The sequence below is a fragment of the Colobus angolensis genome, unplaced genomic scaffold (assembly GCF_000951035.1).
Source record: "Colobus angolensis palliatus isolate OR3802 unplaced genomic scaffold, Cang.pa_1.0 Scaffold233, whole genome shotgun sequence".
Taxonomy (NCBI): Eukaryota; Metazoa; Chordata; class Mammalia; order Primates; family Cercopithecidae; genus Colobus; species Colobus angolensis.
In genome coordinates this window covers 1,580,922-1,653,010 of record NW_012115522.1, presented here as the reverse complement: position 1 = coordinate 1,653,010, position 72,089 = coordinate 1,580,922, and the positions used below count along the sequence as shown (strand labels likewise).

General features: G+C 42.9%; 2 long non-coding RNA genes across 2 annotated transcripts in view; one reads left to right on the top strand and one right to left on the bottom strand.

Annotated features, from left to right (window-relative positions):
• The window catches only part of LOC105513639, a 27,844-nt gene extending 10,733 nt beyond the window's left edge, over positions 1–17,111 (bottom strand). Inside the window, exon 1 of the long non-coding RNA XR_001002065.1 lies at positions 17,012–17,111. This is a non-coding gene — a long non-coding RNA (uncharacterized LOC105513639). The remainder of the gene's footprint in view (positions 1–17,011) is intronic.
• Positions 17,112–40,549: 23,438 nt separating this feature from the next.
• LOC105513638 lies at positions 40,550–67,601 on the top strand. The gene is made up of 4 exons (XR_001002064.1): positions 40,550–40,578; positions 59,492–59,606; positions 60,264–61,049; positions 65,941–67,601. It is a non-coding gene; the product is annotated as an uncharacterized LOC105513638 (long non-coding RNA).
• The last annotated feature ends 4,488 nt before the right edge of the window (positions 67,602–72,089 follow it).

Below are 72,089 nucleotides of genomic sequence, written 5' to 3'. Positions count from 1 at the left end.
GCAATTACAGTTCGATATGAGATTTGGTGGGGACACAGATGCAAACCATATCAAAAAGAAAAGAAAGTGAGAGCCAGAGAGTCAGCCCTGCTCCTCACCCCACCACAACCCTGGCAGGTGGTTATGCGGAACATTCTCGTGGGCTTGCAGCGAAGTGTGTTTATGAACTTGCATACAAATAGGTATGTTCATATTAACATTGATCATTTTGTCTTTTTTTAGTCTGGTTTCTCCTCTGCTACTGATTCTCCACAAATATAGGGATTGAAATAGCAAGGACAGATCAGGGGAACTGACTGAAGAGTGATCTGTATTGCCCATGGGAGCTGCAGGCTGAAAAGGTGCTAAAGAATGTCCCAGACAGCAAGTAAGCAAGGCAGTGCTTAAAGTGGTGCTGGCTTAAAAATAATAACCCCCCAACTAACAATCTGATGTGAATCCTAATAGCCTCTCTTTGGGCTCCCACCTGCCCACGATCTTGGAGACACAGAGCAAAATCATCTTCTGCAGCCAACTCTCTTAACTACATCTGCCTGGAAGGCAACCAGCGCCTCACCTCTTGCCCCAGATGTCTGCAACTAGAGATTCACACAACCTAGACCCAGTTAGAGCCCAGGCAAACTCTTCAGCCTTTTCCTGTGATAGAACAGAAGGATGCAGAGACCAAACCATAATGTGTAAACGTAAGGACCTAGCAAATCACAGAATGGAGTCCCTTCTTTTTATAGGGGATAACACTAAAGCCAGAGAGGTTAAGTCATTTGCTTTATATCACACAGCTAGTGCCTTATTCATCTTTGTTTCCCTGAAGTCAAGCATAGGAGGTATCTGGTAAATGTTTAATTAGTTATCCACATGAATTTTGGGAGGCTACTGAACCTGTCTGGTTTCAGTTCTATCGACCACAAAATATGGAAAATCATCCCTGCTCTATATGTTCCACAGAATTATTGTGAGATGAGGATCCAATAAGATTTATCCTCTGCGCCTCACCTTCTCTCCAGATATAACCACTGGCAGGCAAGAAAAGTGACATATTATCTTTTCTCTTTTCCCGTCTCCTCTGTCTTCTAAATTTGGAAGCAAAGTATCGTGATGTCCTAGCCAAGATCATACACTGAAGCAGGAGAGGATATTGACTTAGACTTGGGTGGGAAACCAGAGAGGAAAACAATTGAGAGACTTCATGGGGTTTTGTCTTTGATACGTTTTTTTTTTTATCAAAATTAACTATATTTTGTTCCTACCACAAGGAGAAGAAGTGAGTGTATTCAGACACCCTGGAGATAACCTGGATCAATCACTTCATTTTAGAGATAAGGACCTGAAAGGAAAAGGAAACCTGCCCCAGGTCGCACAGCTGGTTCCCACCAAGCCTCCCGATTCCCGCTCCTCTCCTGAAACATTAGCCTTTACACGCAGCTTCCAGAAGGGAGGGTATTATTCTCGGCAAGGCTCGAAACTAAAGCAGTTGGTATCTATAGCCAAGGTATGCTTGGTCTTATCTGGGCAGCTGACTCACTTCTGGACTCAGCCCCCTCCCTGACTACTTAACTGCACATTCTTGTATTAAAAAAAAAAGTACCATATTTATTATCATATTCGTGCATATCCTAAGCATTTGACATGTGTAAAACTCTGCTACCGTATTCGCTACCCCCTCTATCTTGTGTTTTCTTACATTTTTGCGATCCCATCAATTGCTGTTTTTTTGTTGGTTTGTTTTGTTTTTACATTTCAACTTTTATTTTAGATTCAGTGCGTAGATGTGCAGATTTGTTACGTTGGAATATTGTGTGATGCTGCAGTTTGGAGTATGGATCCTGTCACCCTGGTAGTGAGCACAGTACCCATGAGGTAGTTTTGTAACTCACTTTCCTCTGCCTTCACCCTCTGGTAGTCCCGTGTATTGTTCCCACAGTTATGTCCATTTATGCTCAATGCTTAACTCTCACTTGTAAAAGAGAACATATGGTGTTTGGTTTTCTGTTCCTGTGTTAATTTGCTTAGGATTATGGCCTCTGGCTGCACCCATGTTGCTGCAAAGGACATGATTTCATTCCTTCCATTTCTTTAAAGGGGATGGCTTAGGGTTCTGAGGGGCATCCTCATTACAAATCCAGCCTCCTTGACTCCGGAGCCTCCCTTGACTCTTGCAACAAGTCTGGTTAAACAAGTCTTAATGCTCTATCACATTGATGTCTGTGATACTCCACTCTCCCCTTTTCACAGACAGTGGCCTCTCCGACCACTCTTCCCCTGGGGTTGCTCCTCCCTCCTAGCCTGGATATGGGCAGAGAATCCCATGGCCTCAGCAGTAATCTTTAGGCAAAAGGCCCCTTTATTTTAGCTCAAGCCCCACCCTCTCTTCTTTGCTCTAAACTGTGTTTCTACATTCATGCCCCTTCACCAGCCCCTCCTCATACCCAACAGTGCAGATGAATGAGGGCCTCTCCACCCCAACAGTCTTCCCTTGACTTCACATCTCCACCCTGCCTGACCTAGAAACCTTCCATTCACCATCACTCCTTTCTCAACCCTGACCCCCAGCTCCGAGTTCTTCCTGTAGGTCCTACACTTGCCATGCTTCTCAGTGTATCCCATTCTCTCTGTTCTTATACTGTCATAATCTTATCTCTGGCAGCACAGCCATAATCTCCGAGCATCCAGACATCTTCCCCCTCAACTCATTTTGCATTCTGTTCTCAGAGTTGTCTTTCTAAAGCCTGGATATGATCTTGCACCTCTATGGCTCAGAAACCATTGATGGCATGATGTTGGTTATCAAAGTCCTTCCAAATTCCTGAGCCTGGCATTGCAGATGCTTACATGTCCTCATCCCATTCTTGTAAGTTTCCAGAACACTCACCATGTGCCATGCCGGATACTGTGCCAGGTGCTTTTGCATTATGACATGTGTGCTAAGCACTGCAACTTTGAAGTCATCAGTGGAAATGGTGACAGATATGGGTGTCTTTTAATATTTTCAACCTTCAGCAAAATGAACTCAGAGTTGAGTGATTTTTTCTAAGTTCCATATTTAAAAGAAACATTCAATGATAAGGAAACATCAATCAATTAGGGGAATTCTTAATAACCAACATTTTTGAGCACTTACTGTGTTCCAGTCAGTGGATTAGCATTTACATACATTGGCTTATTTAAATGTCACAAGAAACTGACAAGTCATTATTATGGTTCATTTACAAAAGACGAAACTAAAGATTAAAGAGGTTAAGTAACTTGCCTGATATCAGACACCAGGAAGCAGTGAAGCGCACCAGGAACCCAGGTGTGTCTGATTTCCAGGTCCTTGCACTTCATTGTTCTACTCTGCTGCCTTGGTAACAACAGGTTGCAAGAAGCGTCAGGGAGTGCCTCCCTCCTTTTCCCTCCCTCTCCCCTCCCCCGCCCCACTTATGACTTCATGCTCCTGGTTGCATGACAGCATGGGATTTAGAAAGCACATACCTTAAGTATAATGTGTGAGATTCTATTTAAAATTCCACATTTTGGACCAGGCACGGTGGCTCACACCTGTAATCCCAGCACCTTGAGAGGCCGAGGCGGGTAGATCACCTGAGGTCCGGAGTTCGAGGCCAGCCTGACCAATATGGTGAAACCGCCATCTCTACTAAAAAAATACAAAAATTAGCCAGGCATGGTGGTACATGCCTGTAGTCAGGTACAGCTACTTGGGAGGCCGAGTCAGGGAAATTGCTTGAACTGGGGAGGCAGAGGTTGCAGTGAGCTGAGATCACACCACTGCACTCCAACCTGGGCAACAGAGCGAGAGTCCGTCTCAAAAGAACTAAATAAACAAAATAAAATTACAAATTTTAAGTGGGGGAAATAAGGAGATCAACAGGTACAAACTTCCAGTTATAAGGTGAATATGTTCTGGAGATCTAATGTACAGTATGGTGACTATAGTTAATGATAGTGCATTGTATGCTTGAAATTTGCTAAGAGAGTAGATCTTAACTGTTCTCACTGCAAAGAAAAAATTTAAGGGTAACTGTGAGATTAATACCAATTAACTTGATTATGGTAAGAATTCCACTATATATACATATATACACATATATATAATCATTACACTGTACATGTTAGACACAAACAATTTTTGTTTGTCAATCATACCTCAATAAGGCTAGAAAAAAATTCAAAATTTTCTTTTGATAGTATTCATGGAATAATGGAAGACATTATAGTTCTCATGACAAGACAATGTCAACATCCAGCATTTTGATGTACTTGCATTGGCTGGGATTCAAATCTCATCTGAAGCAATGGTAATAGCCTCTGTTGGAATGTCCCATCCCAGATCATGAAGCACTTTCCCACACTGTCTCCCTGAATTCTCACCAAGACCCTGAAAAGTGCTACTAGCCTCATCATTAAAAATAAATAAACTTATTAAAAATATACTGAGATCATAGAATTAAAGATACTTGCCTAAAGTCACATTACCTGTAACTGGTCAATTTTTTAACTGCTCAATGTTGCTCCTTTTTTTTTTTGAGATGGAGTCTTGCTCTGTCGCCCAGGCTGGAGTGCAGTGGCACAATATCGACTCACTGCAAGCTCCACCTCTTGGGTTCACGCCATTTTCCTGCCTCAGCCTCCCGAGTAGCTGGGACTACTGGTGCCCGTCACCACGCCCGGATAATTTTTTGTCATTTTAGTAGAGGTGGGATTTCATAGTGTTAGCCAGGATGGTCTCAATCTCCTGACCTTATGATCCGCCTGCCTCAGCCTCTCAAAGTGCTGGGATTACAGGCGTGAGCCACCGTGCCCGGTCCCCATATTTCCCTTTAATAACACCACTTCTTGGATACAAGTTATTCTCAGACAGATCTCATTTTACAGAGCTTTTCACAGTATGGGTAACAGTTACTGGACTAGAACCACATAAAATGATCACTGTGCAGGATCATTCATCACAGAGTATTCGCTGAATCCCAAAGTCTTCCCAGGAGATAGAATAGCTCTGCTGAGGCACTTCGGCCTGAAAGGATTTGCTGTAATGTGATTTCACCTGAATGTTTAGCCATGGCTGCAAATTCCGCTTCAAAGAAAGGGCCTCTCTTTACAAGTGACTGTTGTGGCTGTTTCTCTGCAGCTGGCATTCCAGAGCAAACCAGGGATTAGAGGAGTTTCTCTTTGGACTTAGAGATAAAAAAGGCAGGCTAGGGACCCACACAGTCTACACCCCCTTCCCCAGCTGGTGATGCTTTTTCTAATTCTGATTCAATGTGCCCACCTGGTTGTCATTATACAGGGCCAGACTCACAGCCTGGGAGGACAGACCAGACTTCCCCAAAACTAAAACCACCCTGGGGCTGCAGCAGTCTTCGTTTGATGAGGACAAACCACAGACCCCATCAGGAAAGCTGGGGAGGGGACGGAGAAGGAGGCTAGCAGAGCCTCTGATCATACTCTGGGTGCCCGTGGGCCACTGACAGACACCCTGTCCATCAAAACTGCTCACCCCAAGAAAATGATCAATGACAAGCAGCCCGTGGTGAGATCCTGCAACAGCAAAATGATTCCAGGTGCAAAAGGGCGATGTCTGTGCAGGTGGGGTCAGCTCACGGCACTCACAGGGTGAGGCACAGGATGGATGTGTGAAAGGATTCCCCACCGACACACACGTACACACACAGTCCCTCTTCTGATGTCATGGTTACCAAGGCAACCCAACATGAGTCATATCTCAAGGTGGATTAGCAGAGCAGGAGAAAGGCTTTTGTTTGTTTGTTCAAAGCTCTTCCCCTTCTTTCCTCTTAATAGCTCTCTCTGATGGTGATAATAGCCAAGTACCTTTCATACCCTCAGAAATCCTAAAATTTGGGTGTTTAGCTTGTTTAGTCTTAGAAAGCAATCAACTTTTTCTTGATATTAGATTGGGGCGGGAATCCAGGGCTCAGTGATAATGTTGCATTTGGCAGAGATCTGAAATGATTTCTAGAACTATGAGGGTGGTGACTTAGCAATCATATTCCCTCTGCGCCGAGGCCCACCCCTGAGAGGTGCCTGGCCTTCTCTGAGGAGCCGGCCCTCCTAGCCCCACTCCCCTAGCATCTGAGCAAGCAGGCACAGACTAGGCCCTGGGGAGCAGTGTGCTTGCAGACTTTCTATTTTGAGCTCTGCAAGTGCTTCACAGCTCATTGGCTGTGCGTGCCAAACAGGAAGGTCCTCCCGGAAGGGCCACATACTGGAGGATTTCACCTAGAGCAGAAATACATTAGCAGAGAAAAAGAGATGACTCGTCACGGGGACAAAGCACAATATCACAAAATAAGGCCCTTCCCCTGCCCTAAGGTTAGATTGAATGCTCTCCTCGGAGATGCTGCCTGGATCTCTCACGGACGCCTTGAGAGGTATCCTATAACTAATTTTGGGATGGGCCCTTTTCAACTGGAAATGCCAGGCACTGATTACTGAATCTGTCTTGTGTCAGAAGCCTTATACCTAGTAGGCATGACCACAGGTTCAAATCACCTCCTAGTAATTAATTAGTGGGCAAAAACAAGTGCTTTGAGCTCAAGAAAGGAAGAATGATGGTTTCTTGGGTGCCAGTGAAACCAACTTTAGGCTTCTCTCCTCCTTAGCTCAAGGTGCCCCTAGTTCTTCACCTCTGTTTTAATGGGAAGCCTGAGTTAGGTTTTATTAAAGTGGAATTACTTGACCCGGTAAAGTTCAACTGAAGGTAACTGTTATTCAATGTTTGCACAAAAGAAGCACAAACAACTCCATGTCAACTCACCTGTCCCCACCTATAATGCAAACAGCAGCTGTCAAGACTTTTCATCATCGACTGTTATGAAAAACCTAATATGGACCAGGAAAGTACTTCTTGAGCAAAACGACTCCTGGCATGGAATCTGTGGTCACCAGAGCTGTTAAAAATAATAATAAGAAGAATAACAATAAAAAATAAGTGCTGGGGAGAGGACTAGGCTTTGTTTGAAAGAACAATTTTTAGGCTGGGTGCAGTGGTTCACACCTGTAATCCCAGCACTTCGAGAGGCCGAGGTGGGCAAATCATGAGGTCAGGAGATCGAGACCATCCTGGCTAACATGGTGAAACTCCATCTCTACTAAAAATACAAAAAAATTAGCCGGGCGTGGTGGTGGGCACCTGTAGTCCCAGCTACTCGGGAGGCTGAGGTAGGAGAATGGCGTGAACCCGGGAGGCAGAGCTTGCAGTGAGCTGAGATCATGTCACTGCACTCCAGCCTGGGCGACGCAGCCAGACTCCATCTCAGAAAAAAAAAAGAAAAAGAAAAAGAAAAAGAAAAAATTTTAAATAGTATTTACTTTCATAATCTTTTCTCTCTAACTTCCAAATAGGCCAGCAAATATTCCACTGGGCCCATGTGGAGCTGGGCTGCCTCCCAGGGTGCATGGCCATTCTTTTCCTGTTGCCTTTATCTCAATGAGTAGAGAAGGCAAAAGTTTGCTCACGTCAATGACCATGTCTGAAATCCTCGCTTCTGACCACAGTCTCATGCAATCCAGGCCAGCCTGGTGGGCTCTGTAACATTTCCCACTGGCTTTCCTGTCTCACTGTCAGGGAGAACGGGTTGTAGACCTAATAGACATTGGCCAAGGCACTGCACACCCCCTGGGCTGTTCTGTGGAATTAGACCCAAGACATGCTAACAGGTCTGGCTTTCACTCACAGGCAGCTCATAGAATTTAGAAGATTTTTGAAGCAGATATTTGGAAACCATCCTCTCCTCCTCATTCTAGATGAGAAAACTGAGCCCCCCGAGAGGCGACATGACTTGTTGAAGATCACACGGTGTCGTAAGTGGCAGAGGCTAGAAGCTGAGCTTCCTGGCTTTAAACCCAGAGTGGATTAGCACTAGAACTCAGTGGGGGTTGAAGGAAGAGGGAAGGCTCCCTCACATCCCCTCCTAATACATTCATTGTTTTTTGTATCTAATTACTATTATTAACAAAAACAACAGCAGCCACAAAGATATTTCCGGGGATAGGAAAGCAATGCTTTAAATGACTAAACATTGAGCGTAAATTATTTGCCTTCTCAGTCAACTCCATGAATGGAGGCCTTGCATGGTGAGAGAGCCCAGTGTTTGGGGGGTAGAAGTGGGTCCTGTTAGGAGCAAGGAGATTTAGTGATCAGCCTTTTTACCTCCAGGCGGCCCATATGACCTTGACTAATTCCCCAGGAAGTGTGAGCTGCAAAGTCTCTGGTTGCTGAAAAGCTCACACCCCCATGGAGGGAGATTGGATGGCCTTACACTTTTGAAATTACCTGCCGCAGCTCTTGGCTCAATTCTGTTTTATTTGCACTATCTCTGGTATCCTGACATTTCCCATTCACAGCTGCTATCACCGGCCTCATTTCCTACCTCTTTGAAAAGGCCTTTATGACCACCTCCAAATCAAAGATAAAAATGCCAGATTATACTTATCCTGACATGGCTCAATCACCTGAAGGTTTGCATAGGTGGATGTTGGTGGTGGTTCTCACATTCAGTTTTCAGAAGAGGAATCATTTTGCTTTGTGAAATCATTTGAAACTTTTGGTCGGCACAGACTCACAAAGTCACAAAAATATGTCTTTTTCATCCGTTCCTACCTATGCCAGAATCACAACTGAGGTGCTTCCAGTTTCACTGATCTAGAACCTCAGTTTTCTAGAGGTTCTAGATATTTCCTTGGCTACTCAATTTCTGAACTCACTGGCGATGTCCTTGACATTGGTATAACTGGAATAGTTCTAACAGGGAGGTTCCCTGGTTGGGTAACTTTCTTCTGGTTGCTGTAGAAGCGACTTCTTTTCCCTGCCTTTCTTAGCTTTTCTGCTCCAAATCTCTAAGTATGTGGCTTGGAATTTGTACCTGGCTCAGATATTCTTAGCTGTGCCCAAGGGCCCAAGCCTAATGGGTTCTTCCCAACTTCAACGACTTCTTTCACTTTTGTGGATTCCTCTAACTTCTAACTATTGTTCTCTTCTATATCTTAAAGTGCCCTTCTTCTGCTGAAACTGCCTTCAGGCTGCTCCTGGAATTATCTATGCCCTTTTTAACTCTGTTCATAGGCAGGCTGCTAAGTGATTCCTCCCCATACCTAAGCTTGGCTGGGAGCTCCTTTGTAAATGCCACACTCCCAAAGCCAAGGCTGAAGAATAGGATGTTCAAACATCCCCCAGGGGATTGCAGGAACAGAGGAACCTCCAGTGCCTGGTGGAGCCTACAGGGAAGGTTGGATGAAGTTCTGTTAGTCTCTAAAGGAAGGCAGGTTGTGGCGCTGGGTGCTGGGTTGAGAAATAATTATAGTGTCACTTTCTTGGTGTTTACATACTTGCTAATAAGCTGGCATTATAGGCTTTATTCTGCCACACAGCTCCTGCTTCTAGAAGGTCCTCTAGCAGCCAAAGTTATCTGCAGCTTGCACTCCAGAAAGAATACCCCCATGCTGATATCAGGCCACACAAACATGCCTTTGTATGCATTAGCCATGATTTTTTTAAAGATAACATAAATTTGACTTTTGAGCAATTGAGGGATAGGGAGGCATATCATAAAATAATCAGGCGTTAGAGTCAGACTTAACTGGGCTCAAATTCTGACTCAGACACTTACCAGATATATGTGTGACCTTGGACACATTACTTTAATTTTCTAAAAATCCCAATTTCCTCATCAGTGAAATGTGAATTAAAACAGGAAGTTATTTAGAGAGTCGTGTGGATTAAAGGTTAACATTTAATTTTTTAAAAAACTCATAAAACATGGTGGCATGCACCTGTAGTCACAGCTACTAGGGAGGCTGAGGCAGAGGAATCACTTGAACCCAGGAGGCGGAGGTTGCAGTGAGCCGAGATGGTTCCACTGCACTCCAGCCTGGTGACAGAGCAAGACTCAAAAAAAAAACCCATGAAACAGAATCAGAATTAACACCTTAAAAAAGCACTTATTTTACGCCAGGCTCTACTTTGTTTCTGTCCTTCCATTAACCCTGAGTTATTGCTATTGTAACCTCTGTTCAAAAGATGAGGAAAGAGACAAACAGAGATTAAGGAATTTGTCCAATGTCCAGAAACATCCTGACACCCTGGCAAACTCAAGGAACTTGTGGAGGTGGGGCTGCTGTGCTCCATGCCTTAGGCCCTCCCATCCCTGAGGAGTGTGGGACCCCTGGGGGCCTTGGTCTTCATGTGTCTCCAATACTCTATTTACCCCATTTCACTGGGGTGACCAGCTTAAAGACCTGCACCTATGGGGTTGTCCCAGGGTCCTCAGTTGGACCCAGAACCATGAGGGTGTCCCACCAAGCAGATCATGCCTGCCAGCCGGCAGAGTATCCTTTCATGAGATTGTGTGAGGCACTAGCATGGTGCTGACACCATGATTTTAAGGTAACTCAAATTTCTGTATAGAGATGAGACCCTGTAAAAATATTTTCCCAGGGCCACACACCCTAAGGCAGCCCCTACAAGGTCCCACTGCCAAGAAACCACAAGCTGGGACTGGAACTGTGCTCTCCACGTGCAGAACAGTCTCTCGGCAAGCACGCAAAATGCGGTGCCGTTATTATTAGATTTTAAATGCCTTGGGGAGTTTGAGCTAAAAGAAATCCCATGGTAAAGCAAGTTTGTAAAACAAAATGTGACTTGGCCTCTGTTTTTAAGTCTCAATTCCAGTTTTGCAAAAGGAAGCCCATTTGTAACTGGTGAGGGATGAGAGCCGCTGGTTGAAGCTGATTGCTTCACAGCCCATCTGGCTTTGCAGAGAGGGGAAAGGCAGACGTTCTACAGTAAAGAATGTGGCTGGTCTTTGCTTGGGTTCCTGGGTGGGAATTTCTAAACCCTTGGAATGTTCTGAGTGATAGGAGTGTCTTTGGTACTCACGGTGGGACCCTGAGGCCAGGCCTGAGTTCATGCTGATGAGGTGAGGTGACTGTGCCCTTGACAGTTTCAGGATAGGGACTATCCAGGCCAGAAATGCCAATCATATGCTTAGAGGGGTTGGGGGAGTGGAGAAGGCTGCAGACGAGATCGATCATGTAGCCTGTATTTCAATCATGTGTGGGTGGCCTGGAAACCCCAGGGCTTGTGGCTGGGGTCTGAAGGGTGGGGGTTTTTGGGGGGCCTGTGCTTTCAACCAGGAAAGTCTGCACCAACTATGGTAGTTGGTGTCAGAATTGCACTGTACCCTGCCCTGTGAAGCTGTGCCCTAGCAGGGAAGGGGTAAAAAGGGCAATGGAACAGCCTGGCTTCTCACTTTGTGTTTCAGGACCCTGTATCTCCATCTGTACCTTCCCAAGCCTTGTCCTTTATCCTCCACCTAACACCTCTCCCCTGCCACAGCTGAGAGGCCATGTCTGAAACACACACTGTCCTCTTAAAAACCTTCAAGTGTCTTCCTTACTTACATCCTGTTATTATCTGCTGACACGTGGAGAAGAGAAATTAGGCAGATTAACTTGATCACCATGATATATCCCATACCTGAATTTAGACTCTCTTTCAAGGACCTCAGATAGTTGACACATGTGTCCTCAAGACATTTGAAGAAGAATGAAGTCTTTTTCTCATGAGGTTGGATCAAGTAGGACTCTGTCTACTTGACTGTTTTGGTCATTAGAGGCACAGGATGAAGTAGAAATAGCATCAAAGTGGAGATAAATGCCCTGAGTCTCAGTCATCTCAGGGACTATGCTCTCCCAGGAGAATGGGTCAGGCAGGGTGGGACCACGCTGGTTGTCAGTCCCCATCAAATTGCCCAGGGTGTGAAACAGACCTTCAAGCCCAGTGGGGAAATGAATAGTGTGAAGTTGGAATTGGAAGAGAAATCCAGTCAAATAGCTGAAGGAAGATTCCAATCTTATGGACACACCATCAAGGCACCTCCTTGGTGCCCAGGACAGCACATGATGTCAGATGTTACCATTCAGGGCTTCTTGCATATGGCCCAGCAGCACTCTAATTGTTTGGGAGGGCAGGGACAGGGTGGAGAGGGGCTTCAGCACATCCCACTGGGAGAGCCTGTGGCTGACCAAGTCTCACAAGAAGGGCCTCATGATGGACCCTGCAGCTCACAAGTCACCTTCTTTAATTACTGCACCATGTGTGATGCTAACAACCTGACACCTCAAACTTACCTGTTTCTTTAAATTAAAAAAAATTTTTTTAGAGATGAGGTCTTGCTCTGTCACCCAGACTGGAGTGCAGTGGTGCAGTCATGGCACACTGCAGCCTCAACCTCCTGGGCTCAAGCGATCATCCCACCTCAGCCTCCCAAGTAGCTAGCATCACAGGCACACACCACCATACCAAGCTAGTTGTTTTGTTTTGTTTTGTTTTGCTTTTTTCACAAAGACGGGGTTTCACTATGTTGCCCAAGCTGGTCCCAAAGTCTTGGCCTCAAGTGACCCTCTGGCCTCTGCCTCCCAAAATGCTGGGATTAGAGGCATGAGCCACTGCACCTGGCCCCAAACTTACCTATTGACTTTAATCAGCTGAAGACATTTGGATGTCTCTGCAGTGTAGGAGAGCATACAGAAGTACATCTAAGGAACCAAGCCACAATGATGTCTCTTGCTCTGCATGGAAAAGGAGAGAAGTGATAAAGTGGGGAGACCTAGTATCTCCTTCACCTACCTCCTTCCTCTGTCAACACTCTCCTTTCTTGGCTGCTTACTGTTATAGCTTACTATTATAACCATTCTCTTCTCCACACTGTTTTCCAATAAACACACACATCAGAGAGCTGCAGTCTTCGAATGCTCCACTCTGTACCTGTATTTCCCAACACAGATGGAGCCAGTCAACATTCAATGATTCAGGTTTTGCTTTAGTCCTATCAATTAAGATTTACTATGAGCAAATCTCATCAATATGTCACCACATCCCCAAATTTAGGTCAAATGGACACAATCCCCATGCTCTTATCCTACAAATCTAAGCCTTTTGTGGGAGCAAACATGCTTGTCAGCAGAAATTAAGGAAAAGCAAGAGATGGATGGCAGCTGCTGGAGAGCACATGGACATCATTTCCAAGTGCCCAGGATTGCCATCAGCCGTATCGATTGGATAATGACAAGGAGAGCTGGTTTGATTCCAAAAAGAGAAACCATGCAGAGGAGGCAAAAGGCAAAAGGAATACTTAATTTTTATGAACCTGTTGGCGGGTGCTCCATATTAATATTTCATTTGTCAGTCTTGTCTTTTTTGTTTTAAACTCAAAATGAAGCGCAATGCCTAGCTCCTGACTGTAATCTCAGTAGGAGTGTGTGGTGTGTCCACATCCTGCCTCATGCCCCAGATCATTGTAGTTAGTGACCACACATACAGGTATTGTGTTTTGTCAAACAGTTACAAGCTGAATTTTGGGAATATGTAATCATTTCAAGGATTTTTTCAAAAAATCATCCTACTGCTAAATAGCAGCCCTCTCTTTCTCAGCCAACAGCATGTGGAGGGGGTCTAACTTAAGGGCCATAAATAAATCTGGACAATAACCCTGCATAAAGCAATCTGGTTCTTTCCCCCTCTAAGCTTCCACATCACACCCGGCTTCTCTGTTGAGCTTATGATTTGGTTGCTAGGTCAGCCAGAAGGTGAATGGTTTCCTGCGTGGGTGACATAGAGTGGTTGCAAAATGCATATCTTGCCTCAACTCAGCAAATGGTGCCCCAGCTGTCAGGGGCACGCAGCATATTGGAGGCTGTGATTCAGGAAGGAGCACAAGGTGAATTATATTGTCAAGCACAGTATTAAATGGCTGAAGCTGCCCAGCAGCTCCTTCCCCAACCTGTTTTCTTCTTAAAATAAATCTATTCCATTGGCAGGCACTAGACTGAGGTGTCCTCACAAAATCATGGAGTCTTAAGTAGAAAGGAGGCATTTGGACCAGCCCCTACTCTTTAGAGATGAGGAGTTTGATGTTCAGAGTATGAACCATGGTGGTTTTGTTTTTGTTTTGTTTTGGATGGGGAACAAAGTGAAGAGCATCCTAATCTGAACAATGAAATAGTGCCAACACTTTCCAAGAATATGGCTAACTGAGTCACGAATGCAAAGTAAAAACAGTTTTTATAATGCATGAAAGGAAAAGATTTAAACCTGACAGTCCTAACCTCTGAAGAAATGCATAATACGGAAATAACTTGGACCAGTTCCCTAACAATGCCAATGATCCTACTCCAGTCATAAAGCAATGTGTGTGTCCGGGTTAGGGACAGTGTTTGATGGCTCCCATTCTACCTAGAAGCTTGTACCCTTAGTTTATCTTGAATCATCAATTCATGCAATCATTAATTCATTCAATGAACATATTATAATAATTACCTACCGTGTGATAGGGTCTGGGGGGAAATGTCAAGTAAAGCATTTTATCTACCTTCAGAATCTTCCAGACAGGCAAATATTATTTTTTTCAATATGAAGGACACAAATAAATGTATAATAGCAAGGCAGTTTTACCTACAAGGTAAAACTATGCCTTCCACAGAGAGCCCATTTTCTACTTCCATGTTTGGTAAGAGCCAGCACCCATCAAAGTCACATAAAATTATTATGATTGGTAGGCATTTATTTTCAGATATTAAACGATGGGAAGTAGTAGTAAGGATTTGCCATGTAGCATTTTATGTGTGCAAAGTGCTTTATGGTCATATTTTATGGCTTGTTCTACATAATAGTCATGTGTGAGATGAGCTGGAACAGGCTCTATTTTAGAGTGAGGAAGTGACAGTAGTCCTGTGTATATCGGTGTCCTCTTTAAATACTATTTGCCTTGGGGTTTTAATAAATATCATCACTTTTTTTATTTCTTGGAATTTGCATCCTGCATGTTTATATTTGGTTCATCCAGGCTTTTTATAATGGTTCAGAGTCCAAACTCAGATTCTGAATAGTGCAGGCCACATCCGAGTGCAACTGCCAAGATGAGCCATGGCAGACATGACCCAACCCTTTTAGCTTCCGTCATGATCAATAGCTATTACCACCGTTCCACTGGAATTCCATTTCCTCACTTATCCTCCAAGGTCAGAGAAAGGATCCCTCTGGTTTCCACCTTCCTTTCCTTCCAAGAAAGCGATCTTTGTCATGGCCCTTATTTGCCTCTCTCCACACACCCTTTCTGTCCAAGTTTCTTGAGAATCGTAACCATAATGGAACTACCATAGATCAGCTTCAGCAAAGAATGATCAACACTCCCTTACTTCTTTCTTCTGACAACCTACAGCTGGAGTGGAATTTGGGGGAGGCAGGAGTGAAGATCTTGTAAAACCTCACTCTTTTGTTTTCTCTTTCCATTCCTTCAAGGGAGTATCCTGGATCACTGTAGCCACCCTGGGAGTAAATTTGTGATCCAGAAGGACTAGCCTTTGTCCATGAGAAGCACAGTCTCATAGGAAACCCAGAAAGGCCAATGGGCAATTGCCTGTCAAAGCTTCTGGTGCTATGACAGTGCTAGGGTTTATGGAGCAGAAGGGATAGACCGCTGCCTTAGGTCTGGGGGCTCAAGAAGGGCTTCCCAGAGGAAGCAGCCTCAGGACTTTGGAGTTAGATTGGAAATGTTGGTGCATCTTTTGCTTGGGAGAAACTTTGAGTCTAGGAGCCAAGGAAGGCCAAGGAGGTGGCCCAGGGGAAATAGAATAGAGAGTAGGCTGCTTGACATTGCCTTTAAGCTCTAGACAAGAAAGGAAGGGAGGGAGGGACGAAGGCTTCCTTTTGCCTTGCCATGACTCAAGCATAAGTCTCCCTTCAAAAACCATTCTAGTTAATGACCACTCAGAATATTCAAGGACAAGGGGTGCCTTTGGTTCACCCCTGCATTATGACTCTTAACATATGACAAGCAGCTGGGCAGGGCTCAGACCCAGCCAAAACACCTTCTCTCACAAAGCCGAAAAGGACTGCATGAGCTTTTTTAAACATCACTGCTGACAAATCCCTCAACCAGTCTCAGCACTGAAAGTTGAATGAACTCAGGAATGGGAGTCAGGAAATGCTTTTGATTTAATGTAGTGTGTGGTCTTAGCCACTCATTTGACTAACCTGGGCCTTATTGCCTTATTTAACTTATAGGATTAGTAATACCTGCCCTACTTACTCAACAAGTTTTTTGGGAGGATAAGATCACATAATCAATATGAAAGGTTTAAGGCATATAAAAATAAAGCCCATGACCGTGTCCAGTGTTGTTTCAATGTGTTCATGGGCTTCTGCTTTGGAGTTAGGTATTCCTCTCATCCACCACCGAATGTCTGGGCTGTCCTGTCTTTTACCCTCAACTGTCAGACATTGATCCCCCTGCCTCCATTCACCTTCCCATAACCCTTGGTCAACAGCTGCTAGTCATATGGCCATGGCTGAGTCATTCCAAGCACTGACTCATGTCATCACTTAACATCTTCCAAGTATTCATATGGCCCCTTCACTTTAAGACCTATAAGCCCATATTCCCCAAGTCTATTTTGAGTCCAACACCAGTGGACTGTGCCCCCTACAGTGGCTCAAAGAGGAAGCCTTCATCTCTGGACACTATAGTCCTGGGTTAGCCCACTGTGTCTAACAGCAGTCTCCCAACTGGAGCATGTCTTTCTTATTGCTGAAAATGATCTCCTGGTGCATCTACCACAAGTGCTTGGGGCTGCTTCAGCAAGAATGATGGAAGCATTACTCCACTTCTGCTATACTCTCTTGCCTGTCCTTGGGGAGGGTTATGCCAACTTGCTCATTAACATAATCAGTATGGTTTTGACTATGCTCTGACCAGCTAGGCTAACTGCCTAGCTCATAGCAAGTACTCAGCAGGTGCTTGTCAAATAGACAATTAGATCTCATCATGGGCTGAGTTCTGTCCTCCCAAAATTCATATGTTGAAGTCCTAACCTCCAGTTATCTCAGAATATAGTTGTATTTGGAGATAAGGTCTTTGTATTAGTCCATTCTCACATTGCTATAAAGAACTAACTGAGACTGGGTAACTTATGAAACAAAGAGATTTAATTAACTCACAGTTCAGCAGGCTGTATGGAAAGCATGGCTAGAGAGGCCTCAGGAAATGTACAGTCATGGTGGAATGTGAAGGGAAGGGAAAGCAGGTACATCTTCCCATGGCAGAGCAGGAGAAAGAGAGAAAGACAGAGAAGTGGGGAGGTGCTTTACACTTTCAAACAGTATTACAAATCACCCCCATGATCTGATCACCTCCCACCAGGCCCCACCTCCAACACTGGGAATTACAATTCGACATGAGATTTGGGAGATGACACAAAACCAAACCATATCGGTCTTTAAAGAGTTAAGTTGAAATAAGCTATTTAGAGTGGGCCCTAATCCAACATGACTGGTGTTCTTATAAGAAGAGATTTGGTCACAGACATGGTTGTATGTAGAATAAAGACCTTTTGAGGACACACTGAGAAGGCAGCCATCTACAAGACAAGGAGAGAGTCCTCAGCAGAAACCAGTCCTGCGAACTCCTTGATCTTGGACTTACAGCCACTGCAAGTGTGAGTAATATATTTTGTGTTGTTGAAGCCACCTAGTCTGTGGAATTTTGTTGTGCCAGCCATAGCAAATTAATACAGATCTGTTTAAGAACACATAAAAATACTAATCATCAGTCGGGCACGGTGGCTCATGTCTGTAATCCCAGCACTTTGGGAGGCCGAAGTGGGTGGATCACCTGAAGTCAGGAGTTGGAGACCAGCCTGGACAACACGGTGAAACCCCATCTGTACTAAAAATACAAAAAGTTAGCTGGGCCTGGTGGCAGGCATCTGTAATCCTAGCTACTCGGGTGGCTGAGGCAGGAGAATCACTTGAATCTGGGAGGTGGAGGCTGCAGTGAGCCAAGATCGCACCACTGCACTCCAGCCTGGGTGACAGAGTGAGACTCCATCTCAAAAGTAATATATATATATTTGGGAGACCCACCTCGGCCTCCCAAAGTGCTGGGATTACAGGCATGAGTCACTGTGCCCGACTGATGATATATATATATGTCATGCCACAGACCAGCAGTCAGTTGCAATCTGGAAGTTGCAGTCTTCACCAGTAAGTAAATGTTGTGACCATCATTTGACCACAGTGGGGACACTGGTAGAAAGTGTTTCTGGCTCTATCATAGTTCTTGGACAGTCTTACGGGCCCACCAGAAGCCCTTAGAGATAGATGACCAATAGTGTAGAAAATATAGCCTTCATAACAGGAAGGCAGCGACTGCTCTCTGGGTGTTTATGGGATCTCTCTGTGTTAGATTAGAAGATACTATTTCTCCATTTTACAGAAAGGTGACTTGGATTCTGCAATGAACCTGTAGTAAATTTAGAATTGAATCACAGCTGGCATATTTTCCAACCACAACGTGCCCTAGCTGATCTTTGCTTCCTCTCCTTCCTCATCTGTACTTACTTTTCAACAGATGGCAAACCCTAAAGGGCATACATAAGTATGGTCTACAGATACTGGAAAGTGGGGAAAATTTGAAGAGTAAACCAATATTTAACAATAGAAAAAAACTGCAAAAGCATCTTTACCTAGGTAGCCTTGGCAGCTGGGACAAAAACTAAAAGCTCAACTCATTAATTATACCATGTCTCTCCTTACAGCTCTGAAGCTGAATTAAAAAGAAGTAAAACCATAATGAGCAGCCAAGAGGATGTCCCCGGGGTCCAGATGACAGAATGAAGCATGCATGTTGGGGAGATGATCAGAACAGGCACCCGGGCCCCTGTGGGGTCAAGGGCTTTGCTCTCCCCTACATGGGAGCTCTGCAGGCTGTTCTTCCCACTGCACAGGGAGCCTGGGTTTGCAACCTGTCTCCCTTCCAGGCCTGCGCAACACTATCATGACCAGCAGCCTCCATCAGCAGGATTCTTTTTGTTTTTTCTTTCTTCTTCCATTTATCCACAAGCCTGACTGAGAGCCCACGTTATGCGCAGCTGCCAAGAGTCCAAACTAAGGTTGGTGGTGTAGGAGAATTACCGCATGGGTAAAGGAGACTGCACTCCATGGGTCCTGCTCTTGTCCCTGGAGATTCAGCTTCCCCAATGGCTCCTCTCCCTGATTATGATTGCCATCTCCAGGCTCGACGTCCCTATTTCTGGGGTCCTTCCATCTATGTTTACAGGTACTGCAGTCTGAAAACAGCTCCCAGAGTGACCCTAACTCAGATCATAGCGCCCTCTTGTCCAAAATCTTTTCAGTGTTTTCCCAAATCACTCAGGAGCTTACAAGACCCTACCCAGACTGGCTTCTCTGTTCTCGGCTAGTCTCGTCTTCTCTGATTTCCTCTCTTCTCTCTCGGGTACTAATACACTGACGGCCTTTCTGAGTTGGATGCTCCCTTACATCACTTGGATACTCTGAGCATGCCCTGCCTTGGGCCTTCTGCACTTGCTATTTACTGCATGCAATGTCACTGGCCAGTCAGCCACACGACCCACTCCCTCACTTTCTTTGGGTCTTTGCTCAAGCTCACATTCTCAGTAAGGCCTTTTCTGACCTCCAGTGTTTAAAATCTCACCCCTTATCACAGACAGCCCCAATCCCTTTCCCTACTTTATTTTCCTCATTATTCTTACTATCTGACATACCATGTATTTATTTCTGCTTTGCCTCCCCCTACTAGAAGGTAAGCTCCAAGAGGGTGGGAGTTTTTCTGCTTTGTTGCACTGTCACCAGCACTCAGAACGGCACCTAGAACATTGTGTCTGCCATTTGTTGAATGAATGTGTTCAAAGTACAGCTAGTGAATTGGAAAATGAACCCTTGGTGGGGAGTAATTATGAAAAAAGATTCATGTGTTCTTTCCTAAGTGACTCATTTGTTCTTTAAAAACAGTCATGTGCTGCATAATGACATTTTGGTTAATAACAGACTGCAGATATGATGGTGGTTCCATAATGTGGTATTTTTACTGTATTTTTTCTGTGTTTAGATTCACAAATGCTTACCATTGTGTTACAAATGCCTACAGTATTCAGTACAGTCACATGCTGTATGGGTTTGTAGTCTAGGAGCAATAAGCTATACCATAGAGCCTACATGTGTAGTAGGCTATACCATCTAGGTTTGTGTAAGTGCAATCCATGACGTTTGCACAACATCACCTAATGATGCCTTTCTCTGAGGCAATGCATGACTGTATCCAAGGTGACAATGAGTTTGTTGCCCTCTCCCTTCCAGGAATGGATAATCCCTACAGTACCTGTATTAAGCCCACCCTGTTCACCTCATTCTTCTTCCTCGGTTCTGATGACAAATGGTTTCTGACTCATAGCTGTGGACATATGAAATACTTCCATGGCTTTCTGTAAGGCTGGGCAAGTCAGTGAAGGTGAAATGTAAAGCCCACTCTCTACAAAGGACTGTATTCACTCACCTCTCTCACCCCCAGTTACTGATATAGTTTAACAAATATTTATGATTATCTCTGCAGAAAAGGGATTTTAGAAAATCACATTCTGTTTGTTTTTATTATTGTTGCAAAAAAAGAGACAAAATCTTGGCATCTTTGAATTTACACTGCTTAAGGTTACTAAACAGAATGGGCAGTAGAATCCTATTTTTATAGTGTTTATATATACACATACAAATGTATGTGTATATATATACTCATATAAATGTACATGTGTATATATTCACATATGTTTATGCATTTTTATATTTTATATGTTTATCTCTATATATGTATACACACATGCATATATATGTATAAAGATTAAAGAATATAACAATAGGCTAATCTTTGGGTATGATAAAATAATATAATTTTTATTCAACTGTTTTTTCCATAATAAGTATATATTATGTATATGATATGAAGAACACCAATCATTCTTCTCTTTTAAAAAAAAGAAGGGCTGGGTGCAGTGGCTCATGCCTGTAATCCCAGCACTTTGGGAGGCTAAGGCAAGTGGATCACCCGAGTTCAGGAGTTCGAGACCAGCCTGACCAACATGGAGAAACCCTGTCTCTACTAAAAATGCAAAATTAGCCGAGTGTGGTGGATGGCGCATGCGCCTGTAATCCCAGCCACTTGGGAGGTTGAGGCAGGAAAATCGCTTGAACCTGGGAGGCAGAGATTGTGGTTAGCTGAGATTGCGCGTTTGCACTCCAGCCTGGGCAACAAGAGCGAAACTCTGTCTCAATAAATAAATAAATAAATAAAAAGAGAAAAGAAAAAGACCTTGTTTTAATTGGGTACATGCTAAAGGTCAGTTTTCTAGTACAGGGAAACAAGAAAATGATCCTTTTGAATGTGACTATTATTTTTACTTTGTGATTTTGGCTTTAACGTTGGACTCAATAAACTAAAAAAAGGCAAACTGAAATCGTAGTACAAGGCTCTCATGTTTCCACTTACACTGAACATGAGCCAAGGCCTGAGGGCTAAAGTGGGCCTGATTGACTCATGACACCAGGTTGCTGCATCACTTCCTTGAGTAATTGTTCCTGGCTTCAAAACTAGCTGTGGAATCTTAGAAATCTTGTGACATTGGATCACGTGCCTAGGCACAGCCACATTTTCTTCCATGGCTTCCTCTCCTTCCTCCTCTGGAGCGGATATCTATGTTTGCCATCTGCCCTTCTTCCTGCTCCTTCTTCTAACATGCCCCAGTATGCTCTTGAAGCCATATCCACTTCTCCAAACCAGTGATTGAATTCTTGAGAGCCAGGGCACAGCAGTCTCCTTCATCCATTGTATACTCTTCAGTGTTGTGTCCTTTGTCTAAAAGGTCTCTGCTTTTCTTTGCCTTGCTCTCTATGTTTGTGGCACTGGCTTAGATGATTATGGATAGAGTTGACCATGGGGACTATAATGTGCAGGGACCAATTCTTCGACAGGTGGGTGCCTCCCTGGTGCCCTGAGCTGGCTGGCTGTCCTTAGCAGCACTGGGAAGACAGATTCTTCTCTTTGGGGATTGCCTCAATCCTTGTGGAACACATCTTTTAGCATATGAAATTTCTGCTGGTTATATATATATATATATATACAGATTCTTCTCTTTGGGGATTGCCTCAATCCTTGTGGAACACATCTTTTAGCATATGAAATTTCTGCTGGTTATATATATATATATATATATATATATTTTTTTTTTTTTAGATGGAGTCTCACTCTGTTTCCTGGGGTGGAATGCAGTGGCACGATCTCTGCTCACTGCAACCTCCACCTCCCAGATTCAAGCAATTCTCCTGCCTCAGCCTCCTGAGTAACTGGGACTATAGGTGTGTGCCACCACACCCAGCTAATTTTTGTATTTTTAGTAGAGACGGGGTGTCACCATGTTGGCCAGGCTGGTCTCTAACTCCTGACCTCAGGTGATCCGCCTACCTCAGCCTACCAAAGTGCTGGGATTACAGGGGTGAGCCGCCATGCCCGGCCTGCTTGTTGTGATTTATAGAACATAAATTCACTTTTTTTGGTGCCCGGGACTCATGACTATCTGGTCCCAACCTATCTTTCAAAAGAAATCTACCATGAATACTCCATATGAGCAAGGTGTTTCTCTTCATGACAAATAAACCTTGTGCATTGTATCTCTGTGCTTGTGCCTGAGACTGAAACCTCCTCCAAAATCTACCCCCTCAATTTGAATCTTATTGATCCTTCAAGTCCTCGCTCAGATATAATTTATTCTGTGATTTCCTGTGACCATTCCAACTCACGGTGACCTTTCCCACTCAGGCGGAAATTCTCACATAATTTGCATATACTCAAAAATAAAAAAGTGATGATCTCACTCACACTGCCAGGTAAGAAGAGATAAACCCACATGTCTGACAGTCTGCTTTCTGTGCCCCCATGAAACATGATGAAATCAGGACTGTAATCTGGGCATAGATGTTATCTACATGATAGAGCCATAGGGACTGTGTTATTGGCATCTGTACCAGACATTTGGTAGACAACAGAGCCAACCTGAAGAAAAACGGCTTCCTACCTTCCCTCACATTAGTCAGAGAGCAGCCTTGGAGGAGACATCAACAGAAACTCTTACTAGAAAAAGTAAGAGTTGATAATCATATAAATTTATATCAACAATCTCTCCTAAGTAAGATATGAGAGGGGGATTCTGAGAGAAAGCTGATGGAGGGAATTCACCCACCTGTTCATGGAGAAAACCAAACACTAATATTTAGCCAAGGAAAGGATTCTGCAACTAAGAAGTAGAATATAACCCTCAAAAGAGACATCAAGATGATAACCTGTGGAAAAGATTCACTGCAGGAAAACAGAACTTAAATTTTAAAAAGACGTTTCTAGAACCCATGTGACCACACTGGTTTTCCCAGACAATTTATGCAATTAGACAAGAAGGAACCGCCCATTTTTCCTTGGCATGAATGTCTGGCCTTGGGCTTTTCTCCCTGTGGACTTTTGGAAAGGACAGAGGAGTTATTCTGGTCCACATACAGAATTTCAATGAATGTCCTGCTTTCAGCCCCACTGTTACTCCACCCTCTGAGACGTCTGCCTTCTCCTAGTCTGGGGATTCTCTGGGCTGTCCCTGACAAAAAGTGCAGGCTGCAGCTTCCACCCCTTGTCCATCCTCCAGGGATTTGTTGCAATTTCATGTTCTTTGAATTCCCTTTCTGTCATCTGAATTGCTGTGGCCTCTAACTTTTCTAGTGCTTTACCCTCAGTAATGCCCCAGTGAAGGGAGCAGCACAAGTGAAAATAGATGTGTGTCTTCTGTCAGTTTCTTCTGGAAGGTTCTCAAAGTTTTAAAGAGATCAATTTTTCCAAGTTAATTTAAAATGTAATTAATGATGTTTCAATGCCATTACAAATGAGATATTTTGACTGGGTGCGGTAACTTATACCTGTCATCCCGGCACTTTAGGAGGCAAAGGAGGGTAGATCACTTGAGCCCAGGAGTTTGAGATTAGCCTGGGCAACATTGCAAAACTCTGTCTCTACAAAAAATACAAAACTAATTAGCCAGGCGTGGTGGCGTGCACCTGTGGTCCGAGCTACTCGGGAGGCTGAGGCAGGAGAATTCCTTGAACCTGGGAGGTCGAGGCTGCAGTGGCCCATGATTGCACCACTGCACTCCAGCCTGGGCAACAGAGCAAAATGCTGTCTCAAAAAAGGGGGGTGGATATTTTAACAAAATGATTTAAAAGTGTATTTAGAAGACCAGACAGAAGACCAAACAAGAAATTCTGAAAGGCAAGAATTGTGAGAGAATGGGCTCCTAAGGCCAGATATTAGAATATGTTATTTGGCTGCAAAAAATAAAACAGAATGATTTTAGCAAACTGGCAGATGAGTGGAACAGAAAAAAGAAACAAAAACACATGCCTAAGTCTATGCAATAATTTAACATGTGATTAAGATGCTATTTCAAACTGGCTGGAGGGAAAATTAAGAATGATGACGGCAAACTGGGTGAATCACTTGGAATGAAGACAAAGCCAAATTTTACTCTATGTATCATACACTAAATTGCAAATAGACTAAAGAGTTACATGTTTGAGAGAGAATGAGAAACAATAACAGAACAAGATAAAAATGTAAATTCAAACAGCTAATCTTACTGTGGCAAAGTTATTGCTAACATAAACGGGGAGAGGAATCCTATAGAAAAAAACTTGATAGTGCTGATTACATAAAAATTTAAAAACATCTGTAAGCTTAAAGAAATTTTAAAGATATAGACAAATCAGGTAAAATATTTGCAATATACATGACACACGAAGGACAATAGTATTAGTATATACAGACCTTTTAGAATCATTAAGAAAACTATGAAACTCCAGAAGAACAAGGGGCTAAACACATGAAAACACGATTTGCAAACCAAGAAGAAACAGAGATGATCCATAAACAAGAGAACATGTTCAACTTCTCTAGGAAGCAAAGAGACAAAAATTAGAATAAGATATTATTTTTAGCTACCAAATTGTCAAATGAAAATGTCCAAGGTTAAAGCAAATGGGTGTCCTCATTCATCATTGGTGTGTGTGTAAATTCCTACAACATTTTGAACAGAATTTGGCCGTGTGTATTTATTATTATTATTATTATTACTATTATTATTTTTTGAGACGACGTCTCACTCTGTTGCACAGGCTGGAGTGCAGTGGCACCGTCATAGCCCTCTGCAGCCTGAAACTCCTGGGCTCAAGCAATTTTCCCACCTCCACCTCCCAAAGTGTTGGGATTATAGGCATGAGCCACTGCATCCAACTATTTTTTAAAACCCTATATTATATTTATATTTTTCAGACCATTAAATCAACATCTAGGAAATTCTCCTAGAGAAATACCTATTGATGTACATAAAAATGTATTTACAAAGATATATACTTCAGTGTTACTTGTAATAGCCAATGGTTTCAATCAACATAATTCCTAAAAAAGATTTGCTAAATTAAGTATTGTGCATCCAAATGATGGAATACTTCCTATCCATAAGATAGATTTAAATAATACTTAGTGACTTTGGGAGATGTTACAACTATAGTAGGTGAAAAGGCACATTTAAATGTGTATAATCTTAGCTTTGCAAAAAGGAATTTAAACACATACACATTTCTTTTAAAAGTTACACCAAATGTTAATAGTGATTATTGGTGGTGGAATATGGGTGATATGAGTTTTCTTTCTTACATTTTTATATATTTTCCAAATTTCTCACAACAAACGTTAAGTCATCTTTATAAACAGAAAACACATTTTTTAAAAAATATAATTTTCTTGACTAGATTTTAAGTTCCTCAAGGGCATTTTATACAACTGAACACATTATCCACAAGTCTGCAACTTCCGTCCAGGGTTTGGGCCCAGTCTGTTTTAAATGTAGTAGATAATACAGAAATATTTACAAGTATTAACAAACTTCGTTCCAATTGACAAACTTCCTTCTTGGGTTTATTTGTTGTTATTGTTTTTCCAAAAGCATATGTGAAATATTCTAAAATATTGAATCATCATCTAACACCTGTTTTTCATGTGGACATCTGATAAATACTGCTGCCTGCCCTGGTAAGAGCAGAGAAGAACCCCACTGCCTGAAAGGGTTAATTTGGGGCAGTTAAGGCCACCCGTTCCAAGTCTGCCAGGGGCCTTCATTTCCAGGCCTCCAGGCTCACCAGCTCAGGAAGAGGATTTTGCTAAGCAGTGGATATATACACAAAGGCAGGGCCAATGCAAATAAGAAATTCCCGGTCCACAAATAAACATTTCTTAAGCAACCCAGACAATGAAATGGATGATAGCCTTTTCTACCAGAACTTTTCTCTAATTATGTTTTTATTGACTTTTCAGAGGAAATGAAAAAGGCTAACATATAATTGACTAAAAGAAATAGAGGTAATAAACCAAGCCAGAAAAAGACTTGAGGAAATGTGTATCTAAGGTAAAATACCTCCAATATGAAAATCTGTGCCATTGTGTTGAAGTTACAAAATTGCCTACACATGCTGCTTTGGTTGTGAGAGAGAGCTCGGTGCAGTGCTGTGACAGAGCGCTATGTTAAGGTCTAGCCTCTTTCCAAGTCTGAATATCCTCTGTATTTGAATTCTAAATTTCAAAAGCACTGAATTTCAAATGTTCTGAATTCTGACTTGTACATGAAAGAACTTTGGATCAGGAGCTGGGTGTGTATGTAGATCTTAACAAGGCATTTAACAAGTTGTCCCATGATAACCTACTAGCCAAGAAGATTAATTACGAGTGATTATGCATACACACACAGAGATATATATATACACACACACACATATGTATCTTTTATATATGTATGTATATACACACACTCACACCATACACACACACACACACACACACACACACACACACATAATTTTCAAATGGTGAGTAGATCATTTTTCAAATGATCAGGCGGAGCCCAACCTGGAGTGAAGTGATTCATAGTGTGCCATTGTATTTTCAACATAATTATGAGTATAGCGTGAATCAGCCATTCTAAGAGGCTAATCAGAAAACTATGAGCACGAATCCGGGGAGGAAGGGGATGAGCTTCACTTTATGCATGCCTTGCAACCTAATATTTAGGTAGTCTTGCTTCTCAATCCCCTCACCCCAATGCCTTGAGTAATCAGCCAGTGTTATTGAAGGAAGAGTATCGTATCCCTCAGTTGCTAGGGAAGAAAAAGGTTAAGAATCCTGACATTGACAAAAACAGAAAAGGCAATCTCATCCAATCTATGAGCAAATTATAGCTACTGTTTTGATGACAGAATCATGTTTTAAACTCCTCTTGACAAGTTGAAGTGAAAAGATGAATGTAACAAGAAGATATTTAATGGGAATACATGTTAGACCCTGCCTTTGGCCCCAAAGAGCAATTGCACAAACACAGCAGGAGGTGTAGCTGGCTAAATGGTAGTTTTTGTGAAAAGTTCTGAGGGAGTTCAGGTACCACCATGGGTGCCAACCAGAAATTCGGTCCTAAGCTCTATTTACAGACTTACAGAATTTAGAATGAAGGGATTGTCTACTCTCTTAGCAATAATGCCTTCCATATTCATCCAGGTTCTCATAAATGATAGAAGTTCTTTCTTTATTAAGGCTGAATAGTTGTTCCATTTTGAATATATACTATACTTTCTTTATCCATTCATCTGTAGACGGACACTTAGGTTGATTTCATATCTTAGTTATTGTGAATAGTGCCACAATGAACCTGAGAGGGCAAATATCTCTTCAACACACTGATTTCAGTTCCTTTGGATATACACCTAGAATTGGGATTGTTGGATCATACAATAGTTCTATTTTTAGTTTTTTGAGGAACCTTCATACTCTTTTCCATACTAGCTGTACTAATCTACATCCTCACCAGCAGTTTACAAAGGTTCTCTTTTCTCCACACCCTCACCAACATTTGTTATCTTTCATATTTTTGAAAATAGTCACTCTAACAGGTGTAAGGTGACATCTCATTGTGGTATTAACTTGACTTTGCCTGATGATTTGTGATACTAAGCATTGTTTATATGTTTGTTGGCTATTTGTGTGTCTTCATTTGAGAAATGTCTGCTCAGGTCCTTGGCTCATTTTTTAATCAGGTTATTTATTTTCTTGCTATTGAGTTTCTCACATGTTTTGGGTATCTGCTCCTTACCTATGGATGGTTTGTAAATATTTCTCCCAATTTATGGGTTGTCTCTTCATTCTATTTTCTTTGCTGTATAGAAGCTTTTTAGTTTGACGCAATCCCATGTGTCTATCTTTACTTACGTTGTCTGTGTTTTTCGAGTCATAGCCAAGGAGTCAATGCACAGATCAATGTCGTGGACCATTTCCCCTACGTTTCCTTCTTGTAGTTTTACAGTTTCAGGTCTTATGTTTACGTGTTTCATCAATTTTGAGTTGATTGTAATATATACTACGATATGAAAGTCCAAACTTATTCTTCTGCATGTGGATATTCAGTTGACCCAACAGCACTTATCGAAGACACTATCCTTTCCCCATTGTGTGTTCCTGATATCTTTGTCAAAAATCAATTGGCCATAAATGCATGAGTTTATTTCTGGGCTCTCTATTTTGTTATATAGGCCTATGTGTCTGTGCTTATATCAGTATCACGCTCTTTTGATTACTGTAACTTTGTAATATATGTTAAGATCAGGTCATGTGATTCCTCTAGCTTTGTTCTTTTAGCTCAGAATTTATTTGGCTATTCAGTCTTTTGTGGTTCCATACTAATTTTAAGGCATTTTATTGTTGTTCTTTGAGAAATATCATTGGAATTTTAATACGGATTGCATTAAATCTGTAAATTGCTTTGGGTAGTATGGACAATTTGACTATTAATTACTGCAATCTATGAACACAGGATATCTTTCCATTTATTTGTGTCTTCAATTTCTTTCATCAATGTTTTATCATTTTCAATATACAGATCTTTCAACTCCTTGGTTAAATTTACTCCTAAGTATTTTTTTTGATGCTATTGTAAAAGGGATTGTTTTCCTAATTTCTTCTTCAGATAGTTCATTGATAGGATATAGAAATTAAATCGATTTTTGCTAAGGGACTTTAAGATTAACTCTTGTATTCTGTGCCACGCAGGTTTTGGCATTCACAAGGGGCACTGAAGCTTTATAAACATAGTAATGGATTAGTGCTGGCTGAAGGAAAAATTTCTAGATTAGCTAGAGGAGAGCATATAGGCTGGGAATTCAGGTGGGAAGAAAATTAATTGCTCAGTTCTCATACTATAATGCTATCAGTTAACTTCTAAAGACATCTATTCTCTCTGCATAGACCTATCAAAAAATTCCATCACCCAATTCCTGAATGATCCAAATGCTTCTCAACCAGCTCACAGACTGCTAACCCTCTCCTTCTCCACCTCAAGGGGAAAAAGTACTGTGTGAATGAGCTGCTTCAGGTCCAGATGAACAATAGCGACAAACTCAGACTCATTTTAAATAGGAGGCAGGAGCATTCACAGACAGATAGCAGCCAGACACAGGAGCAGTGTGTGTGTGTGTGCTTGTGTGTGTGTGCATATGAAAAGGCCTTTGGCAGAGATCAAGAAGGTTTAGGAGTTTCTAAAAGAATATGCCAAGCCATTTACTGTGATCTGTGCCACTCTCCTAACAGCTGCTAGAACCAGGTAACCTCCCATCCTTGGGCTTCCTCACTACCCAGAACCATCTTTTCATTGAGTGGCAGGGACTAATTACAAAGATAACAAGCAGCGTGCTGTTTGAAGTCACTAAAAGAGGAAGACTGTGTCTACACTGATTTGTAGCGATGTCAATACTATAAAAGGATCCATCTGATGAGAGCCAACCCCATCTCTCCCAGCACACACCTGGGGGCCCACGCGTGTCCTGGAGGCAGCATGGTGGCCTGCAGAGACCTTGGGCTTAGTAGTTTAACAGACCCAGCTCTGTGACTGATGTAAAGTAGGCATTGTAACATCCATCTCAGAGGGCTGCTGTACACATGAGATAACATTTACACTTCCTACCACATAGTAAGCATTTTCCCTCCAGGGTGGGGACAGATGTCTAAGATCCCACAGGCCCACAGTATATTCCCATTTTTTAAAATAATTTATCTTTAGGAAACATAGGCTTTGAACCTGGGAAAATTTAGTTTTCTGGCCGTCTGAACTGCTCGCAAATTTAACTGAAACATTTTTTGTCTCCCGGGGTGTAATAATAGGAAGCAAATGAACTGATTGCCTTGTGCATGTTTGGTTGCTGGTATTGTTTTTATGCATTTCCATATGCATTATTTTATTTAGCCTCATGGGTCCCAGAAACCCATATGGATTTTCCTCAACTCTGCATTTTTCTTTCCTAGTTGAAATCAGACTTCATTCTATGTTAATCTTGGAGGAAGAATTGTTGATGCATTTATTCACTTACTTGCTCTATTAGTCTGCTACGGCTGCCGTAACAGAATGCCACAGACTGGATGGCTTAGAGAACAGAAATTTTTTGTCCTTGCAATTCTGGAAACTGGAAGCCCAAGATCAAAGAGTCGGCTGGTTGGTTTCTGGGGAGGCCTCTCTTCTTGACTTGCAGGCCTTCTCCTGTGTCCTTACATGGCCTTTCCTCCGTGTGTGCACCCCTCTGGGGTCTCTTCCTTTTTTTTGAAAAAAAGGACATCATTTCTATTGGACTAGAGCCTCATCCTATGGCCTTGTCTAGCCTTATTGACCTCCATAAAGGGTCTGTCTCCAAATACAGTCACATTGTAGGGTAGCGCTTCAACCTATGAGTTTTAGGGGTCACACAATTCAGTCCATAACACTTGCTCACCTCATATTAATTCAACACACATCTACTGAGGAGCTGTCATTTTCCTGGGTCAAGCTCTGGTGACACAAAGAAGAATCAGGTGTGGTCATGCTCCTGTGGCACTCCCAGTCGGCCAGGGCTATGGACACTTTCTCCAGTGCTGATGACATAACACCTGCTCCCCCAGTGGCAGCAGTAGGAGTCAGTACAAAAGGGTAGGAGCACTGAATTCTTCCTGGGGTGGGCAGAGAAAGCTGTAATAAAGAGATGAGAGCTAAGCTATGAAGGTCAAAGTTGGAGTTGGTCAAACACATGCATTTGGAACAAGGCGTTCCAGGAAGTTAGGATCCCCTGGGCAAAATCAGGGAAATGGGAAAGTACATAGCAAACACAGGAAAGGTCCCACGCATTTGCAGGAATGAACAACAGGGGCTTTGACATTCATTTCCAGGGATCTGGGATGGCCAATAGTGTGGGTGTCCTTAGGGAATGAATGGTGTGAAAAATTTGCCCATCTTAATGGGCCTTCACATAGATTTTTAATATTTGCACTAATGTAGAATTGAAAGCTGAAGATGACTATAAGGAAAACCTGAAGTAAATCTACTACAAAGCCAGCAATTATTCAAAAATCCCAGCACATAGTCGGATATGACTGGTGGTGGCATCACCTTGAGGATCTTGCGGATGGCACCTCATGAGAGCTTACACCCCCTAGGAGATGAGCTAGGAAAGAATCCAGGCTCCACCAAGTCAGAATAAAAAGGAACATGAGATCAGTGTGCAACAGCCTGCCATAACAGGTGACAAAGCAGAGGCTCAGAGAAGTAAAGGCAGCTGCCCAAGTTCACCTGGCAAAACCAAGATTAGAGCCCAAGTGTCCCGATTCCCTATCAAACCACCTTGGCTGCTGATTCAAGATCCTGCACCACGGCAGACACTGTCACTTCTGACTCAGTGCCACTTACACCTCCAGACTCCTTTCCTGCCATTCTTAGCCATTTGCTCCACTCCCATCACCCTGACCCACGGTGATGGGAGTGGAGCACATGGCTAAAAATGTGAACTTGCTGTTCTCTCTCTTCCCTTCTGGCAAGTGTATATGCGGCTCCCTCTGCCTGGAATTCTCTCTTCCAATTCTCCTGCCACTCTGCTTGGCTAGTGCCCACTCATTTCTGCACTCAAATTAACTATCAGCTCTCTGGGAAACCTTCCCTGGCCCTCCCAAACTGTGAAGTGCCCCCTTACATGAAGTCTCATAGTAGCCCGCTCTATGCCATCATAGCAGCTAGCATGCTTCACTTCTACATGGTAAGTGGCAGGCCACTTACCATGAATTGAAAGAAAAAAGAATGGAAAGAGCCTATTCTTTTTTTTTTTTTGTCTGTGTTTCTTCAATATCTAGCACAGCCCTTCTCCATAAATATGTAAAAACACAAACCATATTGCGAAGTTAGCGTTAAAAAGCTACTCCATTTTCTCCTAATCTTACCCTCCCATCTAAAGATGCTCATTGAGCAAAAATGGTTAAGGTGCACCACATATTTATAGAATAATACACAAATAAAGGTTGGGCAGCCACCACATAATATTCACTTACAATGTGCCACGCACATATACAGGACCAGTTAGGTCCCACCACAAACCTGCGAACTAGCTCTTACCCTGCCTCCACCAATACACACATTTTACAGCTGACTTTCGCCCTGTCACCTAGATAATTCTTTCATAGCCTCTCCGTTGGAAGCAGGTGCATGCATTTGTGTTTGTACTGTCTTTGAAATGCAGGTTTTTCTGCTTATGTAAGCTGATGCCAGAACACACAGCTTCAAGCAAAATACCATTGTCGTTCTGCTCAACAAGGCCAAGGTGAATTAAACAGCATTCAGTTTGCTCAGACAGAAGCAAAAAAGATTAGAATGGGATTTTTGTAGACAGAGGGGAAAATGTGCAACTTCAATAATGAACCCCAATGAGCAAATTTTGGACGACGATTAAATTCCCATTCAAAATAACACATTTCCCATGATAATAGAAAAGCATCTCCCCTTAGGTTTCCTGCAGAGCAAACCAGCTATGCAATGAGAACATTTGAATTCTTTGAAAATATCAGTGGCAACTCTGAAATTAACAAAGTCAACTTCAAAATATCCATTTACCTGAAAAGGTTGATGTCAGATAGGTATTTTATTATTTATTTATTTAGATATGGAAACTTAACTATGTTGCCTAGGATGGATTCAAGCTCCTGGGCTCATGTAATCCTTCAGCCTCAGCCACTTGAGTAGCTGGGATTATATGCACGCACCGTTATGCACGGCGAGATAGATATTTTACCTGTACCTCTCATGGATATGAATGGACCAGGTGCAGGCATATTTATTCAGGAATCAAATTCAGGCTATAGAACTAAAAAGAAATCCTGAGGCCTCTATACAGATGATGAGTGCCTGTCTGCTCCATGGATGGCCAAGAATGTTGAAAATTTATGAGAGACCCAGAAGGCCGTACCTTAGGACTTGTCTGGAACCTTTGACTCTTCAGTCATAACAAGGTGCAGAGGCTAACAGCCAAGACAGGGTACTGGGTATACCACCATGCAAGGCCCAGTAACAGGAAAAGGGCCCAACTGATCATGAAGATCCAACAAGGTATGGCTACCAAGGGGCAGATAAAACTCAGCCACAGCTCAAAAGAACTGCCAGAACCAAGGGTTTCCGGAGAGTATTGTGGGTTTTATCAAGCAAAGCCAATAGATGGGCAATTGAGATGGTAACACTTTCATAACTCCATCGCACATGGGATGCTCCAACCCCACAAAAACTAAACACATTTAGTTTGAGCACTATTCTGTGGACCATCAAAGCCATCTCAAGTATTTTAGAGCATTCCTAGGAGGGTCATGCTCTCAGGTAACCACTGCCTAGGGTCCTTGCTCCATGGCATACTATTTTTTTTATTGGCCCTCCAGATCTATGTCCCATCCTTCCCCACCCTGGTGGGTGTCCTGAGTGGTTAACATGCATGAGCCCCTTTGCCTTTTGGCGTCCCTTTGGGTTTGACAAATGAGAGGGACTAGCAGGAGATCAGAGAGGGAGAGAGGATGAGGTCAAGGCAGCCATCCTCCTTCTACCCATAGGAGCCCTCTCTCAATGGCTGCCAGCTGACAGCTCCAGCAACCACCTCCTGGTTTTAGGAGCTGTTCCCTCCCCTTTCCCCTTCACACCTGCCAGGGAAACAGCTCCCCATTGCTGGCTGCAAATACTTTGCCTTCCTGCATTTGTTTCCCCTAATTCTGTCCACCTCCATGAAAATATTCCCTTTGTTACACTTTCTTCCATTTCCTGGTTCCAGTGGGTCGTCTGAGAGGAAACATCTCTGTTTTCTTTGAAAGAATACATGCAGTGTTGCCTCCTTTTGTGTAACTCAGTCCTTTCTTGATTTTTGTTTTTTAAAAAATGCACTCACACAAGGCAGTTACGCATGTAGTAAATGTTGACTTGAGAAGGGACCTCACACATTGCACAGAAAGAACACAACACCACCTGCCTGTGGGGCTCCTGATCCACATATACCTCTTCTTGGCAGGAGCTCCTTTCTTCTCTCTCCCACTGCACCTGTTCCCTGTACAGACCGGTTTGCCTACTTTATTTTGTGTCTTGAGATCCTGGTGACATTTTCATCTCCCCCTGTCACCTTCTGCTTCCAGTGATTTATCAAGGAATTTTCCTCAACAAAGACATTTCTCTCCCTAACAGAAAACCCAGTACCACCTCTTAAAATAATAACACCCTTAGAAGTGTGGAAACTAGACACACAATACTTAGCAGGTTGACTCACAGGTGACCTAGACCGGCCCAGCGGCAGGGCTTTAGGCCCCAGGGAGGAGCACTGAGAGGAGCTCTTCACTTAGGTCTCAGACCAAAACAGAAACCGAATCACAGGCTTTGGTTTGAAAACCAAGGCCCAAGAAAGGGCCAATTTGAGGAAAGTATTGCTGAGGGGGAGTGGAAGGTGCAACTGTCAAGCCAGCCTTCAACATCAGAGCTTTGTTTGGGTCAGATAAACCTAGGGAAATTTGGCACTCAGGCCAGCCCCTGCTCCAGTAGTTGAAGGCAAGAGTGGGCTGAGAACTTGAGCCTGACAATGGGCCACCCATTGTGGGAGCTGGAGAAGCCAAGATGGAAAAAGTAAAGTTAGGGCTAACCCACAGTACTCTTCCATTAATATATGAAATTGTTTGTGTTCCTATTATCAAAGAAATGAAACTACATAATCCAAGACTAAAGTAAAAATCAATCATGACCAAAATATCTTTAACACAAACAGGCAGGGAGTGTTGAAAAATAAAAAAGCTTTGCTATTAACAAACCACTACAAATTTCCTAAGTTTCCCATTGTAACATTACCATTAAATACAAAAGAAACAAAAGAGAGGTAAATGCATTTATTCCTTTGAAAACTGTAATTGAAGGAAAACTTCCTGTGGATGTTAACAATATTGAGAATGACAAAAATAAATATTTGTGTGGTACCTTACTTTTCTAAAATCCTTTCAAATGTATGACCTTATTTCAAATATATTATGAGGCAAAATCAAGGACTGGCCAGGTTGTGTAACTCACTTAAAGCACAGAAATCAAAATTGGTGTCGTAAAGACAAATATCCCAGTCCCTGACACCAGAGCTATGATTTGAACGCTGCATCTCACGCCCCCCTGTTTGGGGGTAAAAGCCTGAGCTCTCGTTGAAGTTTAATTTGTCAGTTAGGAGAGAACTAAGGCGGAGCTGCCTCCAAATCCCCACTTCCTACCATCCAATCCTCCTCAGCCTTTCTTAGTAGAACCATCCACAATGATGGGGGAGACTCACTCCAAATGATAAGGGATGAAAATTGAAAATATATCACAAATGATTAACCTACTGGCTGATCACATATCAAACTTGCCACGAGGGGAAAAAAGACTTGTATAAATGGTGTAATTATATGCTAGCAAATATCAGCCTTCAAAATTAACTAAACCAAATGAATTGTTGTAGTCATGCGTCTAGCTAATGTCCTACTCTACTCAACATTTCCAAATTTAAATTAAACCAATGAGAGAGTCTTGGTTGACCACAGGGAATAAATATGCATTTATTAATGTCTAACTTGATCACAGATAATTAAAGAAAATAATATTATGCAATTTAAAAATAATATTTTACGTTGGTCAGCTCTCTATACATAATAGCTCACAAATATTCAGATAATGAACATGCTTAGGTTGTCATAATTTTTATTTCTCTATCATTAATAAACTCCATATTAATTAATGGCAAACAAGCAAAGGTATTTGAGTAAATGAACAGCAAAGTAGCAGAATGACATGGATATTTTTTGCGCAAATAAAAATGAATGAAGAGCTGAAACTCAATATAATACCCCTTTTCAGCTATATTCTTTATTACAACATTTTGCCTGAACCAGGCCTGAGCTTCAGCTTGGTAGGGAGTTGGTGATTCATAGCTTGTTACCCACAGGGGCGTTGGTATAAGCAGCTTAGAATATGCTGAGAAGTGATTAGACAGTTGTTTTGGGGAGCAGGGTGGACATCTGGGAGAAGAAGCCTGAGAACCCAAACACTTTCTTTTAGGATTCAAAATTACTAAGGCTGTTAGACGTAGTGGGGTAACTGTCAGCAAGGTAGAAATTAGGAAAAGGCTGTGTAAAGTTGCTTAGATGGTGTGCCAGTTTGAATTTTGGAGATTCACTCCTCACAGCCTCTAGGGTGAAATTTCATAAGACGCTTTCCCCTTGCCATTGCTCTTGTGCTTGGCCATGTGATTTGCAGTGTTGATGCAATGGGGTTGATGCAACCCCAAAGAGTTGTAATGTTAGCAAAAGCTGGAATGTGTTCTCCCACCTGCACTTCTGCATGAGAAGACTGTGCTCTGGGTGGTTTGCCAACTCCAAAGGGATGAGAGACACGTGGAGCAGACCTAAAACCAACCTGCAGCCACGCCCTGCTGAGCCACGCCTAGATCAATCAAACCACAGTTGGCTTGTAGACCTAGGAGCAATAAACAAACACCAGGATTATATGTCACCAAGATTTTCTGGTTGTTGACTATGCATCAATGTGCTTCTGAAAAATAAATAATTCACCATATGGAGAAGGAGACAGTACCTGCGAACAATAAGGGCCAAGCATTAAGAGGGAATGGTGGTTCCAGGATTTAATCAGTTCCAGAACCAGCAACTGATTCTGTCCCCAGTGGTAAGCCATCATGGAAACAGACTTGCACCCTAAGGAAATGGCTGAGTGAGTGAAAGGAAAGAAGAACTGCAACCCCAAAGAGTTGTAATGCTGCAAATCCACACCCTCGCGAGGCTCCCCTTGACCGAGCATTACCCAGCACATTATATATCTGCAGGCAGCACTGAGACCAGCTAGGATGGCTGCCAGAGGGAGAGAGCAAAACAAGCCATATCGCCTCCAGGAGCAGGGCAGCAGCACTTTCAAAGGTGAAACAGACTTCTGGCACCAACCAAGAAATTAGAATAACTAGAACTAATCTTTTGACATGGCACACAACCCAAAAATTGTAGAATATGCCATTGGAGGAAGTTTGAAGGATGGGGCGGGGTAAGATGTGTCTCCTGCTAACCTGTGAGGTCTAGGCCTCTCATTGTTTTGCTTTGAGATGCTACTTTGGAATGACATTGTTTATGCTCCAAGTTGGTGGTATAGGGCTTAACAGTAATCTTGCTCCAAAGGGATAGGACAGCCTGAGCTCTGATGGAAGCCCTGGTAGACCACACACCCACACCGCATCACCAGCCCTGGGCTCTTCCCCTTCCTCTCCTGGAATCCCTATCCTAGAATCCTCCCACCTGCAAATGCTCCATCACTACTTCTTTCTCTTTCTATTGTGGAAGGACTATTTAAGAGTTCATATACTCAATTCATTGACTCTGAGGCCCTGTATGTATATATAATTCTCAAACACTGGGAGAGAGGGTTTCCTTTTAAAAATCCACTTCACTGTGTTTTGGAGCTTTGGGTTTTAGCTAATCACTAGAAATCTTGTTTCGATGAAGTAGTTCTACTCTGCATGTTGTCACCATGGAGAACAGGGCTCCTTGCAAATTTTCCCTTAAATATTATGCCCGATTTTTGAGGGAACACATTTCTTGAAAAGTGAAAATACATTTTTCACAAAGAATCTGCTACTCCAAATTTGCTGAAATGATTTGAATTTCTTTTCATCTCCTTTGGCAAATAACAGTGTGAAATAACTTTCAGTGTCATCAGTATTATATGGACTATTGGACCCAACATGGTATGCATATTGCAAGGAATAAGACTCATAGAACCAACAGAATGTGTGTGTATGTGTCTATCTATAAACGTATACTAGTAGTATACATATACACCACACACACACATATATACACACATATATACATATATGTTTGTGTGTGTGTATATACGTTTGTGTGTGTATATATGTTTGTGTGTGTATATCTATATATAGAGAGAGAGATTTAAGGAATTGGCTCACATAGTTATAGGGGCTGGCAAGTCCAAAGTCTGCAGAGCAAACAGGCAGGCTGAAGACCCAGGAAAGAGTTGATGTTGCAGCTCAAGTCTGAAGGCAGACTGGATCAGAATCTCTTTGTCCTAGGGGTACCTCAGTCTTTTATTTCTTAAAATCTTTGATTGACTTGATGAGGCCCATTCATATTATGAAAAATAACCTGCCTTCTCAAAGTCTACTGATCCAAAAGTTCATCATGTCTAAAAAGTACCTTTATAGCAATATCTAGACCAGTGTTTAACCAAAAGCTTGAAACCATGGTCTAGCCAAGTTGGCACATAAAATTCACCATCACAGAGGCAAATAAATTTTTTAAATAGTAAAATTGACAAAAGTTGCAAAATTGTTATAAAATATAAAATATATTGTAACCAATAAATTTTCTAATAATGTACATATTTTGGGGCTGACTTTTTTTTAAATCAAAAGCATTCAGCTTTTTGTTGAAATAATCTGACAACCCTAAAAAAGTTGTGTTCCTCACAAAAGTGAATGCACATACATTTTCACATACACAAGTTTGTTTATAACAGTCAATCCATCAATGTCCCACATTACAAAATCGTGACTTACAGAAGTCAAGGTAATGCAAAAATAAGACACACACTTTGATAATGTCAGGAAAAACACTTCTTACAGGAACACTAAATCCTTGGGGAAACAACCAAACCTTTTATCATATTGGATATTCCTGGGACAGAAATGGTTCTAACCTGATTCAGTATACTTTTAAATTAGAAGGGGGTGAAAATTATTACTTTATCAAAGGGTGAAAAAATGGTACGTTGATTAAAGAAGAGGCTATTAGAAACTCTGGCAGGCAAAGGGCAGCTTTTGATTTAGGCACAACCTAAAATTTCTCCCTCACTTCCAGGAGTTATTCTGCCCAGATTCTGGAATCCGGCCAGATGTGGTACAGAATCCCAACCCCACTACTCACCTGCTCTGTGACCTCAAGCAGTGATTCAGCATTTTCTTCACCTCATTTTCCTGTTCAGCAAAATGGAGACCATAATGCCTACTTTACAGGGTTTGTGAAGAATTAAATGATCTACTTTATGAAAATGACTAACAGTTCCACATACATAATGAGTATTTGATAAATGCTAGCTATCATTGGATTCATTTTGTTCTCACAAGATATTAATTATTTGGACATATGGACAAGCAGGAGAGGAAAATCATGTTCATTTACCCACCACTCTGATAGTGCAAAATCAAATAACACTGATCCTGTTCCCTGGAGATGAGTCATATAGCCAGAATCTGTTAGCAACTGGTAATGTCCTCTCCGGAACTTTGCCTGCATTTGGGACATGCCAGCATTATGCAAGCCAACAGTGCCTTGCTGATGTCTGTGTGGCTTTCCTAATCGCTTTGGTATGGTTAAGGGTAGAAAATAATCACATACTTTTCTATTCTATTATCCTTTTACAAACAAAATTGAGATATGTAAACATGAGATCTTAAAAAAAGTGGGTTTAATAGTTTCACCGAAGAATATATTGAAACAATGCAAGTAGAATAAGGTTTAAAGAAACAGGCCGGGTGCAGTGGCTCACTCCGGTAATCCCAGCACTTCAGGAGGCCGAGGGGGGCGGATCACAAGGTCAGGAGTTCAAGACCAGCCTGACCAACATGGTGAAACCTCATCTCTACTAAAAATACAAAAAAATAGCCGGACGTGGTGGCACACGCCTGTAATCCCAGCTGCTCAGGAGGTTGAGGCAGGAGAATCGCTTGAACCCAGGAGGTGGAGGCTGCAGTGAGCTGAGATCGCACCACTGCACTCCAGCCTGGTAACAGAGCAAAACTCCATCTCAAAAAAAAAAAAAAGAAAAAGAGAAAAAGAAAAGAAATATGCACACAGGAACAATTGTATAGCTTTCTTATTGCTATGGCTTGAATGTTTGCCCCCTCTGAAACTCATGTTGAAATTTAATCCCAATTATAATAGTATTAAGAAGTAGGGCCTTTAGTGATTGGATCATGAAGGCTGTTCCCTCATCAATGGATTAATCTATTAGTTGACTAATGGATTAGTGGGTTAATTAATTAATGGGTTATCACAGGAGTGGGTTAGTTATCATGAGAGTGGGTCTCTAGCAAAATCCAGTTTGGTATGCTCAAGCTCCCCTGCCATGTGATGCCCTGCAATGCTTCAGGGTTCTGCAGAGTCCCTACCAGCAAGAAGGCCTTCACCAGATGTGGCTCTTTGACCTTGACCTTGGACTTCAGCCTCTGGAACTGTAAAAAATAAATTTCGTTTCTTTAGAAATTGCATAGTCTGTGGTAGTCTGTTATACAAACAGAAAATGACTCAGACACTTAACAACCCTTGCACTTACTTAAACCTCTTTAGCCTTAGTTTTTCCCCTGACCTAATTAGGATGCCCTTTCTATCTCACCTGGATACTTCTGGCATCCAAGTCTTCCAAGGATGACTCTGGGATTTCAGGCTAGCTGTCCCCACCTGTTGAAAATGTGGCTCATGTACGCTTTGGTGGCTCTATGTCCTATCAGTTGATAGAGCTAATTAAAAGACAGCTTTATTCTTTTTAACCTTCTGGGTCTCTATCTCTCTTCATCACATAATAGAAGCAGAGATTTGGGAGGCCGAGATGGGCGGATCATGAGGTCAGGAGATCGAGACCATCCTGGCTAACATGGTGAAACCCCATCTCTACTAAAAAATATAAAAACTAGCCAGGCGTAGTGGCGGGCACCTGTAGTCCCAGCTACTCGGGAGGCTGAGCCAGGAGAATGGCGTAAACCCGGGAGGCGGAGCTTGCAGTGAGCTGAGATCACACCACTGCACTCCAGCCTGGGCGACAGAGCGAGACTCCATCTCAAAAAAAATAAATAAATAAATAAAATAAAAGCAGAGATAATAAAGAAAAAGTTGGTGATTATTTTTGTTTTACTCAGAAAGGAAGCATTTTCCAAGTTGTGATTATTTTTGTTTTACTAAAGTTGGTGATTATTTTTGTTTTACTCAGAAAGGAAGCATTTTCCAAGTTGTAAAGGAGTCAGAAAACCTTCCCAAACAAGAAGAATCCACCCATCATCTTCTCTGTGGTTTTTTATTTCATATATACTCAAGAGTTTTTCCACAGTTCAACTGAGAACTCGCTCCACAGGGATAGGTCAGCCGTGGTTTTATTTTCGCAGTCTAAAGAGCCACTGGAGGCTGGGAAGCTACAGCTCTCCCTTAACCTCTGGGGCAAGGGACGAAACAGGAGGACACTTCACTTGCAGGCACCAAGAGTTGGTGAGGGTAAGCTCGGTCCTGGGGCACTGGCTGTGTGTCTGAGGAAGGAGCAATGAAGAGGGAGCAGAACCTGGTGTCGGCCAAGTCCTTGTTGGGCCACCCAGATGCTCTGCCACAAACCTCAGCAGAGGGAAGGGAGGAGGAGAGGAAGAGTGGGGAAAGTGGACAGAAAGAGCCCTGAGGAAACAGCACTTCCTTCACGGGCATTAAGTTCTATGGCTTAGAGCTGGAGAGTAATCAGGGAAGGAGAGGGCATTTCTGCCTTCTCCACTCAGCACTACGTCTATTGAAGAAGCCACAAAGGCAGCTACAACCTCGCCAACAGAAAGCAACAAGAAGACCACCCCCAGTCAGGAGAACCAGGGGAGTGGGACCACTCACCTATACCCCCATGGCAGAAAAAGGGGTTGCAGGGAGTGGTGAAGGGCTGGTGACCCACAGAAACCTCCAGGAGAACTGCCGCTGGGGCCTATGAGACACAGAGAACACCACGGAGACATCTCCCAGGAGAAAGGAGGGATGCATGGGCTTGACGCTGGAATGCCGAGGTTTCAATGTTGGGAGCAAAGCCTGACACTAATGCTGGGTTTCCCTTCCTTTGACTCAGATTCCTTGCCTGCTGCTCCAGGGCAGTGGAGCTTAAGAAAGCACTCATAGACCAAGGAGACCATGACCAGCAAGAAGCCCACTTCACTTTGGGAGGATTTCAGGGGAGGGAGTGCTGGGCAGAGCAAATGTTTGATCATCTGAACACTCCCCCACTCCAGTTGACTACCCCTTTAAGGAATAGTTGAAGATCTGAACTCTGGGGGCCTTGAGTATTATGTGCAGGATCAACATATTCACATAACCTGGGAAATCCCTGATAGGATTGTGGTGAGAAAAATAAACACCCACGCCATTGCCGGGCTGGGCAGTAGGCTTCCTGTTTGAGATTTTTCCTTATCCCATTCCTTGTCCTGTTTCTTGCACCCCTATTTCCTGCTTCAGCAGACAGGGAAGTCCATTTCTTCAACAGAAAGTAGGAGAGACAGTTGACAAGACTTGCAGTCTGATTACTGTTACTGCAGGGTCTTCCTGCCTCCGGTTCCCCTGCCATGCCCCCCCCACCACCCGCCCCGCTGAATGCTCACAGAGGCCAATGTCAGGTGGTGCAAAGTACACGAGAGCAGGCAGCTGGGACAGCTGTGCTCTGGGCTCTCAGCCGGCCCCGTCCATCTGTTCCTCTGTTTGTCTTGCAAAATGGAAGAGGGGCTTCTGTGGGCCACTCCACGGCGGGCAGCCGCAGAGCAGGTGGTCAGACACATGGGGCCAGCCATGTGGGCCCAGGAGGATGGGACCTGGGGCAGAGAGAGGGAGTGGGAGCAGCCAGGGTCTCAGCGCTAGAGGAGAGGGGCTCCCAGCTGAACCCGGGCCACCCATATCACAGTGGGTAGAGCTGCACCCTGGCTCATTCCTCACATCACCCCTGGGCCTTCAGGGATTTCAGGGGGTGGAGTTTGGTGACTTTTGCTTGAGCGGAAGGAGAGTGAGTGGGCAGTCAAAAAGCCACAAGCAAAGAAGGTCTTGCAACATCCCTCTCTTAAATTCACTTTCTGTGATCTATGTTCACTTTTTATGCCACCATCTACCTATCTACACTTGATCTCTAAAGTCCCCTCCCCAACCAAACCGTGCGTTATCTAGAAGGTTGAGAAATACCTTCTGGTCTGGCCTCATGCCCATGAAACTTCCCTTGGTCTCAGTGTTTGGGAAGCTGCCAGATGGTGGTGATATTAACAGCACCCCTTGGTTTTTTGTTATATTGGAACTGATGCCCACAGGCCCCACTCAGCTGCCTCACCCAGGTGCTAAGCCCAGACATTTGCTTTCCCTTGAGCTGTTTATTTTGCCAGCAGGCAGTGTCACCTGTCCAATTGCCTGCTAATGAACTGTACAGTCTTAACTGCCAACCCACTCCCGCCTGAGAGGAGAGGGAAAGGAATGTGAGTGGCCCAGACTGCACTGTCAGGATTGGGTTAGCTGGGCAGGAGGAGGGGCCATGGTTACAGCTGGAAGCAGAGACAGAAAGTTTTTAAAAACCTTTCTTATTCATCAGTAGTGCACAAAGCTCGTGGTGGATGGTTTGTGCAGATTATCCCCATTCGACAGATGAAGAAACTGAGCCCAGAGAGGGCGATGAGGGGGATGGCTCTCCAGGTTAGACAGCTGCTGAGGAGGATAAGCCACAGAACAGAGATTTGAACTCTGGTTCATCTGACGCCAATGCCAGGGGTTCTGGAAGCTACTTAGTCGTTTGTAGGATGCCCCTGAGGTGAGAGCCATGTGCACAGGTATTCCGGTATCTTAGCAGAGATTTTTGCTCTCCTGGCATTGGGACTGTGTGGGATCAGTGCCCGAGGGCCCTGGGATTAGCTTGGCATAAAGGGAACTTGAAGAAACCATTCCTAAGAGCAGATCAGGGGGCTGGGGCCTGAGATGTGGGCAGGAAACCAGCGAAAATGAGAGCAGAGGTGACTCCCTTCTAATGGGAGAAGAAGCATGACTTCATCTTCCACATTCTACGTCCTTCCAACCACCAGGCCCTACTGACGCCGCAAGTATACAGCTGACTATGAAACCGAAACTTATTGCCACTATTTCTGAGCCACTTACAATGAAACATCCTGCTCACAAAAAACACAGTTCTGCAAATTCATTCGTTTCTATCATTAAAAATAGACATGTGTTGACTTCAACAATAGGCTGTGCACATCAACGCCGTCATCTTCATTCAGGGCATACATGGCACGACCATCAACCTAACCATGATTAAAATCTTAGAAGCACATGTTGGAATGAGGTGGCCAGGAGAGCAGGGTCTAGAGTGAACCAGAAGGACAACAGGACCTGAGGCAGCCAGATGGCACTGGTAGAGACACCCAAGATGGGAAAGTCAAAGGGGAAGGAAAACGAGGGGCCAGCGGGGTAGGCTTTTATGAAATTTCACGGGAGAAAGAGAAAGAGAGTGCATGCATGTGAAGAAGAATCTCCTGCCACACTACATGGGAAGAAATGCTGTTCTTGGACTTTCACTAACCTTTAATGGGCCTCTTTGGAAAAAGGGGAAGTTGAGTTGTTGGGTGCACAGATGTGAAGGATTACTCAGGTGGGGCTGTTTAGGGAGCAGTTAGAAGGTCAGCCAAGGAAACAGAGACTCTACTGTGAAGACTGAGGATACATGCAGAAATTGGGAAGAGAGCACAAAAGCTCCATGTGGCCCTCTGTATGTTCTGCCATCACGTGTCCTTGATCAGAGTGCATGCCTGTGCAGGAAGAACTGGTAGAGTACTGCTGCTGCCATCGCGGGTCATTCATCCCCATTCCTGACCAGCCCAGTTGTGTCCTGGATATGTAGGTGGCCTGTGGGCAAGCCAGGGTCTCAGCCTTGTTCTGCTCCCTTCCTTTGTTCTCCAGCCCCAGGGAATGTGCCAGCCACTTCCTCTACAAACCCCTGGAACCCACTCACTCCCAATGGAGGACATCAACTTACCTATGAGGGATCCACCCCCATGACCCAAACATCTCCCATTAGGTCCCACTTTCCAACACAGCCACTCTCGGGATCAAATCCAACATGAGATTTGTTGGGGGAAACAAACCATATCCCAGCCACAGCAGGCACCTTTCATAGAATGCTTTTCTAATCTCTTCTCTCACTACTCACTCAGCCCCCAAATTCTTGTTAATTTTTTTTTGTTCCCACAGGAGGATGACCCACAGAACAGAGATTTGAACCCTGGTTCATCTGACACCAATGCCAGGGGCTCTGGAAATTGCTTAATCGTTTGCAGGCTGCCTCTGAGGTGGGAGCCATGTGCACAGGTGTTCCGACACCTTAGCAGAGATTTTTACTAAGTAGTCAGAGGTATGTGCAGCCCAGGAGTTCATCTACATCTTTTTAGGATCCCTTCCTTGAGCTCCCTCTTCTCCAGCATCTCCCTGACACTTTCCAGCTTGCAGGTGGTCCCCTTCCGGGTACACAGGCTAGAAATCCAGGGCTTTAATTTCCCTGTTCTGTTGTGCTCTTCCTGCAACTACATCTGCTACCCATTCTGCAGTACTTGGAATTCTTCCCCAATCTGTCTGTTATTGTTTTACTTTTCTGTGTCTGTCGGTAGCTGCTCCCTGCATTTTCTCCAGGGATTTTCACTGCATTCAGTGGGAGAGACAAAGTGGTATGTGCTTCATGCACCTTGACCAGAACCAGAACCCACTGAAGGTTTTTAAACAGTTAAATGGCATGTAGCTCTCTGTTCCAGAAGGCTCTCTTTGGCTGGAGCAGGGAGAATGGGTTGAGAGTGATGTTAGAGGCACAGAATATAGCAACCCAAGAAGCAGATGCCACAGGCCAATTCTAAGGCAGTGGCAGTCGAAGGGGAAAGGAGTGAGTCCCAGAGCTCCTCAGAGGTGAACTCTGCAGGGTCTGATGGCCAATTTGATGTGGAGGTGGAGGCATATGATGTCTCCAGAATAATTCCCTAAGATGGGAACAGAAAGACGAAAAATTTGCTCCATGAATGTCAGTCCTTGAGCAAATTAGCAGGCAAAGGTTCCTCTCTTAGACCAGAATGAGCAAATTTAAAATCTCTCTCAATTTTCCTTCTGTACACCCCAGGATCATTTGCCTTTGTGTTATCAGCCATCCTAAGATATTCTACATTCTAACAAGATGTATTTGAGCCCATTTGAAGCACCGAAAAGTTTACTATTGACCTCTTTGTCATTTTTCATAGGGCAAATTCAAAATAGGTTTTATTTGCATAACAAACCACTACCTTAAATTGTGAAGTAGTCACAGGTAGAGCTTTTATAGTGTATGTGTTGCATCATGGTTTTTATTTTTTATCTGTGTTTAAAAATGTTGCCATTTGTTTCTATGATTTGTCCACAAAATACCATTATATGGTATTTCAAATACATAAAACATTTTTAAAGAAATTAAGAAAAACTGAGCTTGCTTGAGTGGTTTGTTAAAGCAGCTAATAATGGTGCTGTAGTGATGATAGTGTAGCTGTAGATAGCATCATATTTTCTTGATTTATTTTTGCAGAAGTAGATAAGCCTTTCTATGTTTTACATAAACCCCACACACAGACACACCACGGGTATATGTTCATACTCACAGGCGTGCACCTCACCTGCTACCACATTATTCACTCTTTCAGTTCCTTACAAATGCTGCATTCCTCTCTCCATTATCTTTCACATTTAAGTTAAACAATGATTAGTCATTTTGACTGTGGATAATTCACCTCTTAACTTAGTATAAATATATTTTCCTCTGCCAGGTATGCTTACAAAGCACGGGGCCCAGAACCCATGCGGCTTTATCACAATACCAAGATGGTGGTCTATTTCCTACCACTAGTGCAGTCTTCCTCACAGTGCAAGCCATGTGCTTAACTTTGGGTAGAGACAAAAAAAAAACAAAAAACCTAAAACTGGAAAGAAATTCCCAAGATAAACAATATAATGGACTGAGAATGAAAGCCCTTATATTTGAGACAGAATTGGATTATTTCTTAGAATGGCTTTTGAGAAAGGAATCTGTGGGCAGAAGAAGAAAGAGGCTCCTTTTGTGTAGCTTGCTGCAAGTCAACAAAAGAAATAAAAGGAGAGGAAGGGCTTGGGAAGCAGCTGCTAACAAAGTCCTTAATTTGGGCTAAATCTTCTAGGGCTTAGGAGTTTCAGATAGCATTCTTGTTATATGAAGAGTGTTACGGCAAGGCACCACTCTCTCCCTGTTTCCCAGGTGGGTAACTGTTTCTCCTTTCCTAGACACAGGACAATGCTGAGTCAGAATGCTCAGTTTGATCAATCAGAAAAGAAAGGTGAGTGGAGGTATGAGTTCCAGGTTTTTTGTTCATGCTTAGACATAAGGAAGTCAGAACGTTGCCATTGTGTTGTTTGACAAGAGATATCCCTTAATTACACAGAAGGACAGAGCTTTGGGTAAAAAACTCTACATTGCCCAGACGCTGGGCAATGCTCCTAATTGTGTACATTTCTGTTATCTTTCTCCAGTTGAAATTTTTCTGAGAGCCCACTTTCTGGCATCAGAGGCATTTTATTTCTGTGGTTCACTCACTAATAGGGACCTGTTGCTGTCTGTGGAATCTGACAATCCTCAGCTGGGCACATTCTTTGGTCAAAGTTTTGCAAAAGGTGTGGTCAGCACAGCTTGGGCTGGAGATTATGCTGGAAAAGGAGGCTGAGATAGGAAGTCAGCTGAATTTAAGTGCTTTGCAAAGCACATGCAAGGATTTGTTGATACACTATAGTTGGTCAAATTGAAAACATTTTCAAGTACCCCAGGGTGCTGGGTAAGAGCTAAGTATAGGAATAAATTCCACGTGTGAAAGAACTCAAAATAGCACTGAACAAAAGACTCAGAAATATTTGGAGTAGGCCTTGTCTGCAAATCTCACCAAAAGACAAGCAAAAAATATCTCCAGGAGACCTTGGATTAGTTTTAAGACTCAGACACCTTGGTCAATTGCTGCAATGAATGTGTTCATTGCAAGATATTTTAGATTTGCTTCATTTATTCATGAATACTCAATGGCTAGTTCATCCTTCAAATTGCTGCCAAAACACTTTTCCATGAAGACACATGAGATAGCTATGGAAAAGGTGGGTGATGAAGCTTAGGAGGAGGAATTCAGATTTCCTGTGTTAGATAACCAAGGACAAGGTAAGTTGGAAAGGGCCCTAAAATCTAGAGATGCCCCTCAGGGCCAGAAGTGTGCAATGGTAGTTGATTCTTGGCCTCTTAGCTAAGACCAAGTGCAGAAGTGTGCAATTCAGTCAGAGGGAGAAGCAGAGCCACACAGGTGAGCCAGCTCCTGATTAAGACAGGATCACTGTAGTGGTAGGAACAATAATAATGAATTAGCAAAGATTTATTGAACACTTACTATATTTAACTTGTTCATGGCCTCACTGCTGGGAAGGGGCAGAGCTGCAATTCGAACTCAAAGTCTCTGACCCATAGCCCCGGTTCTTGACGATTACTCCACCAGCTAGGCCAGTCAGGATCCTGGGTTTCCTTGGCCACAGTGCAAACTCTTGGGAAAACCTTGCATTTAAAGTTCTGGTACCAATTGGGCCATTTTGCGTGGGTGTGCAGGTGTGTGTTACACAATTCTAGGGGCCATTGACTTCGTAGTTAATGTGGCTGCCACCCTCACCCTCAGACTGCACAGTAGACCCACTGATGACTATCACTATGGCCCCACCATTTCTATTCTTCAGCTTTTACAAGCGAGATACCTGCCCTGCTGAGAGGTAAATGACTCTGCCCCAAGGCCACTAGCTTCAGGGAAAAGTCAGGAATGGCCTGCAAAGGGCGTCTCTTCCTTCTGGTGATCCATCACTGCTCAGGATTCTGCAGTGTGGGATCCACTCATGGCTGGTAAATGAATCAAACATAAGGCAGGAATTTGTGAAGAGATAGGTATAGGTAAGGAAGCTTGATTTTTTTGTTTTTTGTTTTTTTTTTTAAATCTGATCTACCCCAGAGAAGCCAAAGAATGGGATTGCCATCCATGTGGATAGGGCTCCTGAACTGTGTGCTTTCCCAGAAGCAAAGAAAAAGGAAAATGTTTGGAAGCAAGAGATGCTCTAGTGACAACTGATTAGTGCTGTGGGAAGACTAGAAATGCTGTTGTTAGAAAAATGAAATCACTGCATGTTTGGATTTGCGCCTCACAAAGGAGCCATAAATGCTACTCTATGCTGGTGGGGCCTGGCTGTGAGCAGGGAGAATGGCTGTGTGTTTCAGTCCCAAGGATGTACATGAGGGCTAGAGAAAGATGTCTCTGCTGCTACAGGGGCACTGTGAGAATAGCCTTCAGCTCCTCTCTGGAGTGGAGGAGCCACTCCAGGGACTAAAGCTTCTGACACCTGGCTTCTCCTGGCAGCTCTGTGGGCTAGGCAGACTATGTTGTCTGTCCTTGAGGAAGGCAGTGACTCTCTGGGCTCTTCAGAAACATGCAAAGAAGGCCTGGACACTGATCGGCTTTTCAAGTGGATTATCATTCCCCAAATGTCCTCACATCTGGTTTCCAGGCCCGAGGAAGGAGCTGTTGTAAGCAGCTGTTTCAGGCAGCAGCAGATCAGGAACAGAGACTTCATTAGCCCCATGTCTGCCACTAGATTTTAGGATCACTTGCATTAGTCCTTTTGATCTCACAGAGTCTCAGTTTCCCCATCTGTAAAATGAAGGTGAAGGTGGGGGAAGGTCCGACCAAATGTGTCTTTTCAATTCCAGCTCTAAATTCTACAGTCGATTTGAGAGGATTGCTGAATTGCCGAAAAACTCTTTTCATTATTATTTATTTTAATGAAGCCAGGTTTCTAAAATAATGCCAAGCTAGCCATTGGAAGCTCAGGTGAACTCAATAAACAGGCCACCCTCATCCCTCTAAAGAGTCTGAGAAACAAAACAAAAGAGAGGCAGATGGAAGGCCCAGACCAAAGCATGAGGTTTTAGATCTAAGAAACAGATAATTCTCTCTTGTCCTAAACCCAGTTCCAAATTCCCATTTCAATTTGTACTTGACTTCTGAGAGTTCATGTGGACAGAGTCAATGTAATGGAAAAGGAGTCCAAGACCTCCTTCCAGTTCTATCACTTAGTAGACATGGTAGCCAATTTCCCTGTCCTTCTCAGGAAATTGAGAAAAAGGAGATGGAAAGAGATGAGCAGAGAAACAAATACGAGATACCGTGGGGAAAAGAGAGAGAAGGAGAATAAGAAACGTTAGTTTCCAAAGGTTTTAAGGTCCTGGTTCCATTCCCTTCAGCACTTCTTGCCCCAAGGCCTTGGGCTTACCTTGACCCTCACCTCATCCAACTGCGTTTCTCTTACATACAGCCAAACAATCTTTGAGAACCCTTATCTCACCATGATTTTGTATAAGTGGCTTTATCTCTGAGTGCCTCCATTTCCTCTTCTGTAAAATATAGCAGTCAGCGTATGTATTTCTGTTTCTTTTCTAGCCCTCCGATTATATGAAAGACTTCTACAAAGCAAAGTAAGATAAAGTCATAGTGATTTCCTTCCTTTCCCCCAGTTAACCAGATCCAGACCAACACCAACTCTCATTATTCCATATTAACAGCCCCAGTAGCTATTGTCTTGGCAGAGGTCACTGTCCCTTCAAGAAACCAGGCATGCAGAAAAGAAGTGTGGACCCAGATTCTCATGGAACAAGTACAACATGCCAGCACTCCATACTGCCAAAGATGAGTCCGGGAGCTGGCCAACACCCACGCAGCTCCTGTCTACCTGCACCATCCCTGTGGCCCGTGCACGTATTTATAACTCCAGTGTACCTGTTGGAAAATGAGGCCGAGGCTGCAACAGCGCTCTGGCTTTGGAGCTTTTTCTTACACTTCATCTTCAGCCCCCTTGAGTAGGTAGAATGTTAGTGGTTATGTACAATTTCAGTTGGAGTTTCCATTGCACAGGGTCCTTAGACCATCTACACTGCATTTCACCAATCCCTTGTCTGCCACAAAGGAATGCTGTATGGGTGGCCGGGCACTGTCTCTTTACAGCAGCTGAACTGAAAGGAAAAACAGAATATATTGCAGCTGTAAGGAATTAGATTAGACACCCACAAAAAAAAAAAAAAAAAAAAAGGAAAGAAAAGAAAATGTTCCCTAGGGTGGTAAGACAGTGGTATATATTAAAAGGGACAATGTGTTAACAAAATCTCAAGATATTTTCAGAAAAAGCAGACAGCTTCCTCTCGGGTATGGCTGGAAATGCAGCCCTGTATTTCCAGGAATAGATCTGATGACATCTCAGTGTCCCTTCCAGGCCTAGACTGACGATGACAGGGTCTCTGTCAGAGGGTCCCTCTTCCCCCCTTGCACCAAGTTTCCATCAATTTCCTCTTTACTGTCACTCTCCTATAATTGCCTGAAAAGGTCCATACTTTAGGCAACGACACCTTTACTCTTTCCCATTTAGTGCTCACCACCAACCTACTTCATCACCAATCCGTGCCTCATGTAGGAGGGGAGACCTAAAAACAAGAATCTGGATATGATAAACACGTGGGCAATTTCCTCCTTCAGCTGAGCTGGCTGCCCTCTGCCTAACTGAGAATATATGGCCCTCTGTTCCTCATTCACGGTGTCCATATCATCCACTCTCCCTAAAGGGCCCTTTACGGGACAGCACAAAAGGCTTCCAGAGATGCAGTCCCTCTTACCTGACCCCTACTCCCTGCTGCCACCAACCCACAGGCACTGATTACCTGATCCAGCTGACCAGTAGATAACTCAACCTCAGGGCTCTGAATCCAGGGGAAACTCAGCCCACGAGGCTCCACACTCAGGCTGGTCCTGGCCCCATTCATAAAACATCAGCGTGTCCTATTGGTCTCTTGTTGGATGTCCGGATTTTTAAGAGCTTCTAGTGAGAGGAGAGGACATGGGGCACAGTTATTTAATAACCCTCCTCCCCACCATGGAGTGTTTAACAGACCACTCAGCATCCCCAGAAGGTACTGCATCATTTATTCAATACTTGTTCATCAAGGATTTATAGCTTCAAAAAAACTCTTTTATCCACTCACTTTCTCTTCATTCCCACAGTCATTTCTCTCATTCAGGGAAAACAAACAAAATGGCCCTAATATTTCTTAGTGTTTGGCACTATGTTTTGTGTGCTACACATATATTGTCTTGTAAGTTCCTGCTACATTTCTAAAGCAACTTTCTTTTTTTTTCTCTCTCTCTCTCTCACTCTGTCGCCCAGGCTAGAGTGCAGTGGTATGATCTCAGCTCACTGCAGCCTCCACTTCCCGGATTCAAGCAACTCTCCTGCCTCAGCCTCCCAAGTAGCTGGGATTACAGGCACCCACCACCACGGCCAATTAACTTTTATATTTTTAGTAGAGGCAGGGTTTCACCATATTGGCCAGGCTGGCCTCAAACTCCTCACCTCAAGTGATCTGCCCACCTCGGCCTCCCAAAGTGCTGAGATTACAGGTGTGAGCTCTGAAGCAACTTTCTAAATGTACTTCCAGCCCCCACAGGCAACCTTCTTCATCCATACCCCACACAGATGCCAGAGGAGCCTTCTAACATGTGCTTTTCTCTTGGGAATATTGACAGTTCCTGTCTTCTGGGTAAAACTGAAGAGGTATAGCCTTCAGTGCTTGCTCTGGCCTCAGCATCTTCTCCAATTGCTCCCTACAAAGGTCCCATAAAGGAGCTTTGTCACTCACTCGTACTCAGAATATGTTTCCATGCACCCTGGACTTTGCCCACACTGGACCACTTGTTTAAATTGTCTCCCCACCTGTCTCATTTAGCAAACTTTTCTCTGTTTATCCAGCTTAAATATCATCTCATCTTTCTATCCTTCTCTAACTTTCCCAGGTAGAATTAATCAGGCCTTTGTCTCTTCTTATAACACTTTATATAAGCTTCGCTTATAGCACAGCTCACATTGTATTATAGCTCTGTGATGTGTTCCCAGGGTAAACCACCTGCTATGTCAAACAACTCAAAAATTTTCATTGCTTGACACCACAAAAGTCTATTTCTTGCTCAGGCAGCAGTCTAATGGGAGAGTTCCCCTTGGAGGCTCACCACAAAGTGGTGACTCAGGGATCCAGGCTGATTCCATCTTATCACTCTGTTATATCTTAAGACCCTGGAGTCCTTCACTCCCAGACACATAAACAGCAAAAAAAGAACACAGAGGATAGAGCAGAGATTTTAAGGGTCTAGGCCTGGCCCAATCTCTAGCCATTGCCCTAAGACAAGAAAACTTCACTCATATCCCCTGACTGTACTTCTCACAGGACTCTCAGTCTACCATACCAATGATTTGGGCCCTATAAATATCTTCAAGAGAACAAAAAGCAAATATCAATTATCCAGGCAATGATAACTTTATTTTCCAACAGATCTGCTCCTCCAAGAAAGGCCATAGTAAGGTTTTGGGTATCAGCAGGACTTTTCACATTAGGGAGCCATTGGTATGAGACAACTGGCTTGTGTCCATAGCTTCCATTTTCATCTGTTAATATTCAATTACTCACCACTGTGGCAGTCTGGGAAATTAAGTTAATAGAGAAATCTAAAGGGCAGGCTGGGCGCGGTGTAATCCCAGCACTTTGGGAGGCTGAGGCAGTGGGATCACAAGGTCAGGAGACTGAGACCATCCTGGCTAACACGGTGAAACCCCGTCTCTATAAAAATACAAAAAATTAGGTGGGTGTGGTGGTGGGCGCCTGTAGTCCCACCTACTCGGGAGGCTGAGGCCGGAGAATGGTGTAAACCCGGGAGGTGGAGCTTGCAGTGAGCCGAGATCACGCCACTGCACTCCAGCCTGGGCGACAGAGTGAGACTCCATCTCAAAAAAAAAAAAAAAAAGAAATCTAAAGGGCTTATTATATTTACCATTAAACGTATGGAATCAGTCACATTGTGAGAGCTTCTAAGGCTCTAAGGGATTCCTGATCACCTCCTTCAACTTTGTGGCATACTCGTTGAAGGATAACCCTCTCTAGTGTATCTAGTGATCATTTAGAAAACAAACAAAAAACAGGTTTTTCTCCTCTTTCACATCAGCCTTAGGATTATACAAACAATATAGGTCTTAGGGGTAAATAAATACATTACTAGCCAATACATACATGGGAGATTTGATATTGTCTCCTAAACCAAGATCACAAGAGACCATAGATAAGTACTTTCTATTGTTGACCAGATTTGGAAAAGGGGAATATCCCTTCTAATACAAACAAAAATAAACCAAAAATCTTCTTGAGGTGTGAGGGAGGACACATCACTAACAGGAAAATAGTTTTAAAATAATTGGCATTTGGAGCTTAGCGAATGTAAGGAATAATTTAAGCTTGGATTTCCAAAGCTCTTCTATCCCTCATGAGCCCTGGTTATAGTCCATAGAATTGATTAAGGAAACTGAAGCAGGGAAGGGTTAGGTGATTTAGCAGTGGTCACACTGCAAATCACAGGTTTTTCTGGGACCTGTTCTTGCACCCAGCCTGGGGCACATGTCATGAGCTGATGCACAAAGGAAGACCATAGGTACCACTTTAATGCCGTTTGCTCTCCTCCTGTTCATTCCTCCTCTCATTCCCAACAGACTTCCCCTCACAGCTGTCCACTGATGTAGCTAAGCCTCTTCAATGATCTTCACATCATTAAGTCCAAGATTCCTTTTCTCATCCTCACCTTACAGAATCTCTAAGCAGGATTTGACTTCGAAGACCACTGCTTTCTTCTTCAACACAAACTTCCCTTGGTCACCATCACATCCCACCTCACAGTTTCTATTCTCTGGCTGCCCCTTCTCTGTGTCCTTCACCTGCTCATCCTCTCAGTTTAGGCCATCAAGACTCATAATACCAAAGACTCCATACTGGGCCCTTTTCTCTTCTCTCTTTGTACTTTCTGTCCATCTTGTCTGTGTTCATGGCTTCAATAGCCACTCATTCACAAATTCCAAATTTATATCTCCTGCCAACACCATCTTCTGAGTTCCAGTCCTGTACTGTATGTCCACTTCTACTTAGAGATGCCTCAAATTTACTTTGCAGTCTAAGCCCAAGCATTCTCTCCCTGTATTAGAGCCACTACCCTTCCAATGTCTATCCCAATGAACGGCACTGTCGTCAATTCAGTAGTGCAATTTAAGAGATCTGGAGTCATTCTTGGTGCCTTCCTCTCCCTCTCCCTCCAGATTTTATGCATTACCAAATCCAGTCCACTTAACCTCTAAATACCTCTCAAATATATCCATTTCTCTTCTTCCATATTCCCATATCACAAAGTCAAACCACCATTGTGTCCTGCCTAGGCTACTTCAACAAGCACTTAAACATCTCTCCCTGCACCTATTCTTGTTATCTTCCAGCCTATTATCCTGCAGTCAAAAAAAAAAAAAAAATACTTTCAAAGGATTAATATGATAATGGCTCCCACCACATCTTCTCTATGTCCCATCCAAGTCATTTAATGGTTTCTCAGTGCTCTTTGGAGAAAGATCAAATCCTTATCCTTCATAAAATATCCTGCGCCCTGCAGCTTTTACCCATCCTACAGCCTCTATTCACATCATGCTCCCACTGTTCTCTGAATTCCAACTGCACTGGTCTTCTTTCAGCTCCTTGGCTATTCCAAGTTCCATCCAACTACAAGAAAGACTGAATCACAAATCCAGGTACCTCTGTTCTGTTAAATTCCCTCACAGCACCACATACTTTTTCATCATAAAACATTAAAGCATTAATGTTACATGTATTTATGTGTTTATCTGTTTGATGCCTATCTTTTCCACCAGACTATTTGCTTCATGAAGATGGGACCACGTTCATTTTTGCTCATCATTGTATTCACAGTACTAATCACTGTGCCTAGCACATACTAACATGCAATAAAAATGTGTCCAATGAATGATAACAATGATTGTATCAATTAGGCAATCAATAAGTTATGTTTTCTTAGATTTCTTCCTGTTTTAATATTCATATATATATATATAGCATATTAGATGACTGACACAGTTTAGATATTTGTCCCTGCCCAAATCTCATGTTGAATTGTAATCCCCGGTGCTGGAGGTGGGGCTTGGTGAGAGGTGTTCGGGTCATGGGCACAGATCCCTCATGGCTTGGTGCTGTCTTTCTGTTAGTCGGTTATTGCGAGATCTGGTTGTTTGAAGGTGTGTGACACCTCCCTCCCAACTCTTTCTCGCTTGTTCTTGCTTTTGTTATGTGATGTACCTGCTCCTGCTTTGCCTTCCACCACGATTAAGAACTCCCTGAGGCTTCACTAGAAGCTGAACAGATGCCGGCATCATACTTCCAATAAAGCCTGCAGAACCGTGAGCCAATTAAACCTCTTCTTTTTAATAAATGACCCAGTCTCAGATGTTTCTTTACAGCAGTGCAAGAATGGCCTAATACAACGACCTGTTGTCTGAAGCGGTTTTTCCTTCTATTTGCACTCAGTTTACACCATCCAAGATTCAAATTGTTTCCTTTTTTATGAAAAGAATTTCAGGAGAATTTGGTGAACAAGTCTATATTCGTATTTTTTATTCAAGATGATTGAGGCTTCATCCTGATATCTGAAAAAATGACAGCACATGTGCAAAAATGAGGATGCTGCGAAACAGGAACGCTCCCTAGCAAGGTTTGTTAGCTGAAACGAGGAGGGCAGGGTGCCAGTGCCTGCTCTGCCTTTATTCAGCAGCTCCACCATGAGGAAATCACTTCCTTCCCTGGTCCTTGGTTTGTTCTTCTGGGAAATTAAAGCATTGTTCTAAATGAGGAGGCTTCTGCCTTCACCACGTGACATGATTTATGAGAATGGCCATCCTACTGCCTGTCATTTCCGTGTGAAACTAGAATTCTCTCTGTGGGGAGAAGGTCTTTCAGAGCAAAGCTTTTCCTTCTCCATGGCTATAATTTTTTCTGGTAGTTCTTAACCTGTCGCTTACAATGGGAATGTAACAAGAAAAATTTCACTTAATCTCTGTAGAGTTCACCTTTATCATTCTCCCTAATACTCACTCTTCCATGATGAAGAGGGAGAAGATGGTGTCTCATCTGCCAATAACTCATTTCTAGAAATGAAGTAGTCAGAATAGCAGGTGCCGTATTCTAGTGTGTGCTGTAAAAGGAAAGCCTCAGGGTCAGGAGCCAGGACGTGTGACCCAGGTCCTCCACTTCCTGGCTATGAGCTTTGGACATGGCCACTCAACTTCCGTGAGTCTCGGGTCTTTAATTAATAAAATATATGTCTAACTGGCTTACTTCACAGAGAGGTCATGAGAACCATATAGAACAGCATTTAAGAAAACAATCTGAAAACATTAGGATGCAGTAAACATGGGTTTTCAAATGCCCAAAAGATGTCTCAAGGAAAAAAAAGGCATATAGAGTCACGATAATGCCAACATCATAAAAATTACACTTCTAGTAGTCATTTGGTGCCCACTGTGAGGCGCCTCCTTCTCCACAGACCAAGGTCACAGCATTCCAAAAGCCCTGTCCCCCTCTAAGTGATCCTCTGAGAATTTCGGGACTATTTAGTGAAGAAATCACTGTTCACCTTGCAGGATGAGAAAGGATTGAAACTCACATATTTAGAAAAATGATAGCATCATCAAGAAGTAAATATCAATAACAAATGGATAAAAGCATGTTCACGATTATTCTAATTCAAAGTATTATGTAGACTGAAAAAACAAATAGTATTTACCCAAGAAAATGTACTTGTTGTTCTGGTTCAGTAATATCTTTTTTTTAGCACTATCTGAGACCAGTTTTTCCAAACCAACTTGTGGTCAGTAGAATGAAAACCCTTACATATAACGTCAATTGATTTTCAGTAACGGTGCCAAGACCATCATTGGGGAACGGACAGTATCTTCAACAAATGGTTCTGAGAAAACTGGATATCTACATGCTAAAGAACCAACCGGGCCCTTACCTTATCTTACCCTACCTTGTACTATATGTACAAATCAACTCAAAATGGAATGAAGAGATAAAACTATAAAGCTCCTAGAATAAAACATAGGGCGAGAGCTTTATAATATTGCATTTGTCAATGATTTCTTGAATATGATACCAAAAGCACAAGCAACAAAAGAAAAAATAGATAAACTGAACTTGATCGAAATTGAAAACCTTGTGCCCTAAAGGACTCTACCAAGAGAGCGAAAAGGCAACCCAAATGGGAGAAAGTATTTGCAAATCATGTATCTGGTAAGGAATTAATATCTAGAACGTATAAAGAGGTCGTGTAATTAAAAAAAAAAAAAATGAGCAGCCCAATTCCAACCTAGTCAAAGGCTCTGAATAGATATTTCTCCAAAGAAGATATACAAATGGCTACTAAGTGCCAAAAGATGTGCGATGTCACTAGCCACTAGGGACATGCAAATCAAAACCACAACAAGATACAGTTTCACACTTATTATGATTACCATTATCAAAAAACAAAAAATTTAAAAAAAAATGTTGGTAAGGATATAAAGACATTGGAAGCTTTGTACATTTCTGATGGGAAGGTAAAATGGTGCAGTCACTGTGAAAACACTTTGCTAGTTCCTCAAAAAAATTAAACATAGAATTACTATATGATCCAGCAATTTCACTCGTAGGTATATATCCAAAATAACTGAAGAGAGAGAATCAAACAGACACCAATATTCATAGCAGTATTATTCACCATAGCCAAAATGTGGAAACAACTCAGATGTCCACCAACAGATGACTGGATAAACAGAATATGGTATATACATAGAATGGAATATTATTGAAGCCCAAAAAGGAATAAAGTTCTGACACATGCTATAACATGAATGAACCATAAACATTATTCTAAGTGAAATAAGCCAGATATAAAAGGACAAATATTGTATGAATCTACTTACATGAGGTACCTAGAACGAGGAAATCCATATAGACAAAAAGCAGAACAGAGGTTACCAGGGGCTGGAGGGAGGAAGGAATGGGGGTTAATGTTCAATAGGGGCAGAGTTTCTGTTTGGGGTGATTAAAAGTTCTGGAGATGGATGACCATGATGTTTGCACAAAAATGTAAATATACTCAATGTCATTGAATTGTACACTTAAAAGTTTTTAAAATGATAAATGTTATATATATATATATATATATATATATAACAAGCTCAGGGAGGAAAGGCAGAATTCATAGAAAAGAGCCAGCACCTGAATTTTCCAGTGCCCCCCGCAGCCCTTACTCATGTTCATCAATCTAAGGTTTTCTGCAATCAATTTTCTTCTTTCCCCCTTTCAAATGCTTTTCATGATGGCAAATAAGAATGTCAAGCTTCATCACTTTTCATCTCTGGATAAATGAGATGTAACCCCAGCTGCCGTCCTTGTTCAGATCTGTACAATAAAGAGCAAAGCATAAAACCAAGTCCAAGCTTTGAGTAAGTCTGGGGAAATAAAAGACACCAGTCCTTAGGGGCTGGAGGAGGGGAAACAACCGAGAGAGAGGAGCGAGGAGGGAAGCAAGAAGCCGTGCAGATGATGAAAGTGTTTTATAACTTGATGTGAAATTTCCAGATGGTGGTAGTTACATGTATGTTTACTTTAGGATTATTTATGATAACATACACTTGTATGTAATATTTTGAATGTGTCCTAGAGCTTGCCAAAAAAATCACCTTTAAAATGTATAATTAACAAGATTGTTGACAAACTGAGTGTAATAAACGAGGAAGACAAAGTCATTGAGGAAGTTCCCAATCTTCCTGTCTGGATGACTTTTCTCTCTCTCAAGCCTGCTGCCTGTTAACTTGCTCTTAGCAGTTAGTTCTTCACAAAGGAAATGACATCAGTTCAAAGTGTTAGTCTTTACCTTCCACTCAGTCTAACTCATCTCAATGCAGTCAGTCCCTAGGGAAGGATGAACCCTAAACTAAGAGTCAAAATATTACTCAAGCGATAGACTTAAATTTCCTACTCTCATGACTGATGGAGCAGAAGATCTCACAATACTTTGTAATAAAAGCAAAAAGTGTAAATCTTCAAAAAACAAACAAAAAAAAGTACTCCAATAATGGCCTTTTCCCTCTGCCTTACAGGGGAGTGACCTACAAAATGTATAATGTGAAACAATGCAAATGTGAAAGGTGCAAAATCCCCATGAAAGAGCTGGATGCTGACAGATGCACCAGTGATAATTCCCATCTTCCAACACAGGAGCACAGCTTCCATTTTCCATGACAGAACAACAGTCAGAGCAGCTGTAAGGCAGGGTGATATCCCAGACTTCCACCAACAATGGGATGAGATTCGACATCTGGAATCACAACCACAACAGACCTAAGAGACCCACCAGCTTGATGACAAGCTTCTTCTTTCAAAGAAGGGTATCGGTTTGGGGGACCTAGTACTGCAAACTATGACAAATTAAGTGTGACATCCCTCACTTGCCTGATGGAACTCAGTGATATTTTTTAATTAACAAGAGTCATTTTTATGTAAGCTTCTCTTTTTCCTCCACTGTGTGTGCTTGGGGGCTGGTGGTGAGGAAAAAGAAAACAGCTATGTGGGAAGCATCAAGAAAAGGCAGGGCATGCAATCTTAGAGATCAGTGGCATGTAAGAAAAACAGTGAGGAGAAAAACATTTCTACTAAATTTTTCCATTTGTTTACCTTCCTTGTCACATAGACTTCCAAGAGTTAGAAGTCTAGGATTTGATCTCCAAATCTTCCTGGCAGATTACTCATCTTCATTTCATTCATATAGTCCAGGGGTTTGTAGGAAGGAAGATGCCAGTTCTTTCCCAATTATAACTGAGGTATCAAGAGATATTCTTTTGAAATGTAACAAAGCAGATCTAAAGTTCATCTAAAAAAAAAAACGGGTAAGTATATTGACAAATATTTTGGCAAAATAAAAGTAGAGGAGATACTAGCATTAGCCTCATCAGGCATTAAAATATATTGTAAAGTTATAATATGTAAAACAGCTTGGGGCTGGCACTGAAACTGACAGTTCAATTGAAGAGAATAGACAAGCTAGAAGTAAATATTGATGTATGCAAGAATTTAATAAATTTGAAAGATGGTAAGGAAAGATAGGATTGCTCAAAAAATGGTTTTGGTGCAATCGATTAACTTTTCATAAACTGGGTCAGCACTTACTAGATACTGCTCTAAGACACTCACCCATGCCAAGTGTCCCCCAGCTCTCTGAGTTTCCCAGCTATACGACACCAGAGCTCAGGAGGCTCTGGTCCTCTCCATCCTGGTCTCCCACCATTGTCTCTGCAGCCCCCAATCTTCCTGAGATCACAGCTCCCATGGGCACCATTACCCTCTACTGCCAGCATCACTCTTGGGCAAGGAAAACTCCACCCTCCCACGAGCTTCTTAGGTCAAAGTGTGGTCACAGGCCTCCATAACTCCCATAGAACACCTGAGATCAGGACATCTGCGAGTATCTGGGATGTCTTTATTATAGTCCGTGGTGGCCAGAGGTTAGTGGGGAGGGAGGGATGAATAAGCAGAGCATAGAGGAATTTTAGGGCAGTGAAACTACCCTGTATGATACTATAACGGTGGTTATATGACATTTTATATAGTCCAAACCCATAGACTATATTGTTAAAGAAGAAATTATTCTGACACTTGTTAAAACAATAATGAAGATTTTATTCAGGACTATTATGATAGGTGTTGAGACTTACTACAACAGGCGAGAGAATTCAGGCTCAATTCCAATACAACAAAGACAGCTGAGGGCTCATAGCCCATAAATAGAATGAGGGAATCAGTGGGTGGAAAATTCCTAAGAGGAGAAATCAAGAGCAGAGGAATTCTTGTTAAACCAACTTAGGGTTCTTGCTAAAGGCAAGCCAGGGTGACCAGATATCAAGAGTAGGGGAAGCGGAATTTGATCATACATCCAGAGTGATCAGATTTCAAAGGCGCAGGGATTCTCACTAAACTGACCTAGCAAGATTCTTTTTGTTTTTTAGACAGAGTCTCCCTCTGTCGCTCAGGCCGGAGTGCAGTGGTGCGATATCAGCTCACTGAAACCTCTACCTCCCAGGTTCAAGCGATTGTCCTGCCTCAGCCTCCCAATAGCTGGGATTACAGGCATGCACCACCATGCCCAGCCAATTTTTTTGTATTTTAGTAGAGACAGAGTTTCACCATGTGGCAAAGTATGGTTTCAAACTCCTGAGCTCAGGCAATCCTCCCGCCTCAGCCTCCCAAAATGCTGGGATTATAGGCATGAGCCACCGCACCCAGCCACAAGATTCTTACTGAGTGATGCAAGCCCAGCAAGGACAGGACGCAGGCCTAGTCAAGAAGAGGACTCGGAGGAGCATAACTACAGCTTGGTCAAGGATCAGGAGTGTTCATTAGTGTAACACCGAGAGTGAGTTGTAATGTAAACTATGGATTTTGGGTGAGAATGACATGTCAATGTAGGGTCATCAATTGTGACACATGTCCCACTCTGGTGCAGAATGTCAGTAGTGGAGGAGACTCTGCATGGGTGCGGTCAGAATGACAGAACAGAACTCTGTATTTTCTCCTCAATTCTGCTGTGGATCTAAAACTTCTCTAAAAATTTAAGTCCATTAAAATTTTTTAAAATTAAATTGGTTTTAAAAAAGGAAATAAAATTGGATCATTCCTGACTATGGCACAGGTAGCAAGACCAGCCCTATGCCCTTCACTAGGCAAGAAGTTTCAAGCCAGATCACTAGCTCTGGTGCCAATCGATCCCCAGAGATTTGATAATCTTTGCCGTGCCCAGTAGTAGGAGCGCTGGTTGTTTCATGCATGGGCCCTCTGTTCTATCATCTCCCTCCACTTATCCTCTGTTCTGTTGAAAACACTTTGGATTGGCTACCCAAGAGTTACTCATAACCCCTTCCTGCTTGCTTTAATAAGGGCTATAGGGAAGGGATTTGGGGAATGTTTTTAAAGGCCACAGACTGAACTGGCAGACCCCCTTTAGCCTGTTGCTCTTTCTCCATTCATCTTGCCTAGAATGTGGATGTAATGTCCATCTTGTGACTCTGAGGATGAAAGCCACAAGCCAAGGATAGCAGAGTGCAAAGAAAGAGGCTGGGGTATCGATGACATCGTGAAATCTGGACTGCCTATTTAGGTATGTTTTGCCTGAGACAAATGGATACTTTATTTGTTTAAGCCCTTTATAGTTAGGATTTTGTTACTTTCAGCCAAACATAATGCCAATTGTTACACTTTTCTACTCCCCAAATGGGCAGAAGGGGCAAATCAGCAAACCTACTGCATAAATATCCAAGTGGGATGCTGGGACTCCTAATTTTTTAATGTGGTTTTTAGCGGGGAAGCATTATTTCTCTCCTTGCCAGGTGAAAACTTGTGTTTTCAATGATTCTCTCTTCCTGCTTCCAGGGTTCCGCTTTTATATATAGGGAGTAGTTTGAGAGGATATTAATTGTGATAAGACTTGTGCTATTTCTATATCATTAACAATTTTAAAATATTTAAGAAGAATGTGGAATATTGCATCTGAAAAAGACTATTGACTAAACATGGTTTAGACTGGTGATGGTCTGTGGGTCTAGAAGTAATTTTTTAACATAAAAATCAGTTCACTTCTCTACTCCTCTACCTCTACCCCACTGATGTTGGGCTTGGTCAAATGACTTGCTTTGACCAATGGATGTGAGCAGAGGTTTTCAGCATGCTTGCTGGTTTTGGCGGCTTTCCCTCTTGTCTTTGTGCTGTCTGCCATTAGCAGAGCATGCTCTGGCAGCTTCCATCTCAGAATGCAGAGGCAGTTGAAGCCATCAGGAACCTAATCTTCAGCTTGAAGCAGAGCCTCCACAATTGACCCACAGAATCATAAATGAAAAATAAAGTTGGTTCTTGTAAACCATTGAAAATTTGGAATTGCTTGTTATGCAGCATTAGGCAACAATAGTTGACTGATACACTTCCAATGTCTTTCAGCTCATTCTGAGTAGAAAGTCAAAGTTTTCAGAGTGATTCAAAAGAATCCTCGTATTCTGGCTCCATTTATCTCTCTGACTTCATCTTCAACTACTTCTTTCCCTTCTTACTCTGCTGCAAATATACCATCCTCCTTGTTCCTCCTCTAACATGCCAGATGTGTTTCTGCCTTGGGACTTTGCACTTGCTGTTTCTCCTGCATAGAACACTTCCTCCAAATTCCTGCATGGCTTATTTGTTAATTTCCCTGTGGTTTCCCTTTCTTTAAGAAAGTCATCTCAGTGAGGAGTTATCTTACCATCTGACTGTAAACTGCATTCCTCAGTACTCAGTAGCCCCTTCTTTGATTTAGCACTAATCATCATTTATCCATTCTCTTCCCACCACCCCCCTACAGGACAGGGACTTTATTTTATTCACAGCAGTATTCCCAGGGTCTAGTCAGAGCAGTGTCTGGCATATGGTAGGTACCTGCTGATTATTCATGAATGAACAAAAGGATAAAGGAAGAAATTAAAAATCTCAACATAAAAATTTATAAACAATTCCTAAATTATTTAATAAAATATTACATTTTTATTTAATAAAAACAATATACAAATGACATTTCATTAAAAATCCATGGTTAGAAAAAGAAATACAGGTGCTCTCATTTGTAATCAAAGGATTAGGAATTAATATTACAGAGAGGTATTCCATCTTCTTTCAAATTGCAAATGTTTTAAAGAATTATAATACTCATGATGGCAATAATTCTCTTTGTCTGGCATGGGTATTCTCACACACTGTGGGTGGAGATATGTAGAGATTCATCCTCTTGGGAAAGCAATCAAATGCCTTTACATCTTTATACCTTTACATCATTGGTCCACTAATTTCCCTTCTAGTAATCCTTCCCAAAGAAGAAATCAGTGTTGGAGGCAAGAAATTACACACCAAAAAGTTTCTTATAATGTTATTCGTAATAACACAAATTTAGAAAAAAATCTCATCAGTCAATAATAGGAGGATCATGACACAAATCATGGTGTATTTTTAGAAATTTTTTGTTTTTACTTTTTTGATTGATACATAATACTTTTACATATTTGTGGGGTACAAAGTATCACATGTACCCCATAAATATGTAAAAGTATTATGTATCAGTTATGCATAGAATGTGTCATGATCAAGTCAGGGTATTTGCGTGTCCATCATCATCAGTATTTACCACTTCTGTGTGTTGGGAACATTTCAAGTCCTCTCTTCTATTTTGAAATACACAATACATTGCACATATACCCCTGAATTTAAAATAAAAGTTTTACAAAAACAAAAACAAAAATGCAGAGATGTCAGAGGCTTACATGAGGTCATTTTGCAGCACCAAAGCCCATTGTGATCCAATCCCATTAACAGAGGTAGGGGGAGTAGATGAATGGGTGGGTGGGGAGTGCAAATTACAAAGCTGGGGCATAAGAGTGGGGAAACATAGGACACCCCCAAATGGCCATCTCATATTTTCGATTTCCCTCCGTGCCAAAAAAGCACATTTTTACCTAGTAAGGGAAGGTGGTATGGAGCAAGCGAATGTGACCATCATTCAAGCGAGCTTGATGCATCATTACCTGCTTCCACACCTCCGTGCCCCAACACAATCCCTGACCTTCCTCTGCCCACTGGGGGACCCTGCCTGGCCTGTGTGTGCCACAGTTCCCTTCATTAGCTCTGCCCACCACTAGCTTTCACATAGACACTCCATAAGCAAGTAGCCCTGAGCTGAGCCCAGCCCTCTTCCTCCCCATTTCCAGTAAGTTTTAGGGGGTCATGACCATGGGATGCTGGACCAGGATGGTAAGCATCAGGAAACAGAATCTGGAGAATGCCCAGCTGCTCCCACAGGAAGCATCAGGGAAGAAGAAGAAGAAGAGGTGTGAAGTCTGCCTTCTGCTCTGCTGGAATCCCTTTCATATCTCCTTTGCCTCCAGGCAGTTTTGGTTCCTGGCTATTTCCAGGTGTGACTCACTCAGGATGGTAAGCATCTTCTCTCCTACCCAGAGTAGAGGATGAAGACCTCATCTCAGAGGCTGAAGGGAGCTCCAGAGAGAGGTCTCAAACTTCCAGCATTAACTGCTAAAGAAGCTTCATGTGCTGCTGGAGAACCTGGGAAATAACCAATGATAGGGACTGAGCTCAAATACTCTGGGACAATCTAGTAGCTGAGAAAGTTCTAACTCCAGGGTGATAGACGACTGCATGGCAAACCATCATCAAAGCAGAAGACCTGATAGAAACATCACAGGCCATGGTTGATTACTGAAGATCAGTCCTTACACCCTGCCAGAGATTCAGAAGCCAATTTATCATAGTTCTCCCTGGAAATGTTGGCCAACATTCTGAAAAGCGTGGTCAGTAGTAGCAACAGAAATCTGTTCTTGCCAAGCACAATGTCACTGTCCCCAGCCCTTCCCCCAACACAACCCAATAGGTGCTTCCTGGCTGTGAACTTGGGAAAGTCACTTGACCTGTCTGAGATTCCACTTCCTAATCTGGCCTGGTGAAGACAAGAAAAACAGTTTATTTCAAGTGTCTAGCAAAGTGCTTGGACCAAAGTAGTCCCTCTGAAATGGTTATGGCTGTGTTGTTAAGGTGATGTTTTAAGTGCTGATGAGTACAAAGATGGGTAACATATTTCCTTCTGTTAAAATCTACAATCTAAAGAGAGAGAACAAGATGAATGCACAATAACTATCATTCAGAACAGGATTATGAGAAGGTGTGAATTTCTGTGAAAAATCAAAATGGGGAGGAATATGATCCCAGGTGATTGGCAGGGGGTGGGTGTCTGGATTCAACTGGAGAGGGAGCTAGCAGGGAAGGCTTCCTGGAGGATGAGAGTTCAACAAGGGGCAGGTGTAGAATGTGGGTGGCCGAGTGACTGGGCAGAAGGAGCTACAGAAGTAAGACCCCCAGTCAGGAAGACAAGGGCCTGCTGAGAAACACGAGCTATGAAGTGCAAGTGCAGGAAGAGTTGGGATGAGATTAGAAGGGGGTCTGGGGCCAGACTGTGGAAGGCCCAAGTGCTGGGCTAAGGAGTTTATACTTAATTCAGTGGTCAATGGGGAGTTATTGGAGGCTGTTGAGCAGGAGAGTTGCTTTCTTTACAGCTGTGCCAGACTAAATTAAACCTAAACAGTACTTTATAGCTGGAAAGGGAAGGCCCAGGAGTAGCTCTTGACTCAGAAACAGGCATTGGGGAAGGTAATGAGAAACAGCTCTGACTGATCAAAGCAGAGAGGTTAATTAAATTTGTAATTACTGTGAAAGGCCATTAAAAACCCTAGTTCACTAGAGATAACTGCTGTGGTGGGCCTTCAAAGACGAACGCTTCTCTTAACCTTGAATAGGGGGGACGTTTGCTTCTCTGTGGAGGAGATATGATTAAGGTACTTAATAAATGGTAGAATAAAGATGCACACGTGTGTGTTCTCTGTAAACCCACTCTCCGTCCCTGCATATATCGGTGTATCTATGTAGGGTGCTCCACAAGAGGGGTCCCCAACCCCCAGGCCACTGACTGTTATGGGTCCATGACCTGTTAGGAACCAGGCTGCATGGCAGGAGTTGAGCAGAGGGCAAGCAAGCAAAGCTTCATCTGTATTTACGGCCGCTTCCCAATGCTCACATTACAGACTGAGCTACCCCTCCTGTCAGATCAGCAGCAGCATTAGATTCTCATAGCAGCATGAACCCTATTGTGAACTGCACATGAGAAGGATCTAGGTTGCGTGCTCCTTATGATAATCTAATGCCTGATGATCTGTCACTGTCTCCCATCACCCCCAGATGGGACTGTCTAGTTGAAAAAAAAAAAAAAAAAAAAACAAGCTCAGGGCTCCCATGGATTCTACATTATGGTGAGTTGTATAATTATTTCATCATATATTACAATGTAATAATAGAAATAATGCGCACAATAAATATAATTTGCTTATGTCATTCCAAAACCATCCTCTCACTCTGTTCGTGGAAAAATTGTCTTCCATGAAACCTGTCCATGGTGCCAAAAAGGTTGGGGACTGCTGCTTTATATCAGGTCAGTAACTCTCCAAAAGGAATTTACACAGTATGTGATGGGTCTCTAATTTTGACTCCTTATCTATCAAGCAGGAGCCAAGGTAACCCAACTTGCTCCATATTGCTAAAGTTTCCCATAAATTGTTCAAATGTATTTCTATTCTGAATTGTTCCACGGTGGCTTGGAACAATTAGTAGATTACATTGGTAATCTACTAACAGACCAACTGGGACTAGTGGACAGCTCACCGTGGACATTGTTGATGGAACTGGCCCTGAATCCCATCATCACCTTGAGCAACAACTGTATACATAGCGTGGTCATAGATGTTGAAGCAGGACAATACTACTGTCTTGGCATGTACATTACTTCACGGTTTACACAATATATTCACTTCTCCTGTCTCATTAGAGATACAATTTATATTCCCATTAATCCACTGAGAAAACTGAGGCTCAGAAAGAGGAAGGCATCTACCCAAATATATAGTGCATGTTAGTGTCCAGAAAGACTAGAAACCAGATCTTCTAAATTTTAGCTCAGTGTTCTTTCAGCCACGCCAAAGTGTATTTACTGGCACTCACAAATTACATGGTATAATTTTTGTCCCTCTCCTAAAGCCTAGCTGGTAAGAGAAGATGAATAAGGAAGCAATAAAGTGAAAGATTTTGAGATAAATAAGGAAGCAATAAACTGAAAACGAATACACACCAGATTTTACGGTCATGGTGAGAGTCTCAAGAAGGGAAGAGCCAGGAAGGCTTCCTGGAGGAGACGTGAAATTCTGCCGCTGTAGCAGAAACTCAAATTCTAAAAAGCTTAAACACATGAGAAGCGATTAGTCCCATGTGTCTAAGTGTAAGCACCTAGGGATGATACAGCGTGGACCTTCTACGGCAGCTCCATGCTGCTGGAGACTCCGTCCCTTCCTGTGGTTTTCTGCCTTCCTATTGTACAGATGTGCATCCACATAGTTCAGTGAATCCACACTCTGTCCACATTCCTGTCCCAGAAAGGGGCAGGGAAAGAGGATGCCCCTCCCTTTAAGAATACGATCCAGGCCGGGCGCGGTGGCTCACGCCTGTAATCCCAGCACTTTGGGAGGCCGAGGTGGGCGGATCACGAGGTCAGGAGATCGAGACCACCCTGGCTAACCCCGTCTCTACTAAAAATACAAAAAAATTAGCCGGGCGTGGTGGCGGGCGCCTGTAGTCCCAGCTACTCTGGAGGCTGAGGCAGGAGAATGGCGTGAACCCGGGAGGCGGAGCTTGCAGTGAGCCGAGATCGCGCCACTGCACTCCAGCCTGGGCGGCAGAGCGAGACTCCATCTGAAAAAAAAAAAAAAATACGATCCAGAAGTTGCACAAACTTGTTCATGAATGATCTTGTTTTGTTACTAGAGAAACTAGGACTTGTGGTCTTTGTTCTGGCCAATCGTATTCCCAGCTAAAATTCCGTCACCGTGGAAGACGACAGAATGAATATTGGAGAATAACCAGCAATCTTGGCCGTATACATGAGGCTCAGCTGAGCCTTGAGCAATGGGTGGGAGTGTGGGTAGTGGCACAGGGCCAGTGATTTGGGGGTCAGGAAGGGAAACAGAGGGCATCCCAAGCAGGCTGGACTACATGATAAAAACGTGGGAGGTCCATTCTAGGCACAGTAAAGAAATGAAGGTATCAGAAATGGCAGCTGAAGTAAGGAATAAAACCAGAGGTGTTCATTGGAGCCAGACAGATAATGAGACTTGATGGTCCATCAAAATGGTTCTCAGGGAAATAGTGTCTAAGGAAAAAGTGTTGGTCAGGACAGCAGAGGATGAATTAGATGGGTTAGTGACGAGAGTCAGGAAGAACCATTCGGAGCCTCTTTCAATAATCTGTCCATATATTGATAACGACTCTGCCCAGGACAGAAGCCCTGGATTGGGTGGCGTGAGAGTGTTTCATGGAAGAATAGCAGGGCTTCATTTCTGTTGGGCTATAGGAATGAAGGCCCCTGGGAAGCTGCCTCCCTGACATGCATTCTCCAGGGCTCCCCAAGTACCCAGGCATCCTTCCTGCCTGTGTTCACAGCACATGATACCAACACCATATTCAACAACAAATATTTGTTCAACATAAGCTTCATGTGGGCACAAAGTTTGGCACATAGTAGATACTCAGCCAGTATTTGTTGAATAAATGGCTGAATGAATAAGTAACTAAAATGCAGGCACAGAACACACTGGGTACTTCACCCAGCAGAGGCCATTAAAACATTCTGGGGAAAGTCAGCTATCATATCTTTAGGATTTTACCCAGAAAACAGACTTACACAAAGTGTTTTCTGTAAACTGTCATAGCAACAGCACCCATTTGTGACATCATGGAGTGAAGAGGCACATTATTCTCTGAGCCAAACTCTTTCTTCAAATCAAACCCACAGAAGAAAAATGCAGACACCAGGTAAGCCTGGTTGTGTATATTCTCATCTTATTTTCTTCTTTTAAGTGCGTAGATTTCCTGAACTGGCTAGATGTGGGTAGTTCCACTGCAACCATTATTCCTGGGGCTTTCTTACATACTCCAACTTCCATTCCGTGAATGAATCCAAAGAAGGTTGCCTTGACAACCACTCACCTCTCTCTCATCAAGCACCCTGAACAGCCTCAAGTGCTTCATTGAGATAAAAGCCTGCAGAGCACCCAGACTCAGGACCTCTGATGACGCACAGCAGCTGAGAGGCTAACCTGGGATGTGCTGCTGTAGATAAAAGTTCTGAAACGCTTCCTTTCCATCATCTTTCCTGTCAGCTACCGCAGCCATTCCCACTGACAGGTGAGCACTAGATGCCATTCTGCCAAAGAGAAGCCACATTAAGAGGCTCTTTGCCAATGGGCCCGTGAACTGTTTGTTCCAGATAACTATGACATTGTGCAGTTAGGTAACAGACTCATCAAATCCTTTCTATGCCACTTAACCTGGGCAGTATCTTGTTCCAGCAGTGAGAGGTCTGTTATTTCACAAGTCCCTGGATGTTCTTTTCTGGGCTTCAGCAGAAGGGTATGAGTCCCATGACAGCCTTTGAATCCAAGAGTTTAATATCTAAAACACCAGAATAAAAAGCCCCAAACCCAGTCCCAATTTTATGTTTTCATAATATGAACCCAAGCAAAATCTATAGATTTACTAAAATAATTAAGCCAGAATAAAACTGGACCAAAATATATTCTCTGAACCAAACCAACATTTTGTTCTATTCAAATATTCCAAAGAGCTGAAAGATGGAGTCATACGGTAAACACTGCCAAAATTTCCTAGAATGGGGATATCTCTTTTAAGCAGCATTGAATTTGGAGGTGAGTTTTAAGATATTATTGTGAAGCCATTTATTCTGCAATTAGCATATAGCAAGCCCTGTACCAGGTACTTCTCATGCATAACTTTGTTGGATTCTCATAATTGACAGGTTGTCTCAGTAGCCCCATATTACAGATAAAGAAATGCTTAGCAAGCCTATGTAGACTTCTTCAGGTCATACAGCCAGTCAACTACAGATTTTAGCTCAAGAGTACGGTTTTACTCTCACATCCATGCCCTCGTAGGTGAAAGAGAGAAAGAAGGAGGAGGAGGTGGAGGAGAGGAAGAAGAAGAAGAAAAGAAAAAAGGAGGGAGGGAGGGAGGGAAGGAAGGAAGGGAGGGAGGGAAGGAGGGAGGCAGGGGAGGCACAGGAGGCACAGGAGGCACAAGAGGTGGAAATGCGGAAAGAGGAAGAAGGAAAGGAAAGAGGGAGGGAAAAATTGGGGTAGGGTGAAAGTAAAGCCAGAATCCAGTCTTGAAATCTGAATTGCTTGTCTTAGTGAGACAATGATGTGGCTAATTTGAAAGTAAGAAGTACATATCTG